Below are 71900 nucleotides of genomic sequence, written 5' to 3' on the forward strand. Positions count from 1 at the left end.
TCGTGTATCCTTCAGTGATTACTTGATATACTTATCTGTTTGTTTTTTGTACAAGTTCCAGTACTGCCTCCCTGCTGAATTTTAGGTTTGTAGACTTGTCAAGCTACCCTGGTGTAGCTTTTTTCTGCAACCCCTCCATCTGTACTGTAAGATGGGAAAATAAATTGAAATTGAAATATATATAAAGGAAGAAGGGTGAAAGAGGGAAATACTAGCTCCATGTTCGCCTGGTCAGGACTCTCTGTATAAAGTAGCGAAAGCAATATTTTAACACTCTTACGGGTGTATAAAAGGTACCTACAGTTAACGACCTCACCCTTCAGGTGTGAGATCAAATCGATGATGGGGACAAGTAAGCATTTCTCTCTTTTTTCCGCGACTTTTTGTGTCAAGTATACGTGCGCATAGCTGCGACAGGCGGCACGAAAACTACTTTTCATAGTTATCGCTATGAAATTCTTATATCAGGTATTTCTGCGCGTAAACAGGTGAGTCAGAATTACCGCACCGGTTTAAGCTGCGGCTTTTCTCCTCACAACTGTAGTTTGACCCCTTTTGTTATCTACAGTAACATTCTTTATGCCTTTAAGGGTAAAGGTGTTAGCCACGAGACAAACCAGCACCCATAAGTGCGTAAACATTTTTAGAGTTACGTCGAAGAGAAAACGAGCAGTTAACTTTGAATATTCAGAGTCAGCGACAAGAATATTACGCAGTAGTTAAGGATACCAGAATCAAGATAACTGCCCAAATTAACGCAATGGAAAATCCACCCAACATCGGTAGGTTGTTCACCGGCCGGCCGTCACCACAGATTGACATTCATATAGAAAATTTCAGCAGAGACCGTTTATCGTAGTTCCAGAGACTACCGCGTTGGCAAGCGTCCCGTCGACTGGAAAATACGCCATAATTCGTGTTAGCCTTTTACACCCTCTAGCTCATTAGTGATTCACTTATTTCGTAATGTTTTCCGAACAGAAACGATATCGAAACGGGTTCCTGTTCCCTTTGGCAGCTACCTCTCTATCTTTTTCGTTCTTGTGGCACTAAGCGTGCCCTTTAGCAGGTTGGCGGCGGGAGCAATTCCCATTCCACAATGTTTGCGTATGCAGGCGACTTTTTTTCCTTCCCTTTCCCGGCAAAGTTTATTTCAGCAAATGGCGTTTCGCAACCGGCTCGCGCGCTTGTCCGGCGACGCCACCGGCGTGACGAGCGCGTGAGCGTCACTGGCCGGGCAAAGCCACGGGGTGACGTTAGCCCCGAGCGAACTTCATTCTCTTGGCTGCTCGGCGTAGCTCAAACAGACGAACAGCGTAGACCAGCCAAGATTGCCCCGAGGCCAGATTGGGCGAGGGCGAAGCCGTAGAGTCGCTTCGCGCGGCCGGACCGCATCACGGCGAGAGCGACTTCGCGGACGACGGCTGCGCACCTGCGCTGCCAAAACTGGCTGCGGAAAGCCGAGATTAATTTGCAGCTTCCATTCGCGGTCCGCGACACTTTCGTTTTCGCTCGTCTCTTCAATAAGGCCGCCAGTGCCGCTTCAAAACAGATCGGCTCTCGTATATCGTGGATCGTGGGCCGGGATGGCCGCCGCGAAAGCGATACCACGGGTATCGCTCCTTTGCTTGCTGATAGTGTGCGTGCCGGCGATTTGGTGCTACGATGAAGGAAACACAACCACAACTACTACACCGCAACCAGACGGTGGTGTCGTGAAAAAGGTGCAGGCGTTCGTTGCCAGCATAATGGACAAAATACCTCCCGACGTGACGAGAAAATTGTTGACGGCTGAAGTTTCGCCGACGTGCAGCATCGGACTCCTCAAACTTGTCGGCGCAATTCGGAGGGTGGAACCATGGGCTCTTAGACGTGAGTTACTTTTGGCATTACAATATTTTGGCGCTGATAAAAAAGTAGATCTTTTGAATATGTTAAACAACTTAAGAAGCCAAGAGGCCTTTTTACATCAGCCACTCGAGGAATATTACAGCATTTCTGAAACGCTGTAGTATCCCGCCCTCCTTGGCGTTCAAAGTAAGGAGCTCAATGAAGCTCTTAACCTACTGATGTAATTGTAACGTGCTACTGAAGGAGGGAGGACGCGGGGCGTGGGGGAGCGGTGCGTGGTTAATTATTTCGAACTTCTGGACCAGTAATTATTCGCTATGGTGTTTATTACTGTAATCGCAGTGATATTAAGACCACATGACTTTTAGCAGCTTTTCTAGGTACCTTCCGCTTACGAAGCGTTATTCGATATTATATTTTTTGTTACTTCTGCAGATTACGAACTGTTTGTCATTGCGCGCCTCGTAGTAGAGCATCGCCTCGGCTGCGGGAAGTCTTGGGTTTGAAATCCGCTGTCACTAGGTGCTCGTCCGTAAAAATGGGGACAGTCTACTATGTTTTCTTCAGCGGTGAACAGCATGGGGAAGGAGCCTCCACCGTGCCATTAACTCGTCGAAAGCCTGTGGGCACAAAGGAACCCTGTTAAAGGTGATCTGGGCTGCTTCCATTGTGGCACCATACTCATAAGGCATTACAAAGCACCTAATAGGTGGGGACCCTTTCCAAGCGTTGAGGTTCTGTACTGGCGGAACAAGTTTGTACTAATTTTAAAGGGAAGCTTTCTTTGCCTCTTCCTTCGACTGTTCCACTGCCGCCGCCGCCGTCGGGGGGTGGCTGAGAGCTCACGGCAGGGGTGCGCGAGACGAGGTAGGCGACGTCAACGACGTTTCAGTAGAACGGTGCCACAATGCCCTATGGGCGCCGGTGCCACAATGCCCTATGCACGCCCGCAAAAGCTTTGCAGAAACTGCCGCGCTTGCCTCTGTGCTCACGCGCAACAGCAACGACAGTCCAGGCAGGAGGTAGGGAGAATGTTGGAGAGAGAGAGAGAGAGAGTAGAGAGGAAGGAGGCAGGTGAATTGGTACAACCGGATACCGTACCGACACATTCAGGAAACGGATGATTAACCTTGCCCCTCTGCGCTCGTGGCGGGTCACCTAACATGGCACAGGAGGGAGAAAATGAGTCGTCAGAAAGCATTGCTCAATTGGGCTCTCTTCAGTAAAGGAATGAGTGAACGAACGAAACGTCTCTCTGTGTTCTGTGCAATACGCGGACAAACACAAGTGGTGCAGGCAAATTAGCATTTAACATCACACCACGACTGTCGTATGCCATCAACATCACCGTCAAATGTACGCAAACAGCACAGAAAGTTTCGCTTACATCGATTCCTACAGTGCGTGGGATCTGCACATTTTCTTTTTTTTAATTTGATTGCCGGCAGCAGCTCTGGTCGGCCTCCCATAGCTGCTCTAACGTCATCGTTGCGGTCCAGTTCATACGACTTCCTAAGAAGTTCCTGAGAAGTTCTTAGGAATGAAAAAGAGTTGTGAATTGAGCCCCTACTTTGTACATGCGTGCGTGAGCACCCGCGTGTGTGTGCAGGAGAGAGAAGAGAGAGAGAAAGATAGTAAAGTAAAATATACTAAGAATTACGTTGCTGCCTCTTCTACATGTTGCGAACATCTCTGTCCGCGACTTCGTAATGCCGAAGATATCTTTGTTTCTACTTCTTGTGGTTTCTTGCTACCCGTGTACTTTTCGGGTCCATTTTGGCAGACGCGTAGGTTTCGCGGTACAGCAGGTGCTTTACGAATCAGGTGTTGTTCCTTAGAAGTTCTAAGGAAGGAAACAAGCCCTCCCTCAAGCCCAGAGCTTCAAGGCTCAGAAAACCCTAGCTGGGGGAAAATGCGAGTCCATAGAGAAGGAAATATCATAGAAAAGAATTAGTATGTTTAAAAGAAGGCAATTGGTATACGCACAATGATAGGTGCAATGGTGTGAACAGAATGAACGGAAAAATCTATAAGCTGACCATGCGCAACACACATGAGAACTACAAAATGCGTTCACTGGAAGCCACGAGTATGGTATGGCAAAGCTTTATTCAGGTCCTTCGGAACGCGCGTCAGCACGTAGCGGGCCGCTTCCGCGTCGGTACAGAAAGGCCGAGCCTCTCTGCTGCGTCGTGGTACAGCCGATAGCTGTGCTTCGAGGTCGGGGCTGCTTAGTACAGCCTCCCATTTGGACGGATGGCTGATAACAAGAAAAAGCACGATTCCTACCTGTGAAAAGCTTTGTGAATTCGGCTCTATGAGAGTATTCTTGGAGTCCTTACCTGGGGGGGACGTTGCCCGAAATTTATTTCCCGCCAGTTAAATCATCGTTCTTTAATCTTTAATGAAAATACGGTGCCTAGTACCTCCACCGAGGTGTGATGCAGAAGGAATATCGCAGAAACACATGTACAGTGATCATCAGCAATGGTCCTTTATAACATAGGCACGGAGTCAATTTCAGTCCCGCATCTACATATTTCCAACACAGCGTTGGGATGTAATACGTATGTAACTATCTTATCTGCCCAAACCTAGCATATAATACCCTCCTGCCATGACCGAATTCACATTAACGCTAAGCGTTAACTCTCTGACAAGCTCCCCGCTTGTTCTTGTTATTGCGTGAACGTCAATCGAAAGCAAGTGCTAAACTTATCACCTTACAACATCGACGTGCTCCGAGCTCGCGCCCCTCCCTCGAGCTACTTATTTGTTCATAAGAAAATAATAATAATAATAATCATATTTGGGGTTTTACGTGCCAAAACCACTTTCTGATTATGAGGCACGCCGTAGTGGAGGACTCTGGAAATTTTAACCACCTGGGGTTCTTTAACGTGCACCTAAATCTAAGCACACGGGTGTTTTCGTATTTCGCCCCCATCGAAATGCGGCCGCCATAGCCGGAATTCGATCCCGCGACCTCGTGCTCAGCAGCCCAACACCATAGCCACTGAGCAACCACGGCGGGTCATAAGAAAATAGGAAGCAGCTAATTACTGCGCTATATCCTGCCATTCGTGACTATACGTTGTCGAGTCCCCCCCCCCCCCCCCCTCAACATTTATCTTCAGAGGTCTGGTCTGGCCGTATCACCTTTGCGTCCTTTCTGCGATAAGAATGAATCATTAGAATATTTCTTTTTAGCGTGCCACCATTTTACCATTAAAAGGGAAATATTTTTATAAGAACATTTAATAAAGCATTGCTTGAATAAAGGTTCTTAAAGCCGAACTGGGGTTTTAGCCATCGGAACGTCCGAGATGATCTCTGCAATTTCCCGTACGAGGCAAACAAGATTTCATGCTGAAATTTTCCTTTTCTTATTAGAGCGCAGCTCCTAGGCACCCTTTCCTGCGTTGAGCGTTGGGGTCGGCGTCCCTCTGCGTAACCGAGCGAACGAGCACAGCGAAGGATGAAAGAGCGAATGAAAATCGCAGAGGAAGATGGAATACGGCGATAGCGAAGAGAGCGCGAGGAGAAAAGAGGTGGAGGAGGGTGCAGCGAGACGATGAGGTGGAAAGCGGAGAAGAAGAATAGGGCGAAAGCGTGACAACAAAAGCGTGGTGCTGCGCAAGACGTGTTCTGCGGCGACGATCGCTACGAGATGGCGCGAGAGTAGCGCGTGTCCTCTGTTCACCGGTGATGCCACCGATACCATATATGGAAACAAAGCGCGGCATTAGAGGCGGTCTGTCTACGGCAACTGCTGTGAATCGTGCCCACGCGTCACCCACGCGCTGCCACTCGCGATCTCCCGATTAGCGTGGCAGTCGAGCCACGCTACGCTCCGTTTGCAGCGTGCCGCACGAGACAGATTGTTCGCGGCAGACAATATATCGCGAAATGAAAAACGTATACAGCTGCGCTCAAATTTCGCATTAGGGGGTATCGTAATCGTCGGTGATTTCTTTTCCGTTTTTGTATTCAAATTTAATTTTATTGGTTACTACAGACTTAATACCTATATCAGATAACTTTTAGTTGCACAACTTCCAGTTAATAATCTACTCTTAATTTATTTTACTCCTAATTATTATTATTATTTAAAACCATTGCACCACCCGATTTATGGCCGATCCAACAGTTTGAGTCGCGCCATTTAACTGAGGAACAACCAACCTTCGAATGAATCCGTAGTATGTCTTCTGTGAGCTATATTTGTCAGCGGATAACCAGACAGACAGCCAACGTTTGTCCTGTCTTCCTTCTCGTGTTTCATTTGCATGTGTGCTGCCCAAGAATCTACGAGTATATTTTTCGTGGGCCTGTAAACAAGAGGGGGTTAAAAGCGCGATAAGTACACCACCGCGCAATCAAGAAAGGACATAACGTCCTTCAGTGGTTTGTATAGTCCATTGTGGCATCAAATGAAGCTTCCTGCACTGCACAGCAGACGAAGGAGGCTCTGTATCACTTTCGTGTTCAAGAACGAACGCAGCATCGCACCTTAGCAAGCTTGCTTGTGCTACAAATTTCCTGCTATAGAACTCGCCTGGTGCCACTCACCGTCGCTTCTCAGCAGTCGACCGATCTGTACAGCTCCGCCGACTACTTGGTGTTATTCGGTGTCGTTAAATTTAAATGACATCAACATTAATGTAATTGACACCCATTGGCTTTCGTGGCATCATTGATTTAAAATGACACACAGCGTTTAATCTAACACCGGTGGTGGCAAGGACACCTAAAAAGGCTTTCTTAGAAGATAACAGGCTCCATTAAAAGGCTCCATTAGAAGATAACAGGCTATTCTTCGTATCGCTTAAAGTCAGCTGGGTGTATTAGCTTTCTTACAGGTCAGGGCTCGGGCCACCGCGACTGCTGTCATGTTTTCCGAAGTCAGTCGGGTTGAGTGGCAGCATGTGACGCCTTTCCCGTGAGTCTCGCGAGTGCATCAAATCTGTCTTGCCTCTCCCTGTCCATGAGCGACAAACACGCTCGATCGTGATTAACTTCCATGTTTCTCCTTTGTCCATCTTTCTCTCTTTCTCCCTCTCCAAATATATGTCTAGAACAACGATGTGAGAGCTCAACGGCCTCACATTTTCAATTTCTGCAGTCTGCATCATGCACCGGAAACTGCATTCTGGTAATTATTCTGGATTTTTCGCTGGACTTGTTCCTATCTAGATGGCAGGCTTTTTGTTTGATTATAAACGACGCGCGAAAGGAACAAAGACACAAGCGAAGAACTGCGGCCTTGTCACCTCGTTCCAGCTACCACTGCGTTCTTTGCGTGGGTACTCGTTTTCTTTGGGCATCGTTTATAATGAATCCATTCAGACTTGCTCAAATTTCAGTCGCTTCTACTTGTATGCTCACTCACACTCCACGCTCACAATCATCAGCGATGCCTTTGAAGCGGCAGCTAAGCTGGCGCCTTACCACGGAGCCAAGCACTATATTTTACGCCCACGCTCATTACACATAGACTGAGCATAGTGATTGCTGGCACATTTATACCGACTGCTCCATTTCGTCTGCGAGCCGATCGGGGGCTGTTATCTTGGTGCAATTAGTAACGATCAAGTTCATAGTGCCCCACATAACGACCTCGATGGCGACGGAGCTTGTTCGCTTTAACGCGATTAATTACGTCATTAAAGAACCACCTAGTAAATGGAGTCCCTTTTGCGATTCCAAGCCAGCCCTTCAGCGCCTTCTGTCAAGTCAACGCCAACCCGCCGTGGTTGCTCAGTGGCTATGGTGTTAGGCTGCTGAGCATGAGGTGGCGGGATGGAATCCCGGCCCCGGCGGCCCCATTTCGATGGGTTCGAAATGCGAAAACACCCGTGTACTTAGATTTAGGTGCATGTTAAAGAACCCCAGGTGGTCGAAATTTCCGGAGTCCTCCACTACGGCATGCCTCATAATCAGAAAGTGGTTTTGGCACGTAAAACCCCATAATTTAATTTTTAAGTCTACGCCATGGAAGGTACGACCAGTTTGTGTCCGAGATCCGGGAGGCTCATCATCCTGCTTTCGAAAAGGGCTATAACATCATTTTTCAGTGGTTGTTGGGTCATAGCGACATAATTGGCAATGACCTCGCTGACGATAGCGCTATGTCCGCCCACAACACATGCTCAGGCAGCTAGGATACCGCTGTCTAGAGCGGACGCTGCAAAAGAGCTGAGGTCACTAGTTGGTACCGCTACTCGAGCTGACTAGGAACTCCCCCCGTCTCTAGAACTGCCGCCTAGGAATTATCGACCCTTCCATGAAGTTTCAGCTACCACAAAGCCTATCCTGCTGCAATGCGACATCATAGCGTCGCTTGTGGCTGGGTGTGGCGTTCACAAAAAAGATATGCGTTCCTACTAGGGATGAGTGATACACTTTAGTGCGACAGGTGCTGGTGTGAGCGCTCTAACAACCCCTCTCTGCATCTCTCCCCGCTATATGGCGACCAGTGCCATCTCCTCCGCGCCATGTTAGATCACCTGCAAGGTCATTCGCAGTGACAGAAGTACTTGGACCGCGGCCACATGCCCCACATGCCTAGAAAGTGATACGTGCAATCAACAACAGTTCTGAAGTCGACATACCTCAGTTAGCGACTGGAGTTTAGATGTGCACCTCCGGTCCAAGTGATACCTAAACTGTTTTCTGTTTTTTTTATTTATTTCTCTTCATCTCATAACCCATATCCCCTGTGTAGAATAGAAAACTGGACATACCTCCTGTTAATGCCATTGCTTTTCCTTCGCTTCTGTCTTTCACTGCAGGCATGTACGATCACACAACTTCACTCAGAAACTCTGTATTAGAATATTTTGTATAAAGAGAGAAAGAGAGAGAGAAATAGTGAACTAAAAGTGAAGGAAAGACGTTAAGGTTAATCAGAGGATATCTCAGGTTGGCTTTGCCCTGTACTGGGGAAATGTAAATTAAATACGAAAAGGTGGGTGAGAACAAAGAAATAGAAAGCAAGTATAAGAATGAGCAATATTAGACTATCCTTGTGGGCGCTGACACACAAACCGTCAAGGAGCCACACAGTCGCACATAATGTCATTATAACATGCAGTAAGATACAACGTCACAAAGTTCACAGTGTTTTCCAGTCACAATTCGTCACACAATCCAGACGCTCGACGGTAATGCCGTGCTACGATGTCCCAATGATAACAAGACGGCATCGGATCCAGATAAACTTGCGTCGTTATAGTAATTACGCCTGAATGGCTTCGCGCTGAAATGTACATTATGAATCACTACTTTCATGACTCGTGCGTCGCCACTGCAAGCCAGAATGGTGGAAACACGTAGAACTCATCCACCTCACAGTTGCCAATCGGCCAGACGACGAGGCACGTTGAACATTCACCAATCAGTAGGGTCAAGGCAGTCTTCATTGTAGTTTCGTTTAACCGACGTAGACAAACAAAGTGTTTCGCTGTTATTGTAAAATGTATAGAATATTCTTAAGTACAACAATGGCCTCGTAGTTTTGTTTATGTGAAAGTTACCTTTGTTCATTTGCGTTCATCTGAACCCTGGCCTCTCTGAAAATATGTGCCTGATAACCACAAGCGTTATTGTTATGTGCATCAATGATTTTTGAAATGTGCATCATTAAGTGTATGTTTTATCTTTATTAATGCTAATACCTTATGTTACTGACACTAAGCGAGGAACAGTAGTCACCTCAAACAGTACAGATGGACCCTCAAACTTCCCGTGTCCTTATAGCGTGAACACGGGGCTTGGTCTGACTAACTATATCTGAGCTTTAGGCATCGAAATCCTCAGGTGTTTCTCATGTAAGAAGTGCACGCATGCTTCCCAGTAATACGTTACGCGATTTGCGTCACTCCTTTATTTCAGTCATCGATGCGATGGGCAAATACCCCACGGGACTAATGCAAGCCACAAAAGCTGACCTTGGAGCATTCGACGAGTGCGTGGAAACTGTCGTACGCGACAGTTTTGGTCACGAGGTTACACGAGGGCAGTATTGCAATCTGGATATGCGCATAAGTAAAGGTAGCACCTTTGTGGAAGCGACGTTAGCTGCAATGGGAATGGCCTTCCCACACGTAAGTAATTATACTTCTTTTCCGAAAACTTTCTGCGCCTTTCGCTAAAGTTAGAGATACTTATTGTTCTGGAGATTCATTCGAGTTCTTGACTTTGCATCGTTTGTCTGCGTAGATATTCCATGTATTCACATTTGTAATTAAACACACGAAATATACTTTATTAATTACCAAGATCTAGTAAGCTTATGCACGTTTCTGTTTGTTTTCACTGGCCGCTGTTCCAGTGTATAGCCCAAAAACCAAATTGTACCATGTAAACAACATGTGCACTTTAGCACTTTTCAAGAAAACTGGCCTGTGCAAAGATCTCTGACTGCTTGACTGTCTCTGATTGCGCGCATGCGCGCGCTCACTGTGTCTGTATGATAATGCTCACATAATATATGAACATTAGGTGTGAACATACAGGGCCTCATGGAAGGAGGCTAATCCGCACATGGCAATAATATTTTTTCCGTAGATTCTTGGGTCTCACTTTTAACTATATTTAATGTATCACTGCAGTTTAACGCTTTCCTTAGCGCAGAAAATGTACTCGTTATCAGTGGCTTCGTGTTTTCTTATGTTAATGCAGGAAATATTGGCCGTGAAGTATAGTGTGATATATCAGAATTTGTAGCTTAGCCGTTTGTATTCCTAACAAAAGCAAATCAGTCTAATTGATCGTAAATGTTCTGCATACACTTAAGTAAAATTTCAGAGAATCATCCAAGCAAGCACAAACTTTAAGAAAATGTTGTTTTTTTTTCTAAAGAAACTGAGAGCATTTTTTCTAAATTTTAATTATACACAGTAATATAACGCGTGGCGTTCCTCATAGACGGATTACGAAGTCAGTATTTGGGAGCAGAGATAGTTTTCATGTGACCGCAGGAACGCAGCTCTCACCGCGCTAGAACCCAAACATGGCGGCAACGATGACGCAGCTGCACCATATATTCACGCGCACATTGTTTTCGTTTTTGACGGCCAGTGTTTTTTCACCGGTTCTTCACTGTTATCGCCGCGTCGTTCGACGCAAGAGGCGTTTGTCGTGCTGTCACGTTTCTTGTTTAGGCCGCTACTTGACGTGCTAGTACCCAAAAAAGGCAGCCGTTATGATGTCTGTGCAAACTATCGATAGATCAGTCAATTTCCCATGTGACAGGAACATAAAAAAATTCAGCTGTTACGCGCGCGACGCCTCCATTACCTTTGCCAAGTAGAGCTACCGCAAGCTTGTATAGCCACTTCTAAACATTTGGATGGCAGTGAGCAAGTGCCAATAACTGTCGCCGGACCCTGTGATTGGGAGGCGCTGATGAAAGTGACAAGTGCTGCTTTTGACGATGGGCCCGATTTTTATTAATCATTTCATAAGAAGCCAACAAACAAAGACGCCAATGACAACACAGGGGAAATTATTTGTACCTACTAATAATCATAATTTTTAATTTTTAATATATATTAATGGTATTGTGTCTAACATTCCTGTGAAAATTAGGATTTACGCTGATGATTCTGTCATTTATACAGAAGTAAGAAGTGTCTCAGATCAAATACTAATAAATAGCACTTTGCAAAAAGTTTCTGCATGGTGTTAATCATGGCAAATGTCCATTAATTTTGAAAAAACTGTATTGATGAGGATTACTCAAAAAAAGAATGCCTTACCGTTTGATTACAGTACTAATGATGTGACACTTGCATAAGTGACAGAATATAAATATCTAGGGCTCTGGGTCACTAACAATCTCAGCTGGAACAAACATATTGATTTCATAACGTGTAACGCTTCTCGTAAATTGTTTTTCTTAAGACGAGCATGGCGGTTATCCACTCCATCTTTCCGCCTCCTTGCTTACAAATGCATTGTCTTGCCTACCTTAGATTATGCTGCTATCATTTGGGACCCATTCACTAAGACTAAAATAAACAAAGTAGAGAGGGTTCAAAGGAGGGCTGCTCGATACATATATAATAATTACCGACGTACATCGATAACACATCTTTTAATCAAAGCTGGTCTGCCGACAATAAATGAGCGAAATCGTTCTGCAAGACCTAAATTCATGTACCAATTAATTAAAGGACACCACAGAACTGAAATCACCAATTTAGTTCATTTTTCGTCAGGGTATGCGACCCGACAACGACATCAGCTAACTTTAACTCCTTTTCGCATCCGTAATAACCGTTTTAAATACTCATTTCTTCCACGAACTATTACCGATTGGAATAACCTCACTAACAATGAAGTGTTGCAACCGTCACTGACGTTATTTGCTCAACATATTGCCTAGTCTGTGTTACTGCATTTCATCACTTTACTGTTCTATTGTGTATTTTATTTTTTACTGTTTGATATCTTGTTCAAATGTATTCCTGATGCTGGCTGCAGAGCTTCAACCTGCACCCTTATTTCTTTTGTTTACATTTTGCCATTTTTGTGAAACTGCTTAATTCTTTTCCCCACCCTGCTATAATCCCGATACCGGGATTGCAGCATCAATAAATAAATAAATAAATAAATAATTGAAATAAATAAATTATAAATTAATGGAATTGAAAGTGAATGAAAGAACAACTTGCCGCAGGTGGGGAACGATCCCACGTCCCCGCATTACGCGTGCTACACTCTAAGAACAGTTTACACCGTTTGGCGTGCCCCTTCTGCCACAAGACGATAATCGCCATCTGCCTTGATACGTTTCCTTTCTTTATCGCTGCGAGCCCAGAACTTTCCAGTAACGAATGGCACGCGCGTTATCAGCATAGAACAGTTTACACCCTTTGGAGTGCCCTTTCTGATAACGCGCGTGCCGTTCGTTACTGGAAACTTCCGGGCTCGCAGCGTTAAAGAAAGGAAACGTATCAAGGCAGATGGCAATTATCGTTGTGCGGCAGAAGGGGCACGCCAACGGGTGTAAACTGTTCTTAGAGTGAACTAACCCTGGGAGTGTTAGCCAGCGCCACCACTCACGAACCTTGGCGGAGGATCTGGAACATCTTTTCTGCTGCAGGCGTCGCGAGTACGTGACCTTTTTGAATAAAGGCAACTGGTCAGTAAACCCACACATGCTACCTGAAGGCATCAATGTTGTCGGATTAGAGACCCTCAGGCGTTTGGCATCCGTTCCATTCATTGCCGCACAAAGGGAACTGTAACAGTCTGGATGCGACTGCGCCAAACCAACATCTACACGAGAATCACAGGAGTGCTATTTCGGGTGGCGTAGTACACCAAACTTCCTTTTTCTTTCACCTTTGAAGAAAACTACCGCGGAAGAATAGCGTTTTCTTTTCTCTTTAGCGCTCGACTTTACAACTAATACTTTTTACTCCTGTTTCAACAAGCATGCAACCTCTTTGCAGCTTAACAGATACGAGGAGCATATAACAGACTTACGTCTGCCACCAATTCGCCTTGGAATCTGCGTCACGAACGACTGTAACGAGGAGGAATTGCAAGAACTCATCAACAAAAGTAAGTAAGGCAACTGCTATACGCAACTTCAAAGCACACTGGCGGGGGTGCAGTGGTCGTGTACGAAGTACGAAGAACGAGATGTCGCTTCAGAACACGGTCTGTGCAGTCAGCTATGGATTGGGCAGTTGAAAAATGCAAATTACAAATGGAGGAACAACATTGCTGCTGGTCCTTTATGCGACAGCGACATTTTACATTATCATAGGTCCTGTGACGTCGCCTTATATTCGTGACCCCGTCAGTGCAATGCCGTCCGTGCGATGCTTGTAAAAAATGTTGGTGGGCATCCAGGGATTCCAGTCTTTCACCTCCTCACCACAGAGTGGTGAGGAGGTGGAAGATGGCGGCCACCTAGGAGCTACCTAGGTGGCCGCCGAAAAGCCAAGTGGTATCTCCTGGCATCACTATGATTTATTCACTAAAATCTTGCTCTATCTCAGTTTAGCCAAGTGCCGCAAGTGCGAGTGACTAGGGCGAAAACGTACGGAGCCAAGTGAGTGAAACACCCCGTGTTTATTGGAAATGGCCACAGCTTCCGATGACCCTGAGCATTTATAGAAAGTGGTTTTCAACGTACGCTTTCATCGTCGTTATTATTTTTCCTCTGAACGCTACGTGTTTTCTGTACGCGCTGGTGTTCTGTAGCTTCCTCTTTCATATTTCCACCACGGGGCTTCTGTTTACTCGTTCGTCAATGCTGTAGCACTTAACTAACTCACCTCATTTATTTGCGACACTTCAATCCGTTAACCTGTTTCGGAAACAGATTGTTTCCTAAAGCAAAAATGTAACCATCACACATACGTAGAATGAAACAGGGCTGCCATAAGTTTTTAATGCACATATAACGTATAAGGACATGCCGTTTGCATCACGAGGTAGAGTGGGCTTCTTAGCTTGAGTGGTTAATGTATCGGGGTGTAAAATTAAGCACAAGTTTCAATTCTCAGACCCACAGCAATACCTATTTTGCTTGTGTCTGCCCTTCCTCCAATTAAGCTAAATATTATAGCTTCCGCAACACCCAATTATTCCCTTAATCACAATACTGTAGCGTCAGCGCATAGATGTGAACCATCAAGTGACAGTGTGTGTTCATGGTTTCGCGAGTCTGCCGCAGCGAATTTTTTCTGTGAGCACTTCTATTGCTTTACTTTAGTCAAATTTCTCAGCGCAGTCTCATGTGTAGAACTAGGTGGCGTTAAACTCCGCTCTTACATCCCCCTGAACAGTGGTTCAACTACTGGTGTCATCTACGACGTGGACGTCTTCATCTCCAGCGCCGACTTGCTGATTCTAGTGAAGCCTGCCGTTGATGGCGTCGCCATAACACATGTATATCGCCTCGGCACATCCCGCTGTGTGAAAATTATATTCAAGGGCGAGACAACTCCCATCGCACGTGGGCCACATTAAACACGCTGTGCGACCATTTATCCGAAGGCCACTGCAATGCCGCAGTTGTATGAAGCTGGGACACGTGAGTGCCGTGTGCGAGAACACGAAAGTTTGCTCACGCTGCAGCGAGCCCCACGCTGCAGACTCTTGTGCAGCCATGGTTCTCAAATGCACCAATTGTCTTGGGTCCGATGATGCTTCCTCGAAGGACTGCCTCAAAATGAAGATGGAAAAGGCGATCTTGAAGCAGATGGCGAGAGACATTCGACTCGTCGGGAAGCTGTTGCGGCCGTTAGAAAGCGACGCTCCCGACGACGCCGGACTTCAAACAACGCTGATGCCTCTATGAAGAGTACGCCCCATCCGACAACACTTTCTCCTAGGCCTGGGGCAATTCAATCTAAATCTGACAAGGTAATGGCGGAGAACAATACAACTTGGTCCTCACTACTAAAGCAACAGCCAAAGTCAGAACAACTGCGGAAGTCACAACCAAAGCCATAGCCGATGCCACAGCCGATGCCACAGTCGGAGGCACAGCCGATGCCACAGCCGATGCCACAGCCGGAGGCGATGCCGCAGCCGATGCCACAGCTGGAGCCGGAGCCACGTCAAGTGATACAGCTGCGCATGGCTGCAGAGCGAACAGCGCGGGTTCCTGACAAATTGCCCGAAGGAGACCTGCAAGTGGTTATGATGCTCCGGTCTCTGATATGAATACCTTTCGAATGCTTTTAAATAACCTGCACAATCCGTCAGCGCGAAGTGCAATGCAAGTGCTGGGGGGGGGATGCTATCAATTCAGTACTTGCAACTCTTGAGTTAGCATCATGGCTCATCCGCATCCTTATATCCGCACTGAAGTCAGAACGGCTGGGTTTAGCTTAAAGATCTACTGCCGCGCACTGCAACGTACTGCTGACGCCCACCGGCTCCTTGGTCTTCAGTGGTGACTTCAACGTGCATCACCAGCTATGAAGCACCAATATTAGTTTCGGACAGCAGAATGACGGCAGCCTAACGTATCGACGGAGTACTTCCTTTGACTTCACTGATTTCCAGGCGCTTTGCTGTGGGCACAGACAGTGTTCCCTCTGTCCCGCTTTCCTCTTTCTGTTCCCCCTTTCCCATTCCCCCAGTGTAGGGTAGCAAACCGGACGCTCGTCTGGTTGACCTCCCTGCCTTTCCTGTCTTTGCTCTCTCTCTCTCTCTCTATCTCTATCTCTCTTGCCTTACGTGCCCCATTCTAACGAGGGAGTTACGCGTGGCGGCTACTTGTGGCGTTCGTCAGCGAATTGTAGCATGGCAGTGTCCATGCCTCTAAAGAGTACCCACTGTTTGAACGCATTTCGTGGTTTTTCGCCTTTGTGAAAACAGTAAGAGATTCTGGCGGCATTCCTACTACTTAAACACCGTGTATATTCGAAATGTTAAAGCATTCTTGGTAACGTTTACAAGTATATTTCTTTATTGGCGCCGAACGGCTTTACATTCTTTTTTCACACGTTCCAGTGCTACCACCTGCGTTTAATCTGAAATTGAGCAACTGCGTGACAAATCTTCCAGTGCCACTAACCAATGGACAAAAAGCGATATTGTAAGTATGCCACATTGCCAACTATCAAGCTTTCTTAATAGTTTGTTTGTTTGCTTGTTTGTTTGTTCTTCACATAAATCGCCCAAGATATAACGTATTCCAATGAGATCATCCGCGCGTCTAGTTAACTCTCGCCGAGAAGGCCTGCCGTCTGTGCTTTTCAAGCGTGAAGGACGCGAACAGCGGCATAGGCGTCGCTCGTTTTCCTTGCGACGGAAAACTTTCCATCGGCTGCGATAATAAATTGTTCCGTCCTTGAAAAGGATCGCCCCGAGCAATAGTTAGCCGCGTTTCCGCCTAGCAATATATTCAGATGTGCTCTCCGTTAATTTCGGCGGTTATTAGAATGCAACCGAAAACACACCTTTAAGCCACCTCGCGCAACGTATAGTCAGCTGCAGCAAAACTTTTTTGTCATTTTATTGGTGCTAGACTAGATAAATTCAGTACAAGGTTGGAGAAAATAACTTGATCTTGCGTGATTCTCAAGTAGCGCTATCATCTCTTGTTAATGGTAACATCAGTTCGCAAAACTTTGTTTTAGTTAATAAAACGCTAAACAAACTCACACAAGTCGCGCAACCAACCAAAATCACTTAATAATGTTTCAGTGGGTGTCTGGCCAATACAGTATCTCTGGAAGTGTTGCAGTTGATGAGAATGCACGCCAAGCGTAGGTAGAGCGTAACATCGAGACTTCTGCTGCAAGGCGAATTTCGTCATATTGAGATAAACTGCAGCTTGCGGTTGCCACATAGGTATGCCTCAAACTTCAAAATCTTCATAATTGTTTGACATTTACCCTTGGGCTTAATATCCACACACATTGAACGCCAGCAGATGTTTCGATATTCTGGGTCCTTGATTGCGGATCGGTAAAACGTGTTCCCAAAACACTTTCTGCATAAACTTTGCCGCGCTAGTAGTAAAAAATGCACTTGTTACACCGCGAATGAGGATGCACAACATCGGCTATTAGAATGCCCATGACACGACGCTGGAAGACGACTTTTGATATGTGGTCTAATGGCATTTGCCTGCAGGCCCTTAACAATCTCATCAAAGTCTTTAGGTCAACAGATACAAAGACTAGCGCTGTAGTCTCCCTCCAGAGATTTCTGGAAGCGAATATATATATTTTTTGGCAAATCTTGAGTATAGTTTGTATCACCTGTTGTAAGCTGACTGCATGTGTTACATTTGACTTTATTCTATGTTCCTTTCTGTGCCTTACTTCAGTTCGTGGTGCAAGCATATTGTTGCAACAGGCAAGTTTAGCCTGCCGATCGAGGCCAGCAATTCATGTGCCTTTCGATGACTTCGTGTCGTCTTTTCTTTCTTGTATTCAGCGTACTTCTATTACCTGAATTTGTGTTTCAGTGTATCTTGCCTGACCTTTTTTTCTTCTGTCAGCTCTCTTAAGTGCATTTATATTACCCTTTTATCCTTCCTGTGACATGCCTTTTGTTCTGTTCCGTCTTTTTCATTCGTTCTTACTATGCAATTCTATGTGAAGAGAAGGCGCCGGTGCCAACAGCATTTCCATCAACATAATGTATTTAGAGAAACTGGAAAAAGTACTGCGGGCATACTGTCAGTGTCTTCTCTGCGTGAAATTGCGTGTACACTGCATAAATAGTGCCTTAGTGGAAAGCAAATGCTGCAAACGAAATCCTAATGAATTCTCGTTAAGGAGAACTATATAAAGGGCGAAAAGTCACTTTGAAGTAGGCTACAGATAAGTGAAACGAGGTAAACTAGCAATCTTGTGCACTTTTCAGACAAAGACAATGTAACTGAGCATAATTACAGTTAATTCACTCAAGATACCTTTGATTCTAATGATTAATTAGACTTTCGCAAAAGTAATTAATTGATTGATTGCAAGATTTTAAATAATTAGGTTATTAACGGCTTACCATCTTTGTTACAATTTCGCGTCTGTACACTCAAGAGAATGAAGAATACATTGCAATACATTGTTTGAATACATTGCAATACATTGAATATTTGCAATACATTGTTGTCGGTGCCATGTGACCTTCAAGGACTGTTCTTTTGGGGAGTTGTTGCCGAAGATGTTCAGCCCTATCCTCACAAAATTATCACTCGCGGCGTCGCAAATACTCGATATTCACGAGCAAGCCCCATGTTCCGCGGTTGCCATTTCGTCACGCCGCGACATGGATTGCTGTTGTTCACCGAGTTCTCACTTTGTTCCCTGCGTTCTCTTTGCAAATGTAAAAAAGTAACAGCAGCTTGGCGGGCATGTACGAACCTATGCTCTGTAGTTGACCGCTGTTCTATACATTGCCACGTGCGAGTCACTCCTCCAACCCGGCAGAATTGTTAGCCACCTGTTGCGCGGTCTCAAAGTTGCCTCAATTCTTGTAACTTCTTTGCTGTATATTATAACGGAATCATGTAGTTAGTCGGCAGTTATTCAAGAAGAGTAACTAAACTACCGTGTGCGCTACCACTCCATAGAAGCATTCACTCGCTTACAAACTGACAAATAAGAAATACGGCAGACTTGTGCTACCTCGCAGGAATCACAACCCAATTACTATAGCGAAGCTACATAATGGGTGCAAAATTATCTGGCCAATGCACTCATTAATACGTTTACGGGAAACATTTCGGACGCCCGGCAAGCCCTGAGGTGCGTCGAAAACGCTACAATTTTTTACATTATCTTTTGGCTAATTCAATCATTGTACAACTTTCAAACTTCGTCAGCACGTTCTCGTCTGTATTTGTAGGATACTCTATTCGTACAAAATGTCGTTATCTGGCACACACAGTAGTTACGTCGCGGCGCTCTTGTACCGCTTCGAAGTAAGCCTGTGCAAGCAACTGCAGAAAAATACATAATTTTCCCGCAGCGCCCCTATTCAGCTCTCCTGCTTGTAACTTTGCCCACGCATCAGCCTTATCACCAGGTGCTCCTTTGTGCTTGTGTTTGTTCTTTTAACGCGTCTCCTTAACGTTTTACGCGTCTATATTTTTTTTCGAACGCTTCTGTTCTCAATAACAGCTTCGCTGTAAACGTATAGTTACAAGTGATCAATTACTTGTAACTCATTACGCATCCAACATATAATAGCAGTTGAAGCTATGACAGCTCGCACTAAATATGCAAAGCGTGCTTTCCGCAGAAACGTGAAAGCCGCTATTTGTGGACACGCCGCACGAAAACTGAGTGGTGTTCGCTAGACCGCATTTGCATTCAACGCAGCTTTTGTTGATGCGGTACAGTGATTCAGGTTATTGACAAAGGTGGCACCGGACCGACTGACTGAGCAGCCTTCAGTTTTCTTCCGCGACAGTTTCCCTCGCCTTGGCCGTGCCTACCGTTCAGTGTAGCATTAATACGAAAGGAAAGAGCTGCGAGGGTGGTCTCCTCGGTTAATACAACTGCTCTCATCTCAGGCTAAAATGTGCGCGATCAAACTACCTGGTTGCGTTGGAAAAGAAAAACCAGAGAGTGAAGTCAACAAACAGCAACGCACTCCCTCCTTTCTTTTTTTTTCTCTTCTTCTTTTCCTCGTCCTTTCTTTTGTTTGTGTACTTTCCGGCTGTATAAATATTGACTACATCTCGCAATTGCATTCGCACGTTGCAGAGCAAAGGAAAAACCCTAGTGCGTCGATTGCAGTACTACTTTCCTCAAAATATCTTAGGTAACGTAGTATAGCTTAGTTGTTAAAATTCACGGGCTTTTCAAAATAATGCTCACGAAGGGTCCAAACGGAGTTATCCCAAAATGCTTGCTACCTTTTGTGCGTGTGTGTGTGTGTGTGTGTGTGTGTGTGTGTGTGTGTGTGTGTGTGTGTGTGTGTGTGTGTGTGTGTGTGTGTGTGTGTGTGTGTGTGTGTGTGTGTGTGTGTGTGTGTGTGTGTGTGTGTGTGTGTGTGTGTGTGTGTGTGTGCAATGACCTTCGATTCTTACCCTCCCCCTTTTTAGCACTTTTTTTGGGGTACGTCGCATCCCACTTAGATTCCCTTCTGTTTGTTGTTTCTTCTTTTCTTCTTCTTCAGGATAACTCTAGGAGTCCTTGTCGCATTGTTGGCGATTGGAACTGTCACCGATGTTTGCGTGCGCTCACAACCCAAGAACAAAGCAGCATGCGGTGAGAAAAGAGCCACATCTGGTAGAGAGCTGTGAAGTGCAACGCGAATGGCAGAAAATGACGTTCTCACCCCTTCTTTTCAGATATTCTGCTGCGGTGCCTCAGGGCATTTTCCCTCATCTCGAATACAAAAGTACTGCTACAAGTGGTCAAGGACAAAAGTTCCGATGCCTACACCCTTCGTTTCTTCCACGGATTGAGGTTCTTCAGTTTAACGTGGATTGTGCTCGGCCACTGTTACGGAAGCTTATCTCCAACTTGGTGTAAGTGCTTCTGTTACGCCGTTGGAGTCGTGGGTTTTGAGTGTCGCAACAACCGCAGTCTTGCATCATTTTTGGATCATCAGATCCCCTTACGGTAGACTCCGATAACTGTCAAAATGATGGGCAATAACGTAGCGGATGTACTTTCATGATGTTACGCCATATCATATACATTAGATGTGCGTGCGCTTGCTGAGTCTTAGCCAACAATCGGTAGGCAAATGATTTGTGGATTGGGACACAGGCTATGCGAGACCATGTGATTCCAAAAGTGGGCGAAATCGTCCCTTTGGTGCAGCATACATCGCCTGCTACGCTTTTAACCTGACCTCGATGGGGTACTAGTCGTACCCACCCCATCCACCACTCTCCGTCTATTCCCGGAATGAGACGGCACTCTCTGCATTTTTTCGCATCTTATGCGATGAAGGAAGTCCTCGTGCTGCGCTCGTTTTCATACCGCAGACGCTTCTGACGAACATTTTCCTATGTATAGTGCCCGCACTATGTGGCCAGCAGAGTTGTATGTGTTTTGCAGTCGCGTCGAAGATACGTCATGAGAGTTATGCACACTGGTCGTGCTTTCAGAGGTGTGCTCTCAGAGCTCGAAAAGATTAGAACGCTGTACAATCCACGTTACACGTTTTTATTTTTCTTATTCTTTTTCTTCTATTCTAATGCATTGTGACTTTTTCGCGGGGATGTTTTTTGTATATATATATATATATATGTGTGTGTGTGTGTGTGTGTGTGTGTGTGTGTGTGTGTGTGTGTGTGTGTGTGTGTGTGTGTGTGTGTGTGTGTGTGTGTATGTGTGTGTGTTTGTGTGTGTTTTGTTTGGCAACTCTCTGAGAGCTCGCTATTTATAGTGAGTGTGCAAGCTAGTCATATTGTTCTCAAATTGTGCATTAGTTTTGCAGTTACGTCTGGTACTGCATGCTTGTCGGCCATATTTTTTTCTACTTTCCTTTTCATAGTTTTGAATATTTGTCTTACCGGAAATGCTTTTCGTTTATAGACAACAAGGACTTCCTGCAATTTGTTCCTTGTTTTTTTTTTTACACAATTCTCGCAGTTGTATCTTCTTAGCTTTTATTTTGATGCGCCTAGCTTTTAGTATCCAAATTTTCATTATTGTTGTACCTAACCTCGTGAATTCTTAAATGAAATAATTAAATTATTGAGTGTTACGCACCAAAACCACGATCTGATTATGAGGCACGCCATAGTAGGAGACTCCGCATTAATTTTGAGCACCTGCGGTTCTTCGACGTGCACCCAAATCTAAGTACACGATCATTTTTGCATTCCACCCCCACCGAAATGGAGCCGCTGCGGCCAGTATTGAACCCGCAACCTCGAGCTCAGTTGTGCAACGCCATAGTCGCTGGGCTACTGCGGAGGGGGGTTCTCGCGAATTCTGGAGGCCATGGAATTGGCTAATACTCTTCTGTGCGCTCCGCTTGTCGCCACTCGTAAGCTACAAACTTAGCGCATTTTTGTTTATTTAACCAGAGTGCGAGGTTATAACGAGCCTTTTAATTAAATAAATAATTACATATTTGAGGAAAATGTAAAGTTGCTGGGGCGTAGTACTAAAAGGCCAATATCACAGACGTCTTGTTTTTGGTTCAAACCAATCTTTTAATGTGCATTTCTTTTTAAGTTTTCTTTACTATGCTGACACGTTCGAGTGTGATGTTGCAGACATATAGCCCGAATTCCAGTTCATAACTACTTTGGACAGTAAATCAGCGACCGAAGAGCATTTTTAGCGGGTTTCAAATTATTGTAAGCGGATACAGGCGCTTTGAGTGGAACATAGATGCTCCTAGCCAGTCTTCTGCGAACTAAAGAAAGACGTATGGGATGTCACACTACAGCCGCATCGATGCAGTTACGTCGTAAGGTTGGCGGGCCAATTTTATGTTCCGATGAGCGCCGTGACGCAAAAAATGAGATAAGCCTTAACCTTGCTTGGCTGGCGCCCCATTTACGGAGTTTTATGGCGCGCCTTTCTTCTCCTACCTTGCCGACCTGTTAGTCACCCGATGTTAGGTGAGCGGTAACTGATTGAGAGAAAACGACGTGGCGCAGCATACTTTTCTAGATCATTCCTTATGTACTTTTCATGTGTGAATTCAGTAGAGAAATGAAGGAGCTCATATTGCAGATTAACTCCCCCCTTGATCAGTTACCTTTGATGTGAACAGTCAGAACGCTTTTATGAACTGGGAAAGTATACAAGGTTACAACGCAACTGTTTCGCACGAGCGATGTAATTTAGTTGTACAATATTGGTAAAGCAATATATATATATATATATATATATATATATATATATATATATATATATATATATATATATATATATATATATATATATATATGTGTGTGTGTGTGTGTGTGTGTGTGTGTGTGTGTGTGTGTGTGTGTGTGTGTGTGTGTGTGTGTGTGTGTGTGTGTGTGTGTGTGTGTGTGTGAGTATTTGTATGTATTAGGGTATGTGCTAGGCCACAATGCACTCTGTGAGAAACCTATCCAAGTGACAAAGTTGTACGAGACTTGTCTTTTTCAATAAAGCAGTCTTAAAACGCAATAAGGCTTGAACTGGGGCTAGTTGGTGTAACATCAAATGAGGTTTTCTGCGGCGGTTCCCGCACGGAAGACAACACAAAGAAGGACGCCTGCGCAAAAGGACAACTGCGCAGTTTTTCGTTCTTGTCCTCTATAGAGTAGCCTTTATTTGTGTGTGCAGAAGCTAGCGCAGCAAACGGAATTAGTTAAACGCAGCATTATGCATAAACACAGTATGATTAGACGCACATACTTCAAGGGTTCGCTTTGAGTCTAATGATCACAGCGAGTAGGCATATCGCTATAGCGGCGCGCTGGGCATCTGCGCCCACAGTTATAGTATTTAAGGAGGCTCTGAACCACCCCTCGGGCTCGGTGGGAAAAAAAAAAACACAGTCCGCCGATATATCACGCGCTGCTGTGAACAACTCAGCCAAGTTTTGCAGTCGTGCGCGGCGCGTGGAGCTCGCAAGCGGAGCGCGAAGTCGCCTTTGTCTAAAACGCTCTCTTTTCAACAGAAGCCTGCTCCTCACTCTTTTCTTGACGCTTTATTTCGGAATAAAGCTGATTCCCATTTGCGGCGGCTATTGACCAATAGTTTATATCAATCAAGAAAGGTGTTTGGATCAGCACACTTCTTCCTACTGTTACTGTGTGTAGTTATCGACGCAGTTTAATAAACAGGCCCAAGTAAGCGAAAATTTGCTTTCTAATTTCGATAATGATTGCGCACTTCCCGAAGAAGCCGACTATCGTCTGCACACGCTCGGCCGCGGCTGCCCGCACAGGAATTAAACTTTGGCCATCCGGCTTATTGGCGTCGTAGCCGTCGGGTCTCGCTAATATCGACTAGTTTTGAACACTCGACTAGCCTATAACCACGCGAAACCTATAAGGTCAGACCACACGCACGCTTGCCAGCGCGCGCTCGCTCCTGGCCGCTCCTTGTTAGACGCCTCACTTCGCTTAGTAATGAGCTGTTGACGGCAATTCGCAGTGGGCAAGTTTATATGGCTACTATCAGCGGGTAAAGCTGGTGCAGGAAAAGGCCCCTCCGCACCGCGTAGCACGGCCAGACTGGAGCATACGAGCGCGAGCGGGCACTCAAGCCCTGTCGCGCACAAAGCAAACGCTGCGCATGCGCACTGCAGTTGTATGTAGCTGCGGTCGGCTACGTAGCGTAGATACCGAAGCCGCCGCGGGATGCTGCGATGAGTCCGCTGGCTGAGCGCATTGCGGCCCGTTGAGGACAACCGCGTTTGGCGCGTGATAGGCGCCAGTATCGGAAATATGGTGGCGTCTACGCGAACACCCAGAACCAAGTTTAAGCTGCGCGCCACGGTGACATCGAGTAGGCGGAGCGTTGTGGGCACGCCTCGCTTTGCCGTAGCGCTCGCAGTGCAACTCGTTGAAGAAGGAATGGAAGCAGCGTTAACGCGATGTTAGATTGCCAATAAACTCCGCTACATAACACACTGAAGTACTCTTTGCTGCAAAATACTTCTGAAATTGTCTAATTTAACTGAAAATGTGTTTCTCAACTTCGATAAAAAGTAGTTCAGGGCCCCTTTAATAGAGCGAACAGTGCGGTGTGCATTCTAGGCATTCTACGCCTGTGTACAGTGTTCAACACTTTTAACAACGCGCCCGTCAGCCGTCCTTTGTAGCTTCAACAGCTGTAGGCTACTCGCTTCTATTGAGGGTGATTGACCCAGTTACGTTAGTGGAGTATGAACTGAGCAAAGGCAGCGTTAACCTGAACAAAGCGCAGAAGTTTGTATCTTAATAATGCGTGCTGTCTGGAACACTCTTCTGCAGCAATTCGACATTTTGTGCGTCGCAAAGAACCAAGAGTAGTACCGCGGCTGTAGTCAACACGGAAAGGTCGTTTGAATGTCTCTTCCTTGTAGTTGGGCCCACTTAATGAAGCTGAAGGAAGCTATACAAAACTGGAATTTATTGCCTCATTCGTAGTTGCGTGATATATAGACGGAGTAAAAAGAGAACAAATAAAGACGCGGTTGCCGTTGGCTAGCCTCCCAAATTGGAAGCGAAGTTTGTTTGTGGTGCTCAGCGGTCCAAGTACAAACACATTCCAATGCTAACACTCCCACTGTACGCTTTGCGTGTTGTCGCGTTGAAGTGCCTTCTAAAGACACAAAATTCCCCAACGTACTTATTTGTCTATGGTGCTTGCTGCGTGTCTCCAGCAAGAACTTGACGAATAAACGCTTATAATAATTTTTGTTTTGGGACACCGAGTTGTTTGCTGTGCCGTCCTGCGCTCTGCCGCATAACTAAAGTTGGTTCTGCTCTTTTTCTTGCAGCGCGACTGCTAAACAACTTGCTCATGGCCCAGCAAACGCCAAGCTTAGTGGTTCCGGCGGCCTATATAGCTGTGGACACATTCTTCTTCCTAAGGCATGTCAGCTCCTTTACGAAGTTGTATTGCTCTTAACACACGCTCGCTATTTATGGTCTTGCAGTTGAGGCTACATGGTAAAGCATTTGCATCGTTCGAACACGCGTATCTGTCTTTTATTTTTGTCTCCAACTGTAGTAGGCTTTTAGCGAACAAAATGATGTACGAATGCTGTCTCTTGCCATATAAAGTGGCGAGTTTATCAAATTCTTTTCCTCGCAAAAGAAAAATACATTACGTGCAATTAGAGCCCATAGGAGAAGCATGTTCAGCTCAGTTGTTCGCACGTCAAAAATTATATTGGGTCATCTCTCCTTGTCAGATGTCAACTTGTTTGTGTTAATGTCTTTTAAAGGCGAGGGTGCCGGTTTGTGATGTTAAAAAAAAACTGCTTGCTTTTTTTGCCTACTAAAATGACCACGGGTGCTACGGATGTAGTTGGCGGAACTGAATTTTCCATCTTTTATGGCAAAGACTCGATTGACTCACGGTAGGCAGTCTCCTGACCTTATTGCTCAAGCTTTCCAGAGGCACTGAACGACCTCTTAAAACATTATTGCGTGCCACAAGGGTTTATGTGGAAGTACAAATTAGAGCAGATATTTTTACTTCCACATGAACATTTGTACTTTATGAACTTCTCAGCAGCATCTCATTTTCCGTAATTATGCTGTGTGTGTATACTATACATGAGCTTTAGGATGTTGTCGCTATATTACTTTCCCAGTTCTTTGTTTGATACTTTTGTATCGTTTGGTGCACATCTGTCAGTTGAGTGGACACCAGTTGCTGGCACCGTCAACAGGTACCAACGTCTCTTTGGACACATATAACAGCAAAAAAAAATATACATAGCGAAAGAAAGAGAGAAGCCAGGGCGCTTAACGAGCTGATATTTGAATGAATTCTCGTTGCTTCCGGAATTTTATGTGTTTTCTTACTTAAGTATATAGCAACAGATCAGGCAAGTTCTGTTGTAGCGCATAATGTCGGAGAATGTGGGCCTCAAAACGGAGGGACGTAGATATTTTAGAAAATAACTACTTTTTCTCGCTTTCTTTCTTATGTCAAACAACTTTTTAGTACTATAGTTCTGTTGAAACTTCGTGTAGAAGCTTTACCCTTGCATCTTAAGAATTCTTGTTCTTGTAGGCTTTTGAGCCTTTATCTTGTCTGTGTATAGATGTAGGCAAGAATATAGCGGACACGTAACGGCAAATAAAGAAAGAGAAAGAACGAGAAGAACCAAGGCGCTTAACGAGCTGATCTTTTCAATATATTCTCATTGCTTCTGGAATTTTACACGTTTTCTCATTTAAGTATATACGAAAAAATTAGGCAAGGTTTCTTTTAATGCATAACATCGGAGAAGATGGGCCTCAAAACGAAGGGACATACATTTTTTATAAAATGACAATTTTTTTTTCTCTTTCTCATGTCAAACAATATTTAAGTACTTAGTTCTGTTGAAACTACATGTAGAATCTATACCCCTGAATCCCAACAATTCACCCGCCGTGGTTGCTCAGTGGCTATGGTGTTGGGCTGCTGAGCACGAGGTCGCGGGATCGAATCCCGGCCACGGCGGCCGCATTTCGATGGAGGCGAAATGCGAAAACACCCGTGTACTTAGATTTAGGTGCACGTTAAAGAACCCCAGGTGGTCGAAATTTCCGGAGTCCTCCACTACGGCGTGCCTCATAATCAGAAAGTGGTTTTGGCACGTAAAACCCCATAATTACATTAATCCCAACAATTCAGGGTCCTGTAGGCTTCACAGCTTCTATCGTGTCTGTGTATACATGTAGGCAAGAATATGGACTAGTCACTTTCTTTGATGAAGGAATCAAGTGCTACGTGTGATAGATTCAGTGCGAACAGGACGGGAGAATGAGTGCTTCACCCTCATCGCTCGATCGTGTCAAATGTAGTGTAGTCCTGTTCGCGGTAAAGATATCATGAAAATGTAGCGCTGAAATGAGTCGTTCTTAATATCAATCTTTGTCAAGTGTTCGATGAAAACTCGTCTGGCGAGGAAACATATTGGTGGCAAAAAACGTGAATTCGCTAAGAATAAAAGAAAAATAAAGAATGATAAAGAATAAACTTTAAACGGCGCTTGAAACAACACATGAATGACGTCGCCAAGGGCCGCACAACCGCGAACGCCCTGGCGGAACATCACGAACTAACCGGACACATCATTGACTGGGACTCGGCAGCCATCATCGCAAAAGAGAAACACTTATCTGACCGTTTGCTTTCAGAATAATTTTACATCCAATCAACTAGACGCACGATAAACAGGATGAGGGGTAATCTTCCCGAGATATACACCCGCACGCTGCGCCACCTCACCCATAAACAGCCGCGCGCCCATGCTTACATCTTCATTGTGATCAAGGGACCCGTGCGGGGCCCGAAACGTCGGTTCTTTATTTTTCTTTTATTCTTGGCGAGTGCACGTTTTTTGGCACTAATATCAATCTTTGAATGTCTGTTTCATTGCAGTGCGTTCCTCATGTGCTACACGATATCAAAGCAAAAGAAACCTGCTATCGTCGTGTTCATATTCGCGGTGATCCGACGGTTTATAAGGTAAGCCCTCGGCCTCAGCGGGCTGCACAAATTTCGTGAACGGCGAGGTGCCCATTCTATATAGCAAGATGTGCTGCCGCCAAGCTTTACAACGCAGCTTATTCACAACTCTTGCAGGACCATGGTGCCGGTATTCTTCCTTCTCATGTGCATGTACTTGCTCCCGTTGGTTACGTCTGGACCAGACGCAAAGAGTTATTTTGAGAAGTTCTACGACGAAATGAACCGGCTTTGGTTGGACATACTGCTTCAGATTCAAAACTACAGGAAAACTGCTTTCGTAAGTGTTTGAAATGTAATTGCAGATTCTTACTGTTCGAACTTCGATGTACCAGATTTCGCTGGAATAGAGTAAACCTATGAGTTCGTAAAGCCGCATTAGCGCAAGCTCTTGGGCCAGTTGGGTACTGTAGACAAAGCTACAGCACCCAATGGTGGCCACAGTAATAAGCAGACATGTATGCGCACGTTTCTTTTCAGCCGGTTGTTGGTGTAGGTTACGTTTGAGTTTGCAAGCGAGAGAGATAAAAGGAAGGCAGGAATGTTAACCAGTCAAGAGTCCGGTTGGCTACCCTGCGCTGGGGGAAGGGAGAAGGGAAATAGAAAGAAGGGAGAAGAAGAGAGAGCTGGGGACAGGGAGATGTGCACGGACAGCACTACAGAGTCAAAGCACAAAAGTGCCTTCACTGCCTTCTGAACCGATTATCGGTGGGAACGGTATTCTAGTATTGTCTGTTTACTCAGAAGACGATCATTTAGTTAGCTAAGAACTCATAACAGCTATCACTGTAAAACTGCCTTCAGACTGCGTACGCAGTGCGTAGATATTTTGCAAGAGACGCAACCGCAAAGTCAAAGAATGTAACTACACATTTTGTTCAGACTGTCGTAGTATGGTGCGTGAAGAGGGCAACGGTCGCATTAGAGGCGAGCGCAGTTGTTGGTAGGCCCGCTTCATTTACGTCGGATTCAGATGCGGTGGAATCAATGGGCGCAGTATTTTCGGTTTTTCCTTTTTCGGACAAGGCACTTCCTGCATCCACTGCAACGTCTGGCTTATAGACCGGCAGAAGCGGCAAGGGCTTTTGAGATGAACGACTTTGAGCGCAGCGACCGTACTTCTGCTTTCGAACGTCCAGCAGCATTTACGATTATTGGTTTACTGACGCCCACGAGCATTAATAAAACAAATAGGAGCATTGCGAACTTTACGACCGCACTGTGATCACAGCATAATACAAAGAACTCGTGGTCTTGTACACTTGTACAAAATACTGCTTATATGCTCAGGCTTCTGCGTTCAATAATTTCTGTTTGCGTGTAATAATTATCATAGTTATTTCTACTGTTATCTCTTTGACGTACAGAAAAATAGATCTACAGCAAATATGGTTGCTTTATTTATTTATTTATTTATTTATTTATTTATTTATTTATTTATTTATTTAATGTGTTTAACATCCCAAAGCAATCTTGGGACTTAGAGAGACGTTATAGTGCAGGACTCCGGATTATATATCGGCCGTCTTGGATTATTTTAACATTCAGCCAAATCCAAGAACACGAGCATCCTTGCAGTTCGCTTTCATCCGAATTTCGCCGCCGTTTCCAGGGATGCTCGTGCTAGGCAGCAGAACATTCTGGCGATATATAGCCACCGTGGCAGGCAGCACAGCAAATAAGGCTGCATCACTGACGGTCATTCGCGTTAAAACCGGTAGTCTTCTGTTATTCGATTTTGGGCAGATGAAGGCACTAAACCCCTCAAAATTTACCGAATAATGAAGGCAATGAGTGAGGATAAAGTCCTTTCTGTGCAACAAGTGCAGAGCTATAATAAATATTTTGCAATGGCATTAGTTCTATGTAAGGCAAGTTATTCAGGCATGGGGGACCAGCTGATGAAGCAGGCGCTGCTTGCGTACCAATCAAATACAATGTTTTTTTTTTTTTTGTGTAATATCCATGCGTTTCGCTAGCACACGGATAAGCTTTCTAAAAAAATATGAATCCTATGAAACAAAATGCCAGACTTCTACAATAATTGCTTGCTTAAAGTTCATAAAATATAGTTAATACACGCTTTTAGTTCAGCAGCTCTGCTAAATACGCCATCCATTATTCTAATTCACTCGGCTCTCTTGTTGAATGTTCCTGGAAGAAGAAAAAGCACTTCGCAGAGCGAACAATGGGAAACAACAGCCAGAGATGACAAATAGGCCTACGCTATAAGGTCTCGCTTCTTTGATGAAATGAAAACCGAATATGTGGCGATATCACCGAAACTGTTGTAGGCTTTCGCAGTGAAGCAGCTGCACTGCGGCACGTCAGTAGCGGGGGAAGGCAAAACTTCCTTGTTCTCTTAGTGGCGAAGTAGCCTTATTCGTATTGCAAACTGAACCCAACCCGGAACACTTCACGGTCACGTAGCCGATACCGCCAGTGCTGGTGCTTGCCGTTCCTCTTTCCGGAAGGCCGCTGTCGCCTTGTTAGCCTTAGACAACCTCTGACTGCAAATAACGGGACAGGAGGATCCCTGTGTTCTGCTACTACTTAGAAAAACACGCAGACTGCCGCTCGTCTGTAAGTTGTTGTTATCTTGCAATAAGGTACCTGCACGTAGCACTGAGCAATATAATTAACAATCCCACTAATGTCCTTAAATATAATTTTAGTCAATTTTGTCACTCCTCACACTGCGAATATTGTTCTAATGGCTTCACGGTGTTTCTTGTTCTTTGTTCTTCTACCTCGTTCGCAGTCCATACTGGTGCACCTGTGGTACCTTTCCGTCGACTTCCAGCTCTTCCTTATAAGTCTCCCGATAGCCATCATCTTGAAAAAGTACGTCCTGCTAAAGCTGTAATACAGCCACAGCTAGTTCCAGTTCCACAAGTACAGCCTTTGTAAAAAGAAACAAGGCAGTTGAGCAGAGAGCCGCAGCTGACTACGACATGTCGGGTCAGCCTCCTGTTGCAGCAGCTTTTCTCAAAGCTCCGTATGGGGAGGCGAACCATTGTCTCACTCCCTAAATTCTGTCTCCAGAAGTTCCACGTTCCCCAGCGCCGCGCAGCCGAGACTAATCAGCGACCAAGCACCTAGTAGCTACGTTTCTCTTGCAAAGGCTGTACAACTGCTATAAAGAAGTGCATAGAAACGTGCTAGCAACTTCAATCTCCTGTATTCGTTTTCATTGCAGCCGACAACGCTGGGCGATGGGCGTCTTCATCTTGCTTTCTGTAGTAAGTTGCTCAATCTCAGCATGGCAGATCAGCGGAACCCACAATACGCCTTTCGTGATTGCTATCACGGAAACAATGGCGTAAGTGATGAATTTTTAATTTCTTTCTAGTAGTAGCAGCACTTCTGGACAAAACGCTTTTTGGTGCGTGCGTGTGTGCGTGCGTGTGTATTCGTGTGTGAGCGTGCATACGCGTATGTGTGTGTGCACGCGCTGAACTTATTATGTCATTGGAGAAACTCTACCGGCAAAGATAACAATGATTCTATTTTAACCACTACCTCTATTCAGAGTGTTCGCTCTCGTCAACGGCGCGTCAGCATTGTTTCTACAAGAACGAGAGCGAAGCTCTGTAGCTAAAGTTTACCCTTGCTCGTGCAATAACGCGCAGTTCACAAAACGGCAGTATTTTAGCATACTGCAATGCTGTAAAGCGTAGTAATCCATCTTTTGATTCGTTTAGTTTCATAGCACAAGTCAAAGGCTGGGGTGAGGGGCGATAAGTAATAGTACGCATAAAGTTATCGGCATCTGTGGTTGAAGTGAGGGGCAATCTCTGAATGAATTTTGTTTGAGATTTACAAGGCAGTGCGGACATTTAAGGGTGCATGTAAACTTTATGGTCTGTGCGGAGATCCCGTGTTATCGTGGATGATATATTATTGGTTGGGAAAGAATTACACAGGTTGTCGACAACATAGATTGTAAAATTTCAAGGGAGGAATCCTAACGCAGCCTTCATCACCGTTCTTTAGCTTGGTTAGGGAGTACCTCGGTTGTGCTCTGCAAGAAAGTTTAGAGCAATTTTGCGGACGCGTACAATTTCGCTGCCAACTGAACGTGCTTCATTCCAAAATGCTCAAAAGTACTTGCGAATGCTTGTCGACTCTTTAAGTACATCAGTATTAATATAACCAACTTGAAATACAGTTGGTATCATGGGGAAACAGGCGGAAGGCGGGAGATGGAAATTCAAGACGATGAGCAAAACGAGAACAAGGTGAAAGCGGGAGCCAATGTTTCGACAAGTGGACTTGCCTTTTCAAGACATGTTGGTATCATAGTTACAGTGGAAGGTCGCGAGGTAAAGCTGCGAAAGTAATTAAATATTAATGCACGAACATTCCACGGGCAACCAGCATTTGTGGCAAAAGTACGTTCTCGGTAAATAAGACCGCATGGGATTAACAATAAAAATAGAGCGCTTGAATGACACAAGTGATGTATGTCATTACTCAAATTACAACACTCACATAATCAAAAGTCACGCTTAACGTTACAGGGCGTATTGGTGATGGTTTCTTCGAGATGTGCATATTTTACATGCATGAAACAGACGAGAGTGACCCTGAGGGAATATCTACAGTCGTCCTTAACGTCATAGCATCAATGCCCCGTACTTAATGACGATTTACAAGCATTGTCTTGAAACAAGGTTCATTCCTCAAGATTGTAAGACTACGAACCCGACATCTGTTTCGAAATCACCCGCTGAAGAACTTACAGAAAACTACCGGCCTATTTCATTAGAGTTAATATGTTGCGATGTATTTGAGCATACTATTAGCAGTTACATATTCCCACTTCTTGATTTTGTTGCCTTATTGCACTTTGTCAGCATGGTTTCTCCAAAGGTTATTCCTGTAATACACAACACATGCGATTTCAGCATTTCGTACCCGGAGTCAATGATAACAATAGCCAGATATCCGTCATTTAATTTTGTTGTTGTTGTTGTTGTTGTTGTTGTTGTTGTTGTTGTTGTTGTTGTTGTTGTTGTTGTTGTTGTTGTTGTTGTTGTTGTTGTTGTTGTTGTTGTTGTTGTAGTCGTCGTCGTCGTCGTCGTCGTCGTCGTCGTTGTTCTCGCAATGCTTCTGAGTGGCAGTGTCACAACACTTCATAGATATCAAATTTGCTGCTTTGAACATAAACACTAAAGCTCGCAATTGGATACAAAGCTACCTGAATGGACTCCCTCCGTTGTCCTGAACAACACCAAAGTCTTCACAAATAACAAGCTTCGGGTGTCCCTTAAGGCGGCGTGTTTGGGCCCAATATTGTTTTTAATCTCCATAAACAGCATTGTTCAAAAAATTAGGTCACCAATCAACTATTTCCCGACAACTGTGTCATTAAAGAAATCACGACTGAAAATGGCACATATATTTTGCAAACAGATTCGACGATACACAAAACTGATGTCAACAATAGAACGTGCATTTGAACACTAGAAAAGGCAGTTTTTCCAAGAAATTATGCAAATTATAGCTCGAATGTAGAATCAATAAACGCTTATGGACAAACTGTCTGAATGCAAGTATGTAGGAATCTATTTCACCGAATCACTCACTTGGAACAAACGAGTTGACTATGCCCTATCATAAGCTGGTAGGATTTGGAGGTATTTCGAGGTATTTTAAGCAATCAACGCCGGAAGTCAAGGAAACTATTTTTTACGTGTCATGTCAATACTTGATTATGTCTGCGCCTAATGGGCCAGTTATCAAGAAGGCTAGCCTATCTTATTACCAGATCAAAAAGCAGCAAGGTTTCCATGTAGTAATTACGACCCATACTTAAGCATTTCAGAAATAAAGGCCACTATATAGGGATGACGTCTCAAAGCGTTACCTGTACGTAGGCAAAAACTAAGACCTAAGCTAATGCACCATATACTTCCCAGTCAGACAGGCATAAACCGTTCTAATTATATTTTTTACCCAGCTTATAGTATATACTCTTGCTTTGATAAAAATAAAAGATTTCGGAACGTAATTCGCGAAGAAGCACTTTCCACTACTCCTTCCCAAGAACTATAAAAGGTTCAAACCGTTTGTCAGATAATGTGTTACATGTATCCAATAACGAATTATTGTTTTCTGTGCTGGGTGATTGCTAGTGAATTACAACTGCCTTTTTGTATATTGTACGTGCTCTTCTTCAATACTTATTGTTCGGTTTATTTGTATGTATTTTTCGAGGGGTCATTACACTGGGTTATCTACGAATGTGATGTGTAAGTTCTAGTATATCTTGTGCGTGGTTTGCCAGCGTGCATCTGTATGGGTAAATGTTCAGATATGCACATTGTTTGTCAGTTATATTTAATGGGTACATTAAACATGCGATTTCTGTTCCCCCAAGATAATGCTTTCAAGTCGATGTAGGTATTCTGTAATTAAATACTAAATATATGTCAGTCAGACTGAAGTAAAGGTTTGCGTTTCTTTTCAGGAACATTTCATCCTAGACGTTCTTAGTTTCAGCAGTCTGTGGTTATGCTTATTCAGATGAGAAATATTGGCCACTACTGTAGCCAATCACCCCACGAGAGTAAATGGTTACATCATTAAGCAAGCACGAGATCAGATAAATGAAATACAATTTGAAAGCACCAGCTCGACACAAACCATGTGGTTGTTTGGCTGGACGCGAGAATACAGAACATCAAAGCAATTTCTGCATTTTTCGGTGCCACTACGTTGGTGCCCATTCCTGGCCGATCCTCCAGAATAGGTCGTTGCCACTGTGGCGCAAGGCGAACAGAATCGTTGAATGTATTTGACACGTGTCATACTCTTCCGTGCCCATACAGCTTTTATCGCTATTCTTCCCTTGACAGACATCATACATCACCTTAGTCATCGTGACATCAGCGTGTCGACGTCTCACCATGCGTATCCGTCACATTGGGTGTTTGCATTTCGGCGTAGTTTGTAAACGTTGCAACGCATAAACATAAACATTGCGTTAGATTAAAGTTGCGACCTATGCGAGGCGTACCCGTCGTGGTTGCTTAGTGGCTTCGGCTTTTCGCTGCTGAACACGAGGTCGCCCGATCAAATCCCGGTTGGGGCGGCCGCATTTCGATGGGGGCGAAATGCAAAAACGCCCGTGTACCATCAATTAGTTGCACGTTGAAGAACCCCAGGTGGTCAAAATTAATGCGGAATCCCCCACTGCGGCGTGCCTCATAATCAGATCGAGGTTTTCGCACTTAAAACCCCAGAAATTATTCTTTTATTTATACGTTTGGCATAAACATAAACATTACACGAGGCTACAAGTTGCATAGGGTGCAAATAAACGCAACTGTACATCATAATTAGTTGTATAACATTTCATTAACCGCTCCACTTAAGTTTCGCTTCACATAGGTTGCATGAGCGTTGGATCTCTCCCGCCTGGCGCTCGCTAGGGCGCACTTCTATATATTTTGCCTAACGATTCGCAGTACCTATGAATAAGACTGCAGCAGGGAAAAATTGAGCACCTCAGTTGATGATGCCAAGTTACACCAAGTTATGCGCTCGCGCATATTTGCCCTTCTGACCCGAGTAGACGTTTTATTTCTTGCTACAGTTTACTTGGTACACTACTGCACCCTTATTCACAAAACGTCTCTCATGTAACTCCGTTCTCGATGGGCCACCGCTGCAAAGATCACCTCGCTATCACTTAGCATGCTCCCGAACACCGGCCAATCAGCAAACTCTCTTGGGTAAAAAAGACGCTTTGGGAAATACAGGCTCCGCTTCTTTGACGACCCAGGCATTCTCATGCCTTGACACTCACTCATAGGAACATATGTTCATAGAACCTTTTTATTTCACCTGCTCTATTAGCTATATAGAGTATTTAGCTTGCAAACCAAACGCGAATATAAAGTTATTTCGTAATGCACCTCTTTTGTGCACCCTAACGCCACTTCCATTGCCTCTTGAACAGCTGCAATAAAACCCGAACGATGAAATAACTTACGTGTACTGGTTCCAACATCGCATGCATGATATTTCATGTTTTCAAAGTATACAATACTCCTCGACCATGGGGTCTAAAGTATGACGCCTTATATTGGACTATTTTTGTATCCCACGCCTTTTGCCCTAAATAAATATAATACTGAATAGGTGAACATGAAATAGCCGATTTTCCGAGCGTTAGTAGAAGCGAACTTTCGTAACCGAGGCTTCGTGAACTCTTTGTATTTTCTCCGAATACTCCTGATTGTTGACTCTTTTGAACCCACCATGCATTCGTAAAAGTGACGCTTCAAGTCAAAGCACTTTTCCTTATCGCATTCATGCGTACTGTGCAATTTGCTACATCGGTCTTCCACAACAGTGAAAGCGGAATTGATTTCTTTATTCGATGAGAACACTCACACGTAAATTTTTTTGTTAGACTTCATGTGCTCCTGCTAATCACCACAATCTTTCTTTTGTTTTACTTGAATTGCACAGAATACTGGAGGACACATTGAACAACTACTACATGTTCCCTTTCTACCACGGCGTATGCTACTTTTCCGGCTGCATTACATTCTATCTGCTGCAAGGCTTCAAGAATGTCAAATTGTCGAAGGTAAGTGCGTACAATTTTCGAAAATACAGAACAAATTCTCTTTACGTGGTTTTCTTTCTTGCTTTTTTCATTTCTTTTTTCGCATTTTTCTTTCGCCAAGCGTGTTCTAGCTTTGATTGACAAATACGCCTGAAGTTGTAAGGTTTGGTTTATACTTGGACCTTTTTAATGTTCAAGGCCGAATTCTAAAAGCTTTTCGTCCGTAAGTGCTCTTTGCCATTGGCAGAACGCCTTTGCTAGCATGTACATCACGAATGGCTGCCGACTGCTCTTGAGAACAATCTTATAACATAAGAACTTCATTGTGAACACATGGACCTGATCTCCGGCCGATACGTAGAAATCATGAACAGCAAAAACGAAGAGACGTCATCTCAAATGAGTGAAATACGATGCTGAGTGTCGCTTTTAATCAGATCGACGTGAACTGTGAACAATGTTATTATTGACAATAATTCATATTGGCACTAGTTGGCGCAATGTATACTTTCGTCCAAAGGCGGAGGCAGACCAAGAACAGAAAACTATGTTCTTTATCTTTTGTGTTTTATATTTTAGCGTTTATCTGGAAGGCCGCGCTCAGCTTTTAACCGCTACGTGAGTGGAACACACACACCCCGTGAAGCAAGGAAGCATAACGACCTTTAGATCGACCGGGGAATATCACGCTCCGCTCGAGTGAGAGCGCCTGCCACTTGAAAGAGGAGGGTGATAGTCATCCTCGCGTTCCCAACATTCATGGCGAAGCTTGCTTCCTCAGGTGTGTGCAATACTGGCCAATCATACCCTACTATGCCTACGTGCATGCGTATATATATATATATATATATATATATATATATATATATATATATATATATATATATATATATATATATATATATATATATATATATATATATATATATATATATGTATATATATATATATATATATATATACCAGTGACCTCGTCTTTCATCACTGTACATCATGTTGCTGATTTAATGCGAAGCTTCCTTAGCGAACTCTCCGGGAATTTGCTTAGAGTGGCCGCTGCTGCTGTCATGGTGAATCGCACAGGCGCAGGACGGCACTCTTACAACAAATCAGCTTATATATATATATATATATATACCCATCTATAACACACCTACAGATGCGCCGGTGACAGACTACCTTCGCTCAGGAATTACGCAGTGAAACTAGAACCTGTACCTACCTAAATATCCTCGTTGCAACAAATATGCACGTTCAAGCGCAAAATTATTTTATTTTCTAGGCCTTCTTCCTTTTAGCTGTTTGTGCCTTCTTCCCCGGTGTTTGGGCGCTTCTGCTGGGTCGGTTTCTCGCAGAGTTAACAGGGCCGATCCCAAAAGCAGTGTAATACTGAAATGGGTTGATCAAGTGTAATACGCTGTCGTATTGACCACGTGAATCGCGTGGTGGGGGTCTCCGCATCTTGCCGCGAAGGCACGTATGCGCTTTGCTGCAAAACGCGGTTCAAAAGATGAATAATTTATCTATTACAAACGCATGTTTGGTTCCGGGCCCTAGTAGAAAGATAATTAATTGAAGGAAATGTCGGCAGAGAGGTCGGCCTGAGCTAATAGGTCCAGCTACTCTGCACACGCAAAATCAGAAAGGGTGCAAGAAACAAAGATGAAATATTAGGGGGATCGAAAGAAGGGATGCGCATATACAATAACCGCCTAACACAGTCGTTCCCTTAAAATCTTCAGTCTAGCACGGTGATCTTCATATAGTCCACAAAAGCCCTTGTATCTATTATTGGAGCTGTGTGGTCACACATTGCGGCTGAAATAGTACTTCCGGCAATTTTTGCCCTCTTGCATCTGCCAGCGTAGCAGCCAGCGTCTTCCACTGCGACGGGTATGCTGAGGGCAGTCACAAAGCACATCTTGTAGTCTCAGGCACTTGACAATGTTCACACTTCCAACTGTAAGCACGGCCGATAAAATGTGCGCAGCGCCGACTGAAGGCGACGTCCAGGCGAATCCGGTGGAGCGTACTTGCTCGGCGTTGCTTCAGTTCAGCTGGGAGGCAAAAAGTCATGTCATGGTCTGTTTCCCACAGTAGCCTTTACCGTTGGGCCCAGTGAACTACTGTGCAATCTCGCGTCAGTGAAGTCAGCAACGAGTTTACACCGGTCACGAGAGCGGTATGAGGGCCTATACACATGAAGCGATCGTTACGCTTGAGTGGTTTGTAAGAAAAAGTACCAGGTAATCGTAATTGCGAAAATATTATTATTAAACGCGACCAGGCCGTGGCAAATTGCACTTTGGAACGAATAGTTTTCTGATTTTGTCCTGGTAAACTTGTGAAAAAAAAATAACCGTGTAACTTGGCTATTGAGAATTTGAAGAATCCACGGACCTTTTCCACATTGATACGTTCGTTTAAATAAAAAGTGGACAGGCCATTGGGCTGTGAAAATATCTACAGTCGTCTGTGTGACTCCTACTTAATTGGAGCCACAGAGTATCTTGAGCCACATATTTACGTTCATAAGGAGGTATCACGCTGCCTTTGCAACTGTGGCTGCCTAATTAAATTTTTAACACGAAAACTAAAAAAAAATTAAATTATGGGGTTTTACGTGCCAAAACCACTTTCTGATTATGAGGCACGCCGTAGTGGGGGACTCCGGAAATTTCGACCACCCGGGGTTCTTTAACGTGCACCTAAATCTAAGTACACGGGTGTTTTCGCATTTCGCCCCCATCGAAATGCGGCCGCCGTGGCCGGGATTCGATCCCGCGACCTCGTGCTCAGCAGCCTAACACCATAGCCACTGAGCAACCACGGCGGGTAACACGAAAACTAGAAGAGAACGTATTATAACCAGACATTTCACTCGAAATTCAGAACAGAAATTACTTATGTATTGTACTGCGGCTACATTCACCTCACACTTTATTGACGCTGCACTTCTCGCGTACTTTATGCTTTGGCATAGTTACGTCACCTTGGACGAGAGCCTTACACTTTCTCTCAATTTCTGAGACGTGCCTAAGGTAGGTCGGGAGAGGGACGCGTGTGCCTTTGAATTTGGTCTGTGGACTTCCATTTCGCCCCTCTTATCTACCTCTATTCCTATCTCGTTAAATCACCTTTACCAAATAGCTGCCGGGGCTTCGTTCTGGTTATAATCTTGCTGCCTTCTGATATCGTCCAGGAGAAGTCGCAGGTTCTTGGGTGTTGTGATTGACAGAGACTTGTCCTGGACTCCTCACGTGAACCTCGTGAAAAAGCGACTGATTGCTATATGTCATCTGTTCAGGTTCCTTGCAGGAAAGAACTGGAGGGGCGGATCCACACAATCCATGTCACAGCTGTATAGGGTGTTGTTCGTTGGGTTCCTCCGCTACAGCCTAATTGTAATGTCTAACACCTGCAAAACCAATTTGCGTACAGTTCAGAGCATTCAAGCCCAAGCTCTGAGAATATGCCCTGGATTACCATGCAGTGCGTCAACGGGTGAAACTATTGCCATTGCTCAAGATTATTCAATCACGACGCACATCGTCGTCGAGACAATGCATGCACATGTCAGGCATACTGCCCGGACCCCTTGCCACCACCTCGCCGCCCTCACCTTGGAAAGACCCCGCAGGTCATTTCGCACAACTGTCAGGGCATATCGTGCCTCGCTTACATCGATCGGGGTACACAGCGGTAGAGTCGAGATCTCCTCCATGGCGTTTGTGCCGTCGTGAAGTGCACCTCAGAATCCGAGGACTAAAGAAAAAGTCAGGCCTACCACCGCTTGCACTAAAACAATTAAGCTTACTCCTGTTATACGAGAAATACAGTAGCCGCGTACACGTCTATACTGACGGATCGACCACATCGACCAGTTCTGGGGGCGCTGTGTTTATGCCGAGGAGAGGAGCAGCGCTGGCGATTCAATACGTCACACGTCACGACGTCCGCGGCTGCAAAACTCACGGCTTCGCGCAGTGCGCTTCAATTTATTGACACAGGAGAGTCCTGTTACATGGGCCGTGTTTTCCGACTCGAGACCGGCTTTACACAGCATGCAGTCAATTCTCAGACGTGGAGCTCACGAACAGCTAACATAGGAAATCGTCAAACTTCATCACGACGTCAAACAGAAAGGTCGCGAAATTATTTGCCAGTGGCTACCTGACCATTGCGGGATCAGTGGAAATGATCAGACAGACAAAGCTGCTCGAGAGTCACATCGAGAACAACACAGTGTTCCAATTCCTCTTTCCAGGACAGACGCTGCAAGGCAGCTTCGTCACCTGGCACGCAAACTCTCTTTAACAGAGTGGAACACCCCAAATATAAGGCTCAACAGGTTGTACGAACTGAACCCTTCGCTACATCTCCGACCTCCAACCGGGCTTCACCGGCGTAAGACATCGCTTCTGTACCGGCTGTGGTTGGGCTTTCACGAAGGCGTACACTACTTTGATTGGAATGACCGAGAGTGCTGCATACGACGTCTACAGTGTGGAAGAAAACATCGGACATTTATTGTGCCATTTTCATCGATTTCAGTCGCAATGACAAGCATTATCTATCGCATTGCGACGACTGGACGATCGGTTGTTGTCTATGCAGGTCCCCATCGCTCGTCGGCACACAGATCTAGAAGGCACTTTTGTCTTTTTTGAGGGCGACTGGCCTATGTGAACACCTTTGACTCGCTCAGGCCCTCCGCATGCGTGCGCGAGCTCACCGCGGCTTTCCTCCCCCTCCCCTCCCTCTCTCTATCTTACCTTTCTATTCCCTCTTTTCCGTCCCCCAGAGTATGGTAGCCAACCAGACGCTTTTCTGGTTTCCATCCCTGCCTTCTCACTTTATTTGCTCCTCCTTATTTTCCTCTCTTTCTATCTGTCTCTCTTTAAACATGCCTCGGAGCTAAATTTGCGTTCGATTGATAATATAGTACTCACAGAGATAACGGGATGATAACTTCATTTATTTCTCCTCTAAATGGTGTATCCTGTGTTCAGTAGGTTTTGCAACATAACCAAGTTTTTTTTTTCGTTTTCTTTTAAATCCAGATCGTAGAGGCACTCATCTGGATCGTCGCCCTCGTTGCTGGTGCTGGCTGCGTCTTTGACAAGCAACCCTGGTACAGGGAGCGACATCCGACCTCCGAGATTGGAAAGCTGTTTGTGGCATTCTTCGACCGAATACTGTGGTCGGTGTGCCTCGGCTGGATTACGCTTGCGTGTGCTACAGGACGAGGAGGCAAGGCATTTCTGCCATTTGAAGAGTTGTTCTCGAATGCTTACATGCTCATGAGAGCTGTTAGCGTTATAAAGGTCGAGTTTGACAGTGTTTCGTTTATTGACGACAATGCGCCACCATTCATGTGCTCTACGTTCACGCTCATTAGTTTGTGGCACATCTGCATGGGAAACTTCGCATTGTTGTACAGCTCCAAGCGCGCACCAAATATTTATTTGTTGCGCGCTTGAACCTATTTGAACCGTGGTACTCATGACATCTGAAACTTTGCAACAAAGTTTCAGATGTCTCTTTCACAGCTAGCAGATGGTGCAATGTGCCCCCAATTTGTCTTCGCTATTATCGATTACACAGTATCATCTACTCACAGCATCCAGCTCTTCAATACTGTCACATTAAAATTACAACTAGTAGTGCTTATCGCGCTTCAGGCTTTTGCAGTTACGTACGTAAACGACCACATCTTTCCAGTGAAAATTCGCGAATTATTGAGTGCGTTCACTAATACTCCAGGCATAGTTATTATTTATTTCTTCTGTTACGCCAGAAGTGCGATGACCGGTATGGCTTACGAAAAAGGACGAATATATTAAAGGGACACTGAAGCGAAAAAAAAATAGGTTGAGCTGTAATGATAAATTTCCTTTCTACAACGGCGGAAATCTCGCTCCTTTCGTGAGAAGAGGCTCGGTGAGATCAGAAAAAGACGAAAACACGAGAGATGGTTGGCGACGCCGCCTTCAATCGCCCGCATCAGCTCGCCGTGACGTCATTGATTCTGACGACAGCTGCTCGGGCCTAATTAATTCTTCATCGGTAAAGATGGACAAAATGCTGGTCTAAAAGTGCTATATACTGAACTTGGAAAGTTTCAAGAACTTATTTTGAGTCTCAATGGCCCAAATACTAGAAAGTTGTTTGAAATATGTGACATCACATTGACGTACCGGTGCTGGGGTTTTGGCACTAAATTTAAAAAATGGAGCTTCGACCTCCAATCTCTCATCTATTAATCAAACTCTTACAGTGAAATTAATGAAAATAGAGGTTTGAAGGTACGCTGTATCCGTGTAAACCGTCTCTCTTTAGTGTTCCTTTAAAGGACAACGCTTTCACTATTTTATTCAGTGTAATTCGGTAATCGACATGTTTTGGGGCATTTACCAACTATCGCCACCGTTATCAAAATGAATCGCGTGCTTCTTGCTATGTCTAGAAATTTCACATAATATAACTGCAAGTAAAGACCTTGTGGTTAATGTTGTTCATGCAACGAAACCCTTTTGTTCTTTCTTTTCAGGGTACATTAACAAGTTCCTTTCCTGGAATGCGTTTGTGCCACTGAGCAGACTCACGTTTGGAGTGTACCTGATTCATTATCCCTTCATTATGTTGTTCCTGCACATTTCCAGAGAACGGATTTTGTTTTCGCATTTCACTTTGGTAAGTAGGAAAATTCTGTTTGGTTTGTTTGTTTGTTTGTTTGTTTGTTTGTTTGTTTGTTTGTTTGTTCACAGATGTGCTATCTTAGTGTCCTTACGAGCGAGTGCTCTTCGCCACGCTGAACGCCATTTTGAAGGCTCGATGCTACACAACAAAACGAAGTGCCATGCAGCAGTAGTATTGATGCGAAAGCAACAAATGGCCCATTGAACGAAAAAGCCGGCGTCTGTATCATGGAAACGGCGCCTAAGTTCCCACTGGCTGCGACGCCACGTCATGAGCGCGCCTCGGCGGAGCAGAGCGGGCGAAATGGAACGCCTGCATCATAAACGCGCCAGGTATTGCGTGAAGGGAGAGGGCATCGCCGCGACGTGCCTCTCTCTCACCCCCCACTGGGCTTAGCGGCTGCGCGCACCTTCGGGTCTTGGTGGACGCTGCTGCTTCCTCGGTCTCTCGTCGCGCAGGGCGTCGGTGGCATGCGGCGTTGGCACCGCAGGCGGCTGCGGTTTGCTGGCTTGGGCAGTACGTACCGCTGTGGTTTCTGAAGCGGCCGCAACCTCAGTAGTAGCGAAACGTGGCCGTCCACGCCAGTACACCGCAGACGAAGCAAGGGAGTGAAGGAACGCAGCAAAACGAGCGAAGAGGCAGAGGCACGTCGCTCTGCTCCGTCGAGGTTTGCATGTGCGCGCCGAGTTCTTCATCAGGCGCCGCATTCACAACTGCTAAATAGGGCCAAGTGCCTTCGGACTTTATTATTATTATTATTATTATTATTATTATTATTATTATTATTATTATTATTATTATTATTATTATTATTATTATTATTATTATTATTATTAAGAATGTGGCCTGTCTACTGAAACTGGTGGGCCCTTAATAGATGCGGCACAGGGCATATAAGACGCTAAAGGGTTGGCTGCTTGGGCTGGTTGGTGAAGCATTCTTTAGAAATGGAAAAATTCACTTGCTCCTGTTCCTCCCCCCCCCCCCCACTACATCTAGGATTGTACTTATTCCCCGCTATCTAAACAATAAGCTTGGCTTTTAGTGTGCGCTCTGTCCTGTCGCTTTCATGCTTCCTTCCTACGTTTTCGTGCATTAAAGTAGTTTTTCCTTATCTAAAGAATGTAAAATGGGTCACGATATTGCAGCAGGGTACGCTGCAGTGCCGTGGCGCTGCTGATGAGGAGGGACTGCAAAAGGTGCTCATGTGGCGTGCTTTGTTCAAAAACCTCATGTGATCGAAGTTATACCAGAGCCCACGCGCACCCCGGAGCCTCTCATATCTTGTAAGTAATAACATTAAGATTAGCTTCAGCTTTTTGTTTGAGTCACTGTTACTCAATTTTTAGGCGGCACGGTCGGTACTTCGTGGCGCTGGCGTCCCCCCCCCCCCCTTTCTTTTTTTTTTTTTTTGAACATAGCAGTTGAGCTGTCTAGAGTAGTTGCGCATTCTGACTTAATTGTTTTGAATATCGGTCACCCTCTACGCGCTGAACTCGAATTTATATATGTTTTCTGCTGCGCAGGTGTCGCTGTGCTTCGCGGTCTTGCTTTGGAGCTACTGCCTCACGTATCTGATGTTCGTGCTGTGCGAGGCTCCAACGGCGCAGCTGGACAAGCTCATTTTCATGGGCGCCGGAAGGAACGAGCGGCGGCAGAAATTGCCCCTTCAGAACGGCGCTCAACTCGACAAAACGTGGTTCGTCCCGACAGAAAGCGCTGTAGAAAAAGGCCAAGCACACGTCGACCTGGAGAGCGGAAACAACAACAACGTGAACGGCATCGTTGGCCAGAGCGTTACGTATCATCTTTAAGAACGGAGCGCGAGGTTCCTTCAAATTGCTGGTCGAGGATTTTTCACGCGAGGCAGATGTGCGCCTTGGGAAGCGAGGACGAAGGTTGTAGGTATACGATGCGCGGAAGTAGGCTTTATGATGGGTAAAGTATATGCGTCGTAAGTACTTATTAGCGGAAGTTCATTTTCTGCCTGACAGTCTCGGTGCTGATCCCATCTTGAAGGTGGCCAGAACAGGAAAGACCAGCAGCATATCGCACACAACTGTTACTTTAGTGTTTCCTCTGACCTTCATACCGGTTGAGGTCAGGCACGTCACAACAGCAGTGCCAAAGCCCACAGAACGGCGAGCCACAACTGCGCCGGCGTCACACTTCGCTACGCAATTGCGCAGATGCGCTCACTCGGTACAGCCTCTGGCTTTTGGAGTTTTGTACGTGTGTTCATGGCTAACATAATCATCGTATTCACGCTTATACTCTGGTCACGTGCGCGCTGTACACGACTGCGCAGTGAGCTTCAAAAAAGCACACCGTCGCACGCGCATACCATGCCTTTGGCTGTTGTGCGGTTCGTCACGCTCTAGTAGGAGTCAAGGTGTCAAGATTACCCGTTGTAGTTAAAGAGTAATTAAATTCGTGTGTTATTAAAGGAAAACAATGTTCTACTTCATTGCACTAATGGGCACTTTTCGACATAAAGTAGATTGCATGCTTAGAAACAATAATCTTCATAATTTGATAATAATGGCTTTTCTCTTCGATACACGAAACTAGTTCAATCCTTAGTACCATGGCTGCATCATTTCTTTCATTTTTTTTTTCATGCTGAAAAAGCATTTCTTACCGTTTCCATACTGGCCGTTATGTGAGGCTGTGAAGGGTGTCACAGAAATTAAAGCAACAAAAACCTTCTAGTCTTTGACTGTCCATTGCATGCATTGAACATAATCTTCTCTTTAGGTTCGATGACTCTCATTCGTCCAATAAACGCTACTTTAAATGAACACCGCATTTTCTTTCTTCTATCTTCTGCAACTGTGCCTGAGCGATCATTCAGATTGATGTAGTTAGACTTTGGAATTTCGCCTGGTCATGCGATTTTACCAAAATTCAAAGTGTCTTATGAAAAAACAAAGTACGTGCATTTATTGAGCTGCACTCCATAATATTGGAAAAAAGATACGTGTCTCAGTTTGAACTTTTTTGAATATGTAGGGCTCCAATCGTAACAACTGTTTGCGCACGGAATAATTGTCATGTGCCTATAAGCGTTTGGGCAGCAGAACAACGTAAGCAGATCGTACTAGAAAAATTCAGCAGATACACGTAAGACTGATTACGTGTGGGAATGCGAAAGCATTATGCCGTTTGTAGAACTCGCAACGTCATGAACGCATTTATGTTATACACTCATGACGTGGTGCCACCTCCTCCGGCCATTTCTTGGTACCATGTTTCGGTCACGCCGACGACCCCGATGGATTTTTGCGTAATGAGGCACTTTCGCATTATTAACGCATTTAAATTATGGCTCGACGCCTATTTGAGGTAGTAGGTAAGCGGAAGAGAGGTCGGGCTAAATATTATTCACTATGGAAGCTTCACATACGAAGCTCCCTAGGGATGTTACGGGCCTTTTCATATTAGCTTGTGTCCCGATCCAGCACTCAGCTTCAATAAGTTAGCATTTAGCTTCGATTAAGAAGTTTGCCGCTAATTTATCTCTCTCGTTTTATTTGCTGGCGTGCAAGAACTGAACTATCAGAATAAAGATACTCACTACATTGCTAAGCGTTCAAGGGGATTCGTTCATAACCTGAACAATTTTTAGGTTCGGTGTTTGAAGCAACAAACCTGTACCAAGTTGCATCAAGGAAAGCTTTTTTTTTATGCAACTACGTCACTAAGAGGAATCATGAATTGAATTCTGGGGTTTTACATGCTAAAATCACGATTTCATTCTAAGCCACACCGTAGTAGGGGACTCCAGATTAATTTGACCACCAGGGGTTTGTTAACGGGCCCCGAATGCACAGGACACTGGCCTTTCTTTTTTTGCATTTCGCCTCCATCGAAATGCGGCCACCGCATTCAGGATTTGATCCCTCGACCTCGTGCTTAGCAGCGCAATACCATAGCCACTAAACCACCTTGGCGGGTTAAGAAGAATCATGAACATATGCTTCAGTGTAAAGATATAGCAGCACAATGTCCAAGAAACTGCCAATTAACGACGCGGGATTCCCGTTAAAGGCGGTCAGGAACTAAAGTAATAAGATTCTCGTAAACTACGAGATTTCCTATATAACCCATTACTTTCCAGTTCGCTTGTACACATAGCACCTACTTAACATAATTACGTGAAGGAAAGAAAAGGCAACGAATACCTCTTACTGTAGACACCTTCATGTCTGAAGAAGTGTGATTGCATCCGCTGCGAAGGCAATATATGGTATCGAGTCTCTCGCCCATATTAGTTCACCTTCTACGACAGTTAGTGCGAATACTTGAAACATCTCATGATAAGTGCGACGATCGGCATAACTGCCTATAAATAGCCATTGAAGGCGGTGACGTGCAGAACAGAGTACGTTTTGATAATTACAACGGAACGTTAAAGAGCACTTTCAAAAAGTGGCGTTAACTGTTTCGCGTTGTGTGTGAGCCAGTTGGTTCCACGAACCTCCAAGTAACAGAAACAGTGCATCCCGTGAATGGTGACAAAATCCAAACCTTGGGCCAGTTTCTTGAAGATGCGTTTATTATGAATGAATTTTTTTATGGTACAAAATGAAAATGGTACATATGTACACTTTCTTGCTTTCAATGTATAGCAATATCCTGACGCACTTGCATACACACGCTAATACAGAATGCACCTGCAAATACACACTGAGAGATAAAGTGGACTCGATGAGTGAAATAAGTAATCATGACGACACACTGGTGTTAAACAAATAATAGATGAGGCACGCTCGCCGCTTGTAATTAAGCGCAACAGGTAGAAATGCCGCTAAGCACGCGCGTTAGAACGCCCCACCCCGGCCATGCGACACGACGGCACAGAGCTTCGCGACAGACGGAAAGCGAGGACATGAGTCCTACCGGATGATGACGTCATGCACGCACGTCCGTTGAGGTTTCTCCTGTCAAAACATGTATAACCGTTGGGTTCGTATGTATATGATCAGGCTTCCACGCTTTCCGACGATTACTAAATTACAACAGCGGCTGCCTCATTGTTGCTTTCAGCATCACGAATGGCATAAAAGCAATAACTGTTGAACGCTATTTTATCAGATCTACAACTAATGCACAACGAGCTCGCTGCATCCTTCACATAATTTTCAGGTAAAGTCCCAAAGTCTTTCTGTGGTGCTTTTGTGTACGCCGCCGGTGTCTCCTTTTTCTTGTTGTCGGAGCTAACCACTGGTTATAGCAGTTGAGCGTAATTGCATTGCTCATGCAAGTCATTCCTAAGTGTCCAAAGCGGTTAAAAGGAAGTACCCTAAAATTTCGCTATTTGTCAAATATGTCATATTGAGAGAGTTAGGAAACACGTCCAGCCTTTCGCAGCCGTAAAAATATTCACCATTCGCTTATGCAAGCCTAAAATGTGAGCGAACAAGAGAAACGAGTAGTAGGCTTAGCTCTCAAGGTCTACATCTGAGGTAATCACGTCGTATCACCTAGAAGTGACGCTGAATGAACTGTTAGCACTCGTAGTGCTGTTACCGATCATTGTCGGTAACAGTCACCCTGCTACTAAGTAATATTATGCTTTCACTTTCCTGCGTGGAAGCGCTTTATTTTCTACTACGACAATATATTCAAGGCGCATAACTTTTCAACATTTAAAACAGGAAGTAAATTTTTCTGAGCTGCTTCTTGAGCCCCTATAGCATGGCTAGAGCCGTCTTATTTTTACATCGTGCTCTTTTTAATGAGGTTAAAGAAGTTTCTATTAGTTAAGTACTTGTAATGGATATAACTATTTATTTGAAGAAAATGCTCCTAGACAAAATTGCACTTTGCCTAACGATGCTTGGTCTGCACGTCAAAACCATCCCCTAGGCTACGCCGTAGAGCAATGCATATGCTCTGTCTCGTTGTCATCTGAATAGCAGCGCCAGTTAATGTGTCAACGAGTGCGTGTTTGAACATCTTTTTTTTTTACAGTCAGCGACAGTGACGCTATTTATATTACAATATTGTAGCCCAATATTATAATCAAGCACAGAAAAAGAAAGGAACGGAGCCGACTACGAGAATATTTAATACCGATTGCTGCCTTCAATTTCACTCGTGATTTGTATTTTTCCCTGGGGTTTCTGTGACGTGCTATATACACCTGCCTGCTGTAGTCTGTTATCTGCGGCACTAGAGATAGTTGCAGCATTTTTAAAATTAAATGGTTTTGCGCCATTTTTATGTTCACGATGTGTACATTTCAAGTAGTTCATGTTCAATATGTATATTTATTTAGTAGAGATGTAAAGTAAACGATACTCTTATTATTCTTTGTAACTAGTGATATGCTGCAGCATTTACCAAAGCGGTGAATTGGATAGTTGGGGTAGATTCATTGTTCTTGCGCCATGTACGGCACACACTGACGGGAGAAGATGAACACTAACTGGAAACCGATGATACGAACTCACACGAAGAAGCGCGAAACAGACACACAGTTCATGTCGTTGGTTCCCAGTCAGTGTTCATATTGTTCCCGTCAGTATGTGCCCTACATGGCGCAGAAACAATGAAGGCTTCAACATATTAGTATATTAAAGAAAAAAACCTACGCCACGCAGGCGCAAAACGTCACACGACGGGTGATGTTCTTGATGAGGTCTTAGTGACCGTCGTGTCTACGTATACTATAATAGTATATTTCTATACATTTTTTTCATAAATGCCTAAGAGAACCAGGAGTGAATGTGCAGGTTCACGATAAGGAGCAAAGGAGCACATAGGTGCTCGGGCCTGAGATGTCAGGGTACAGCCGCAGTTACGTACCCAGATAGCTTAAGAGAAACTGGAAATGAACAGGGTATTATCACACGTCGGTATGCACAAGACAAATATCGGTTTGACCACAAGACAATATTTTCGCTTCGCAAAAGTTAGTGACTACCAAGCCCGACATTAGCTTGCTTCGTTTAAAAGGAGCAATATTACTTCTTGCACACGTGATCTCTTTACATGTCGCGATTGTGTGCAGAAATGACCTAAAAATACTCTCTCTGGCTATTGCAAAATAGGCGGCATAATGCGGTATACATTGCGTATCATTGATAAATAAGCACTTAACGTTAAAAAACGGTGGTTACATGGCACAAACTTCAGCGTATGAACAAGCTGGTGGGCAAGCTACACGCTCGCTGTCGCCTCATCTGCCTGAGCATTTCAGGGCACAGAACCAACGAGCGGGAACGAATTCTATCCTTGAGTCGACTTTCTTCGGCGAGATTTCCAACGGTTAGGCTAACTTGGCAGTCGTTCTTGCAGTCGACTGCGGTATACAGGCGGCTTCTTCGCCGCGCTGTCTCCTTGCATGCGTGTGGAGTTTCACTTGTGGAGACGCAATCTTCTCCAGTGGAAACCGCGGTTTCTCGAGAAGTCATGTCGGCGTCTTCATTCTGCTTGTCCCGAGGAGAAAGGCAATGCGTCGGCTGAGACGACGGGGCGGCCGCATCCCTAAGGTCGTGCACTTCTGTAGCCGCAGGCGTTGCGGTGTCATCCGCCATCTGGCTGTTCGCGGCAGTGGCCTTTGTTATGGACCCGTACGGCGAGACGTGCGTGCCGCCTTGGTTGGGACAGGGCACCATATCGGCTGGCATCGAGTACGGCCTCAGAGTCCGTTCGTTGGGGGACGACTCAACCGCGCTCGCAGCTTCTTCAACGGACGCTGTCTTGGCTGGCTCCGACTTGCGCCGCCTGTGAGTTTTGGGAGGCAATGGCGGCGGTATGTCATCCTCTTTCTCCAGCGATGCCCTTCTCAGCAGCACGTCATCGAGCTTCTCGTAGATGCGCTCGTCCATGTCGCTGCAGACGCTGAACGCCACCTCGGACACGGGCGACTCAAGTTCGCTGTCGACGTTAGCGGACGTAATCGAGATTCCGGAGTCGAAAGTGGAAATGGACAGATGGGACTGGCGGGAGCAGGGGAATCCCTGCACTTCGTCCAGTCTAGGAGAGGGCAGAGGCCCCTTGAAGGTGGGCATTTGCAGCACGGAGATGGCGTTGGTTTTCGGCACACTGTAGCCGTTGCTGTCTTCAACGGCGGCCGCGCGATGCTGCTGAGCGGAGCCTTGGCGTCGCGCAGGAATGTGGCCACGCATCTCATGCACTTCTTTCCAGCTGTACTGTTCGGGTGTCATGCGCTTGAGAATGCCTTGAACGACACCGCGCAGCGTGTAGACAAAGTTAAGCGCTTCCGGGCAGTAGAAGTGGAGCACGCCTCTCCCGGTCGAGCTCTCGCTGCGGGATAGAAATAAAGAAGGGGTTAGGTTACGTGGGCATAACACTACGTTCTGGTCGAGAAGTTGCTTTGCGAACACGCACATTCACGCTTTCAAGAAATGAATCTTGCCATTTGTATTCACTTCTTTTGTTTATTTTTATTATTTTTTAATGTGAGAGTGTCAGAAGATGGGCTGATGCCTGCAAGGGGAGCTGGTCGCTCCTCACTGTTTATGGGGAAAAATATAGCTGTCTGCGAGATGTTCATCAATATTATTATTAATATGCGGCCGACAGCGGCACGGTGCGCGATATGCAGCGAGTTCAGCACGTGGCTAGGGGTCCTGACACCGTGTCTAGGGTACTGGTCGCCGAAGCTCGGAACTGCATGCTCACCTTCCACACTCGATTGCTAGCAGCTTGCCATGGTCCGCCTCGTGCTTGTTCCGCGAGACCTGGAACCGGACGAGGGTGTTGAGGTACCACTCCTGAATCACGTGCTCCGTGTGCGGGTGTGTAAGGATAAGTTTGTGACCACTGATGGACAGGTTGCCGTAGCTGCCCAAGAGGCCAGCGCGGCCGCTCCATGCGTCGTCGATGAGCGAGGCCTCGAACTTGAAGCCCAGTACTGCGGGAACATAATAGCAGAAGATCATGGCCCGGTTGTAGATTGCAAAATAAATGCAAAATTGAAATAAACTGTAAAAATTAAGAGAAACAAGGTCGAGGAGAAGCGTCAATGTAGGGCGAATATGAGCGAAGGGAATAAAGTCGCTGTAAATTAGGTGCCCTATAGAGTAGTAATTGCAGACGTGTTCAAAGATAAATCACCCGCGATCAGCAGGAGGAAAATGGCTGTTCGCTGTTGCGCAAGTCATTCATCATGGAATGAAGACGAATATATCCGGGTTTTTTTTCTTTTTTCAAACTTTTTTTGCGAAGTGCACAGCGCAGCCGTTTCGTTCATTGAGCAACGAAGAACAACTTCCTCCATGGTTTTGTTTCTCTTGCGTCGCTGTTCGCTTTCTACGCCACTGTCTCGCTAAAACCCTGAAGGTTTTGAAAGGTATAGATTGTTTCAGTGACACAGAGAAATGCAGATCGTGCTACAGTTCTACGGCTAATGTATACACGCCTGTGACAAAGCCTCCTTGCGTGCAGAGGAATCTCACTGCTATTCTCATCATGGGAAGCCATATTAAAGAGCTCTACAGGGTGTTTTCGGCATGCACGATTATGTAGTTAAGCGTCGTCGGTGTAGCAACCTTTCTTGGAAGCGTGTTGTACACCGCTTCAGTAAGCTTCGTGTCCTTCCCAATGTCCTGAAGTTTCCACAAAAATTTGGCCACGTTCGAAATCAAGCGCTCGCGCACCTTCCCGCTTTCGACTCCAGCAGTAATAAATAAATAAATAAATAAATAAAGGCATTGTCTTTTCTTTCATACTTGCTTACTCCCCCGTACTTCACTCCCAGTCCGTTATTCCTACTGCTCGTGAGCTAGAATTGACAAGCCGTGGCAAGTGAAGGAATCCGGCTTTCCAAGTAATTAAATGATGGCGATTTCAAAAATCAGCGAACTCAACAAAGGGCAAGCGCTACTTGTACAACAGCACTGTTGGTTGTATTGTCGAGTGTATAGGGGAATCATATTTGGCTCTTGCACTCACGACACGTACCTAACCAGAGAGCAGGTGTATTGACCCTTTTCAGAACGTGTTGCAGGGCTCACTAGAACGATTGTTTTGGCATTCGGCGTGCTCGCACGCATCTATTTTTGTCCCGCGGTCACAGACGTCCGCGACGTTGCGTGGTCGGAAACGTACCGTTCTCAAGCTCCACCATGGGCACGGGTGGCCAGAGCAGCGCTCGCAATGCGGCCATCCACTCCTGGCTCTGCGTCTCGCTCTCGCCGGCCAGGTAGACCATGGGCGGCCGCTGGCCCGAGCGCACGGCCAAGGCGAACTCTCGCGAGCTCGAGCCGCACCGGAACACCTGGGCGTTCTTGGGCGATAGCGTGCCGCGAGCCTGGACGCCCGAGTTGCGGTGGGCGCGCACCTCGAGCAGCACGTCGCACGGCTGGCCCAACGCCGACTCCAGCTGGGTCAGGTCGACCCATTTCCGCTTCCAGCTCTGCGTCGCAGCGTGCGAGCCAGCATGAGGAACACAGCGCACACACTCGCCGCGTCAACAAACGCTCGCGCAGAGTTTCAGCGCGGACTACGTGCGCGCAGCCGAGAAACACAGCACAGCTCGCTGCGCTATGTTACTCCACGCTGATGCTATACTACGAATGTTTATAGCGTACTATCGTGTTTATTTCTCTCCGGCACATGTTTTCGCCACAGGACGCGTCTGCTGTTTTCAAGCATGCAGAATAGGAAAATAAACGATCCTCTGTGACGACGCGTGCTTTCTGACAGTGAATATAGCCGTTCAGAGGCGGTCCTTGTCATGCATTCTTCTACGTCCGAACGCTATAACGATCTGGTGTCAGTAGTTATTCTGCATTGCGTGCGTGAGCTTCCCAAAAGATCTAGGAGAGTATTCCTTTTACTTTTGTTTTTTAATCGCACGGTTTGCCCTACTTCGAGGGTGTACAGCGCAATGGTAACGACAGGGACAAAAAAGGAGACGCGAACACCCTCGAAGATGCCTCACCAACTAGGCCAAGCTACCACTTTGCCAAGTTTATTGTGCGGCATATGATTTAACTTAATCCGTGAAATCCTTCTTCGTGAAGAAACTGCATAAGTGGCCTCCGTAAATTATCGTCCATAATTAACCGTTGCTAATCTGTGGGCTGGTCTGTCCATTTCCCAGCACCTCTAAGCACTTCTTGTGGCCTTCGTCTTTGCAAACAGCCACACCAGGTGTCGAGCATGCGCTGCGGACGCGGGGGCAGAGCACTTCGGGCAGTTCACAAGGTCTTCAGGTGCTGGGCACAGGCTCAGGTTACAGATGGAGTAAGGGCCACCCCAGCCCAAAGTCTCCTCAGAAAGGCTTCCTTCACCCAAGTTAGATTACGGGCAAAGGAGCATACACACGGGGAGATTAGAGTACAGATGACCTCCTCTCAGTAAGGAGCAGGTATGTTCCGCTCATTTTATTGTAAGCTCGACATATCTGCTTCGAATAGTAGTAGTTGTTTTTAGCTTTATTTTCCCTAGATTCCGTTGAAGTATAACCTGCAATACTTCAAGTACTCTACGTGTGTCGTTTGTATTGTTTGTTAAATTAATGCCACCGACCGTCAGCGGCGGACGTGCCTTAGGTCTCTTTCTCCAGCCGTTTCAGCGTGCCCAGAATATCGCTGCTGTCCGCATAGCACCGGCTTTTGTAAGCGGCGGCGTCAGAATTCGGACACAGACAATGAACGACCTGTGCTCAAAGCGTTTCTTATCTCCTGCACTGTTCGAATTTGTCTTTCGTGGAAGTACCTGCGAGCTAAAAGATACAGTGGACATATTCGACGAACTCTGGCATCTACTGATAACGCAAGCGGTATCCTGTGGACAATGTAATGATCGTTTAGGTAACGTACGGTCCACCACAGCAGTTAGTGGAACAAGGGATCTCAGAAATCGTTTAATTTCCGAGCAGTCTAAATGTAACCAGTACAGCCGTGTGTCACAATGTTGTTAGCATATAGCAGTAGAGGCTGCTAATGCGAATGCCAGGCTGCGTTGTGAGGCTGTGGAGATATTCAGCCTTTTCTCAGATCCCGTGGTCAGTAAAATTTTGTGGTTGATTGTATATTTTCAGAAGCCCGGCTATCCGCATTAGCCGTATACGCTAAAGAAATGACGCAGAACTCCGAAACCGCGAGTGATACATGTTCCAGTGGTGCGTTATCCCTTGAATAGTGGAAAAGAAGGGGGAGTTCTTACGCCGTTAACTTATGGGCATATGGGTTCAGTTTGCTCACTCCACTGCCACGCGGCGCATCGAGACCTACCAGTGTCCCTGTTGACCAACAGTCTAATGGGGAAAGGCGAAAAGGAAAATTCCTTTTCCATTTTCCCCCTCTTGACTAGCAGACAGAACTTTTCCTAGTTAAGAGGAAGCTTTAGCTCGAGTGCTCCTATCTAAATACATGTAAAAGGAGAATTCGTTTTTCTCGGCAACCACTGCACCAAATTTGACGAGGTTTGTTGCATTTAAAAGAAAAATGTAAAATCTAGTGACTGTTGGTTTCGAATTTTTGAGTTAGGTCGTCAATCTTTTATTAAAAATTGGCGAAAATCGAAAATTTTCAAAAAACGAAACTATCAAGCTTACAACTCCGTAACTCAACTACTAAAAATGATAGTATAATTCTGTGAATTGCATCTAATAGTGCATCTAAAGCGGACAAAATTGATATGTTACACATAAATACAAAAAAATTTAATCATAGGGACATACAACTTTTGCAAAACCGTTGTAACCAACGTAACACATTCACGTAAGATGCAAAATGACATATTGAATTTGTCCGCTTTGAATGATCTAATGAATGCCGTTTACAGAATCGCGATATCTGTTCTTGATGCAGAGCTATGAATTTGTAAACTTCGTGCTTCTATTTTTTTCAAACGGTCAAATATTTGAAAAACGTTTTAAGAAAATTAAAGCGCTAAATCGAAATTCCGCTTCCAACAGTCACTAGAATTTAACTTTCTCTTTCAAATGCAACAAATTTCATCAAAATCGGTCCAGGGGTTACCTCATAAAAACGTTTTTGCGTTTTACATGTATTTGAATAGGCCGCGTCGGAGTTGGGCCCGAGCTAAAGCTTCCTCTTAACCTTCTCCTTTACCATTGTTTTCTTTCTCTCTCTCCCTCGCGTGCGAATGTCGAATGCAGACAAATTACAGTGTGCGACCAATTTGTAAATTTATCACTTAGGTGGCAAAGAACCAACCTGTGCCGGCCTGAATCTCAGAAGACGCACGTTTGCGGTATAACAAGTTATAAATGTGATATATTTTCCTTAATTATTAATGTTCATTTGCTAAGATTTGGAAGCACGTTAAAAAACCGCAAGTGACCAAAATACGTCTTCTATAAGACGATGTCTCAGATGTCATCACTGTGAAGTTTTTGGACATTTTTAAATATCAGAATAATTTCACTACTACTAATACTACTACTACTACTACTTCTACTACTAACTAGTACTAGTAGTAGTAGATTCCAAGCCGAGCGCTTTAGCGAATGTAAGCGGTGAGCTCAAGAGTACCAGCGTGGTGCGCAGGGCGCAGCTGCTGAAGTTTCAAAGTGCTCGATACATGTCCGACGACGACCAAGAGTGAGTTCAAGGTGTTTATTAGGAAGATCGTAATTACTGGAGGAGACATCGCTGGCGGAGACTAGATGAGAAAGTGCAGGAGCGAGCCTGCTAAGAGAGTACGGTCGAAGAAATTTATCGAATGCGCGCAACTCCGACGCGAACTATTCCAACAAAGCCTTTCGTCGATATCTTACATGTACCTACACACTCGTGCGAAATAAGAAGCCTTTTATTTTTTCACAAAACGAAAGAAACTTCAGAATCATGTTTTTTTATGACTTCTTACGTAGAGGCGACTGATCTTTGACTGACCATCATCACTGTCCTAGTAACACCGCATTAAATTGCAAAAAAAAAAAAAATTGCAGCTTCCGAAATCACCGTGAACTTCAAGTGACAATGGCTGGCTTCCTTGGTCTAGTTAAGCACGAAAGTAAGCACACGATAATGGCTGCTGCTTATAGTGGTCATGTGGCATGACCAGTGCAAGATACATCTAAGGACAAGCGTCTGACAAAAACAAAAGTGAGAATAGTTACAAATATATACGAAGTCTGTGGAGAGTCAGTGTAGACCTTGTAATCAAACGTTGGTAGTACATGAGGCGTAGTGTTTGTCCCTTTATTCTTTCTTACACGGTTTCGCTGGCGCACTCGTATAAGTCGGTCATTCCTCCTTGTCGCAAAAGTGCTAAGAAACACATTTCCCCGATATTGACTATTTTCAACCATCGCTATGGTTCCGCGGTTATCACGTTCCGTTGCCGAGCATACGATTCCCGGCTGCGCTCTAATAGGCACTGAATGCAACGAAGACCTGTGTAGTGACCGCACAGTGCGCGTTAAGCAGTTCCGCGTAATTCAAATAAATATGGTGTTGCACACAACAGTGCCTCTCGTTGCGTGTAGACTTGGGACATAAAGCGCCATGAGATGTTAATGTTGTAAAATTAGCACGATATAGTATATCAGAAGTGTAGAGAATATTTTTCGTTCTCTTCGTTGACGCGTAATATATAAATAAACAAATAAATAAATCACCTTATTTGCAATAATATCCTGAAGGCGTTTGCTACCCTATTTTACCGGCCAGCAAGCTCTAAAGTTTGTAGTATTTTTGACGCATGATCCCTAGTTTCAGCAAGCGCGCATTTTATCGCTTAGATATTCATGTTAGACTAACTCATCGACAAATAGAGCAAAGTTGAGCGTTTAAAACATGAAATACTCTCGTTATCTACCGACAGAGTTGTCCGGCCTGTGGGACTTCCAGGTTAATTTATTACATGTGGTGTCGAAGTTTACAAGCTTGCACATAGTAAAACAAATTATTTTCATTGTGTTCTCTGTACAGACAAGGTGAAATATAATCAAGTTAAACCAAAAAGGCGCATGTGAATTCATGACGTACAACGCACAGAGCAAGTACACAATAGCAAAGCACTCATGACCGCATGGAGCACAACAACTGCTACACAAGGACATTATGCAGATACTAACTGCTGGAACAGCTCCCATAGGTCACGTTAGCGATCATGAGGTCAGCACTTGATCGCTAGCGCGACTATGTCCATTTCGCAACGCGCATTTTCTACGCCGTTTCTTGGACATGGTACGCATTCCGAACTGCTTTTGAACTGCGCGCATTCTCCAATAAATTTGACATCGTTATTCGCTTCCTCTGAAGCCTGATGACGGGAGCACAGAGAAAGTCAATCAAGGGGAGAATCAAATACAAGCCTTTGAATAGTGCTAAACTGCTCATCTTTTCTGCACCCGCTAGAAGGGCGCACTCTCGCGCAAACATTGAACAGCAAACAAGCGTTCGACAACACAGCCGCAGATGCAAAGTGCAATTGATGCTCGAACCTTCCAAGTGGAGCTGTTGCGGGCGCTTTGTGGCAGCTTCACGTCCACATATCCGCTCTTGATCACCATGGGACAGCTTGGACTCGACGGTGGCGTCGGCGAGAGAGTCTTTTCAAAAGCCACTTGCTGCTCAACTTCGCCTGGCTGGTCTCTTCTCCCGGATTCACGGGGTGGCCCGCCTCACTAGTGCCTGCTCGGATGTGTTAGCGCCGCGCAGCGCCCAGGATAGGACTGACTGAGTGAGGGAGCTTCGGATGAACGTCGTCGCACGACGGCTGCTGAAGCGTGTCTGCTTCTGGCCCCGTTGCACCGGGGGCTTTTGGCCCCTGGAGCTGGCCTTATCGGCCACCGAGTATCGACCACGGTGGGGCGCCAATTCGTCGCTGGAGCCCATTGTCTTTGCTTATCGCCGATGTAGTAGGCGGCGTGTACAGAACGGCGCGCTAGGTTCCTGCCATTGTGTGTTTCCCTACGCGCGTCGTGTGGCCGCACTTTTTCTTCGCATGTTACGTGCAGCGCGAACGCTCGGGATATAATGTATCCGCTGTCTGCGCTGTGGTCACCACCACTGTTCATTCAACTAGCCCGTGCTACTCACGGGCGCCAAGATAACACCTCGAGCGTAAACGCGGTTGCCAAGCAATTTCGTTCGAGAGCAACGTCGAACACGAACCGCCACGCTTGGAATAAGCAAAATGAAACATAAGCAGCTGGCAAAAACGCCCCCGTTCTAAAACCTACTCAAGTCAATAGCTAATTAAGGCAACTGAAAAAGAACAAATAACAGCAATACACGACCATAAAACAAAATAATTAGCAAGCACAGACTTCAGGTCAGAGAGGCTAAAGTCTGAGCGAGTGGCGCATTCCACAACAAAGCGTATCGCTTCCTTCCGCTGGTATCCATGAGAGTGAGGCTGCTATATTAAATTTCCTCTTCAAAGCCGACGCAAACTTATTCTTTGCGTATAGACTACGGCTGCTAGTGAGTGTTAAATCGCACATAAAAGAAAAGTGTTCTAGCGAAAGAGTACAGTGCAAAGTAAGCAGTGCAGGGCGCTACCGTATCTGTCGCAGAAAAAACATCGTTGGAACTCTACCGACAATTGCCCACCAAGATGACGAAAACGGCTCTTAAGACGAGGAAACGGCAATAATCAAACACATGCGTTGACTAACAGCTTAATTTCATTATGGTGAGTATTTTCTTACGCTTGAGAACAGCGGTTGTCGAAATGGCAGCAGAAATGGTAACGTATTGTAGGCAAGGAAGAAACAAAAGACGAGATAGCAAAGCTCGATAACTCACAAGATAATTTCGAAAAGTGCAACAGTTCTTGTGCCAGCCAAAGCAATTCACTGTTACAACACGCAACAAATCCAGCCTGACGGTCAATAACCGACGCGTGCTTCTCTTCCAATAGGAAGGCTATTTGTTTCATCTTTGTTCGCAATTTGCGCTTTTCGTTGTAATGGACACCTAACGAACTCGGACAAAAGCAATTCTATAGTCACAGGTTTGCCTAGTCTGTGTTGTGCTCTCGCATAAATATTTAGTGTTTTTCTTCATTGTGGCCCCCATACGCACCAACTCAAGTGTCAATTACTTTGTTAGGATTTCAGACTGTTACGATTTCAGATTAATCGTTCCTATATTTCAAACAAATATGGGCATTTCCGAAAGCAAAGGAACCCTGGTAGAAAGAAGGAGCTTTATGCCGACTTTTTTAACACGAAAGTGTGCTATGCCCGAGTCCACCATCAACTTCCTGTAACGGATGTAACGTCCGCGCGAACGCGTAAAATATGCTATCTTGACAGGCATGGCGCAGCCATATATGAGCGGTAAAGCGCGCCGACAGCGAGCGGTTCGGAAGACTCAGCGCAGCGGAGGCTCCAATGCGGTGTAGCCCAGTGTAGGCGGCGTAGGCCTTCTGCTGAGGTGACAATGCAGTATCGGTGCATGGTTTGTCTTGCGCGCCCGATTAGCCTGTGACGCCCCGTCGCCTACGGAGTGCAGCTTCAAAATGCATCAGCAGTACTTACACGCAGCTTGCTGGCTTCCCTTGCGATGGCGCCACTTAAGAAAACTGCTGCGCTAAGCGGCGCAGAAAGCTAACGACGCCGACGGGCGAATCTCGCTTTGGCCCGGCAAGAGACACGCCAGCGTGAAGCAGAACGCCTTCGCGCGTTCGCGGCGCACGCTGCGAACTCTACCACTCGCATTCCCGAAGCTGAGCGCGTCGCAACTCAACCGGCTGCCCAAGACACAATGGCGCCTGACCAAAATGTTCGTGCCTTCGCCGAAGCGACTCGGCAGCTGGACGGCGCGCGCCAAACAAACCTGAATCAGGGTCGCCGACCCGCAAATCGTGCGCCTTTCGCTGAAGCGGACTGTGAGTTCACGAAGTCGGCACGCAACAGCTTCTGTGAAGACACGTTTCGCACTTTCGTGCTCTACCCACTCCTATGAAAGAGGGATCAATCATATCTTTTTTTCTTTGCCTGCTGACCTTAGAAATTGTTCACACTAGGAGAGCACATTTAATCCCCGTGTAGTGGTGACTGCTACTCCTACTCTCATATCAATATAATGACCCTTTCGTTTTACTTCACAATAATCAGTCCCGGTTTCGTCTTAGGGAAAGACGTCAAAAAGTGTTGCATGTGCTAAGGAATGAAAAATGAAACAATTGTTAAGTACGTAGTAGCTACGTTTCTTACATCCCTAATCACAGTTATAAAATCAAATAACTCTCATCAAATTTAAAACTCCATTGTTTTACTAACCAAAATTTCTTCATCGGCGGAGCTAAATAACAGTGGCTGGGTGGCGCTGAAATCAAATGGTACTGTTGTTTCCCCTGTAAAAAAAAGGAACTCTCGCCAGATATAATTTAACTGTGTGCCGCACCCCTAAAAAGTAAACGTTTAACGTCAAGCCTACTGTGTATGAAGCGCGAACCTTCAAGTGATGGATTCGTTCTACCGGAACAAGCCTCGTGGCGTAATCTTAACATGTGCGCCTTACACGGCCACAGAACCGGTGGGTGCGTGCAGCTCTTGAATATATCAACGCTATGTTAAAACCGTAATCAGCTACCAGCCTTCCTGAGTGTCGTCGAGTACCTGGACTCGTCGGGGCTCTCGGCGAGACTCTAGGAAATTTCTTCAAAGACGAATAGCCTAACGGCTATTCACCACCTCGGGCCTCCTGATCCGCCTCAACTTCGCTTTTGCTGTGCCACCTCCTATGGTCTATCACCAGTCCACTCCTCCGGTCGAAGCCACTGGGCCTTCCCAGCCGGCCTGCTCCGCTGCTGCCATGGCAACTCTCTACCTTTCTCCCTCCTTCTATCTCCTTCACTCCAATATCCATCGCCCTGCTGGCGCTGAGCCGTGCTCCCGCAAGGGTTGCAGAAGATAGTGCCAGCCTTTCCTCCTCTTCCTGCAAGAACCACTTCTCTATATGTTTTTCATGGCGATGTATAGCGAACCACTGGAGCTTCACCTAGTGTGCTAGAAGTAATTTGATATATATAGCGCTCTTTGGCCATATCTGGCCCTTGCACCATAAAACCCCATACAACAATCAATCAAATAATATTGTCGCAGCACTGCGCGACTGAGGCAGAGAAAGAAGTAGAGTGTGCGCGCGTGATCTCGGGGTACTCTGCACCCGCTGGGCCTGGCCTGTAGCTTCCTCTCGGACCTCGTTTCACCCTGTAAATAAACATCATTCCTAACATCTTTGGTGGATGTGCGGAGCAAATCTTGGACGATCACGGACGACCCAGCTCTACCAACTGTCCAACGGAGTAGGCGCTTGGCCAGTTTACGGCCACAAGCAGCGGACGTGGCCGATTCCGGAGAAGGCAATGACGACATCACCTGCGGCGAACCAGACAGCAATCACGCAGGTCAGGCCGGCTACTGGACACCGCTGCCAGAGCCACCCACCTTTTCGGGGAAGGCGAACGAAGACGTCGACGACTGGCTTAAACACTACAACAGAGTGAGTCGCCACAACCACTGGAGCACTACGAAGCAGCTTGATAACGTGTTTTTTTTTTCTCGCTGGAACCGCGCTCCTCTGGTTTGAAAACCACGACAACGTTCTCACAAGCTGGGATAATTTTGTAGAAGAATTCACCAAGTGCTTCGGGGACCCGATCTCTAAGAAAAAGAAGGCTGAGCAGACACTTTCCCGACGAGCTCAACTACCTGGCGAAACGTGTACAACGTACTTAGAGGCTGTTTTGAAGTTGTGCGGAATCATCAGCGCTACTATGACAGACGACGACAAAGTAGGATATCTGCTTGAAGGAATCGCTGAAGATGTTTATAATTTTCTTATAACGAAGGAAGATCTTAGTACTCCGTCTGATCTGAAGAAACACTGCCGGGCGTTTGAAGCGCTGAAAATGAGAGGGATCGGACCAAAGTTCGGACGTTTGGACAATGTTACTACTATTGCAAGTGTGCCCGTCCCAACCCACGATGACATCTCCTCGGTGATTCGGCAAGTGGTTGAAGAAGAGCGTGGACGCCTTAAAGTTGTTGAAGACGCCCATGTGTGCCATCAGTGTGCATTTGACGATTGCTCTCGTGTGCCACCGGCCACCTGGGTACGTCAGAGTTACCAAGAACCTCGCAGGACCTATGCTGATCGTCCGGAGAGCAGCAACTTGCCACCGCAACCGACAAGTCGGGGACGCCGCCAAGATGCACCACAACGATTTGTTCCACGGGCTCTTCCCCCCTACAACCAGCCTGACAGTACGTTTCTACCCATGACACCTATGTCACCGGTGTCACCGGCGACAAGCCGCGACTCCCACATTTGCTACAGCTGCGGTGTGCCTGGACGCATTGCTAGGTATTGCCACCGCCGCCAGCAGCGTGCTCCACGGTTTAATTCCTATACACCCCACGTGCCCGCTGACGAGCCCTGGCCGTAACCCTGTCCCTTCTAGCGGCTCCCCCGTTTCCGATCGCAGCCTCACACCACCACCAACATGGCAACTGCGCTCTCCATCACCTCGTCGTCGTTCGTTGTCACCGCCGCACCTGGGAAACTAGCTGGTGCGACCGATGGGGGTGAGACCGCAATATGATCATCTTCATTAAAACCCCCTTGTGCAAATTTTTTTAAAAACAAAGTGTGTGTTTTAGTTGACAGTGCGAGTGTTTTTGCTTTAGTTGACACCGGGGTGGCAGTTTCTGTTATGAGCCTGTCCTTCAAAAATCGTCTTGGGCAAAAAGTTATTGTGTCTTGGGATCGGAACGCTACCATTCGCGGAGTTGGCGTGGAAATGTTACGCCCACTTGGGGTCTGTTCTGCTTCAGTTAGGATAGGGGATCAGACATTTCGAAGTGAATTTACTGTGCTTGCACGTACAACGCATGACATTATTTTAGGAATTGATTTCTTGCGTGAGTGGGGTGCAACTTTGGATTGTGGAAGTGGCGCGATTTCTCTTCTCCGCGACGGGCTAACTTCCATGACAGATAACACCACTGATGCCGCCGACGTTCTCTTCGTGTCGCAAGATGTGTGTTTGCCCCCTCAGACTGCAATATTTGTACCTGTCAAAAATTCTCGACCTCGTACACGTTCTTGTTGTGGTTTAGCCGAGCCCGACTATAAAAATGCGTTCAAGAAAAATGTGATATTCCCTCGCTCCCTCGTTGTCACCACTGATGGCTGTACTCGTTTGTGGACAGTGAACGTTTCAATCCAATCCATAACATTGCCGCTAGGACTTAAACTGGCAAGTTTTAATGAACAAGCCATTGTCAGCGTCGCAACTGTCGAAATGTCAACTGCCGGAAAAAAATCCAACCCCGATTCCAACCATGATAATTCTGCTGACTTTAAGCGCATGATTAACAAGTCGCTGTCTTCTTGTGAGCAGTGTCTGTTTGAAGGAGTGCTCGCTCGCTACGCCACAGTGTTTGATTTTGCTCAAGGCCAACGAGAGTCCCATACACCACCGGCGTCTCGTATGCAACACCGCATCCATACTGGGGAAGCAACGCCAATTCGTCAGAAGCCCTATCGCGTTTCACCTTCAGAGAGCAAAGTCATCGCCGAGCAGGTCGAAGAAATGTTACAGAAAGGAGTGATTCAGGAATCATGTAGCCCTTGGGCTGCTCCTGTGATCCTAGTCAAGAAAAAAGACAACTCATGGAGATTCTGTGTGGACTATCGCCGCCTAAACACCGTCTCAAAGAAAGACGTGCACCCCCTACCACGAATAGATGACGCCGTCGACTGGCTCCACTCCGCGTCGTATTTCTCTTCTGTTGATTTACGGTCAGGATATTGGCAAATTCCCATGCACCCCTCAGACAAGGAGAAGACAGCCTTCGTGACACCTGACGGTCTCTTTGAGTTCGACGTTATGCCCTTTGGCTTATGCAACGCTCCAGCGACATTCGAGCGATTTATGGATACCGTGCTCCGCGGACTCGGACGGGAAATTTGCATGTACACGTGCTATTTAGACGACATCATTATCTACGGCCGTACATTTCACGAGAACAATCAGCGCCTGTCGGTCGTTCTTGACTGTATCCAGCAAGCTGGCCTTGTTTTAAACTCGAAGAAATGTCACTTCGGTAAGCGTCAAGCCCTTGTACTAGGCTTTCTGGTCGACAAATACGGCATATGACCAGACCCTGAAAAGATAGCGGCGGTTCGCGACTTCCAACAGCCACACATGGTGAAAGATCTGCGAAGGTTTTTGGGCCTTTGCTCATATTTCCGGCGCTTTATCAAGAATTTCGCACAGCTTGCCTCTCCCCTCACGTCTCTCCTTCCCAAAGACACCCCATACTTGTGAACTTCTGCGAGTCGGCGTTTCAACAGCTGAAATTTTTGTTGACTTCTGGACCGGTTCTGCGGCATTTTGATCCGGAGGCGTCAACTGAGCTGCATACTGACGCCAGGGGTGTGGGTGTTGGCGCTGTGCTTGTTCAGCTCTGCGGTGGCCGTGAGCATGTCATTGCCTACGCTAGTCGGACACTTACAAAAGCGGAGACAAACTACACCGTTACTGAACTCCAGTGTCTAGCAGTCGTCTTCAGAAGTTCGGCCGTATCTATATGGCCGCGCATTCACGATAGTGACTGACCATCATTCACTCTGGTGGCCCGTTGGGCTGCGTGACCCGTCTGGCCGGTTGGCCCGCTGGGCTTTGCGCCTTCAAGAGTACAGCTTTTCCGTTAACTACAAGAGCGGACGCTGTCACACGGGTGCTGATTGCCTATCCCGTCTCCCTTCGCCGCACACTAAAGCTGAGGATGATGACTTCGATGACTACCTAGTTTCCATCTCTTCCGACTTTCCAGACCTGAGTACCTTCGAGAGCGAGCAACGTTGCGACCCTACCTTGAAATCCCTACGGGCAGCTGCACGTGAGCCAGCAGGAACAACACCGTTTACTTTTCGTAATGGTTTGCTGTACAAAAAAAAATTACTCGGCTGATGGTCCCCCATTGCTTCTAGTTGTGCCCGAAAACCTGCGCTCGGCTGTCCTTCGTTCCATGCATGACTCACGTCCGGATACCTTGGCTTTGCACACACACTACACCGACTTCTACAGAGATTTTTCTTGCCCAAGCTCTGGAAAACAACGAAACAATATGTCGCCAGCTTTACAGTTTGCCAGCGCCACAAGCAAACGAAGATGGCTCCAGCAGGCTATTTGCAACCAGTTAGGCCACCAACGTTACCCTTTGAAAAAGTCGGCATCGACTTGCTTGGCCCGCTCCCGAAGACGTCAGCTGGCTACCGCTGGATTATGGTATGCGTAGATTACCTTACTCGCTACACGGAAACGGCGGCACTTCCATATGCCACTGCAGCAGATGTCTCTTCATTTTTGTTGCATCACGTCATACTCCGTCACGGCGCTCGCCGGTTTGTCATTAGTGACCGTGGACGGCAATTCACCACCGACGTCGTTGAAGAACTTTTACGGCTTTGTGGTTCTGCATATCGTCATTCCACTCCTTACCACCCGCAAACCAATGGCCTCCCGGAGCGGACGAATCGAACCCTTACCAACATGTTATCAATGTATGTCGCTGCTCACCACAAGAATTGGGAGGCCGTCTTCCCTTTTGCAACGTACGCGTACAATAGTGCCAAGCACGAAGTTACTGGATATGCGCCGTTCTTTTTGCTGTACGCACGCGCTCCCCAGAGCTTTCTGGACACTATTCTACCTTTATCGTGCCAAGAAGATCCTTCCATCGCACAAACTCTGTGTCATGCTGAGGAAGCAAGTTGACTGGCGCATCTTAGGACGTTGTCCTCACAAAGCAACAGCAAGATTCGCTATGATGCGCGTCATATCCCCGTCAGCTTCACTTCCGGTGATTATGTTTGGTTGTGGACACATGTTCGTAAAAAGGGATTGTACCGCAAGTTTCTCGCCACTTACACCGGACCATTCGTTATACTCAGCCGCTTGAGTGATGTGAACTACGTCGTCGCCAAAGTGACGGCAAGTAATCGGCGTTCACGTGCGACGCAAGTTGTTCACATGGCCAGACTTAAGCAGTACCATCACAGGTCCCTTTAACTCGCTCAGCGACCTTCGTCTGCCCCCGGGGAAAATGTTGCAGCACTGCGCGACTGAGGCAGAGAAAGCAGAAGTAGAGTGTGCGCGCGTGATCTAGCGGTACTCTGCGCCCGCTGGGCCTGGCCTGTAGCTTCCTCTCGGACCTAGTTTCACCCTGCAAATAAACATCATTCGTAACAATATTACTATGCCATACCGTACCCGCCGTGGTTGCTCAGTGGCTATGGTCACGAGGTCGCGGGATCGAGGCAGCACGAGGTCGCGGGATCGAATCCCGGCCACGGCGGCCGCATTTCGATGGGGGCGAAATTCGAAAACACCCGTGTACTTAGATTTAGGTGCACGTTAAAGAACCTCAAGTGGTCGAAATTTCCGGAGTCCTCCACTACGGCGTGCCTCATAATCAGAAAGTGGCTTTGGCACGTTAAACCCCATAATTTAATTTTAATTACTATGCCATACCACAGCCACGCACTCTGTCACGTACTTCAAGTGCACCCCCATTCCGCCATTACTCTTTTCTCTTTACTAAGCCACGGTCGACAGTATAAGACTAGCTTCAACTATTGTCAAAATTATTTACTTTACGAGGTCTCATCGCATGTATTTTGAGGCGAACGATGTCGGAGCGCAGTGTGCCTGGAGGGCCAAAAGGAAGCCTCTTACGCACCAGCGGGTTACGCAGAAAAGCGGTGCTAGAGCCAGCGCAGTCTTTGCAGTTTTCTTCTAAATTCCAGTACGATCAGAGAACGTACGGGTTGCTATCGGTTGGAGACTCTGGATTCGTGTCTAGACACCTTCGCGTGTTTGGGACTATTATAGATCATGTAGAGAGAAAACTCTCGCTTAAAATCCTACTTTATTCATCGACGTTTTTAATGCTATTATCATTCTTTAAGAACTTTCCCCAGTTTTCGGCATGTACCTATGTATATCTGTCCGCGCCTAACCTATTTCCCGCCACTTGGGTCACTAGGTAGTCCCTGGTCCAATGCGTATAGAGCACCGGGCTGCTGTGCCGCCAGAGTTCCAAACCAACCGTCGAACCAAGTTGGGTCACTGGTTATATAACTGTGGCTATGTGGTGCTCTTAAACGAACCTCTCTGGTGTCAAATTGCGCCACGGGGTCTGCGCCGCTGCGTATGAGCCGCTCTGCAAGGAACCTCTTTCACGCCAGCCGCGGACGTGAAAGAGGGTCATTGAAGAGCAGCGCATACCAATGCAGTGTCCCATACCCAGTGATCCAAGTTGGGTCAATGGGTATGTAACTCTGGGTGTGAATAAAGGGAAAATCAGACATCCACCCGTTTGTAGCAATTGCTACAAAAGAAACCCATACGGGTTCCTCGAAAGAAAAGCCTCAGAGTTGAAGAAAAATTCGTGCTGGTCCGGGACTCGAACCCGGGACCACCGCCTTTACAGGGCAGCCACTCTACCATCTGAGCTAACCAGGCGGCTAGCAGATGGCAGGGCGAAGTCGAATTTGTCGACAACGCTAAGCAAAGGCAAATGTTTGCAAAGGCAAGCAAAGGCAAACACTTGCACTTGCCTTTGCTTCGTGTTGTCGACAAATTCGGCTTCGCCCTGCCATCTGCTAGCCGCCTGGTTACCTCAGATGCTAGAGTGGCTGCCCCGTAAAGGCGGTGGTCCCGGGTTCGAGTCCCGGACCAGGACGAATTTTTCTTCAACTCTGAGGCTTTTCTTTCGAGAAACCCGTATGGGTTTCCTTTGTAGCAATTGCTACAAACGGGTGGATGTCTTATTTTCCCTTTATTCATTACTTCTCTCCACCTTGCGCGTTTCCGCAGAACTATTCCGTCAAACTCTGGGTGTGTGTTGATCTTCCGTGACCCTCTTTCACGCAAACTTGGGGCACCGGATATGGGACAGTGGGTATGCATATATACCGCTTTTCAATAAGCATCTTTGGTGCCAACTTGGGTCGCTGATTCTGTGTCGCTAGGTATGTGCCGTTTTTCTTAATAATCATTATATAAAATATATCAGCAACAATTGCCCACGAACAATCTCACAGATTGCTAATAACACTAAAGTTGCCACTAATCTCTAAAAGATGGATGCAACCCCCAATTCCTCAAATGGTTTGTTCACCATAACCAGTCTCATATCTAAACTGAGAACCAGCTCAATATTGCAAACGAACATGAGCGTAGCAAGTTCAGCGACATCAGCTGCAAGGGCGGCGCACGCTGCGTACATGGAGACAGCATTTCCAGGGCGAAGCAGACATTCCCATGTGGCAGCAAGATAACCTTGGTATGACGCCGTGAGGATTCCCGCAAACATTGTTTGAGGAGGCGTCTTGTTTGTTTGTTTTCTTGTTTGTTGACTCTTCATTTTGTTTTTCTCGAGAAGGTATAACCATCGGCATACGGCAAAAAAATGGTTCCGCCTACTCATATCTCGCCCCTTTCCTCGGTCTCCACTTAAGGAAAGGAGGGGACAAAAGACAGCAAAGATAAGACAGGAAAGTCCGAGAAGATATTACTCGTTTACACGATATTTCCGCTGAGAAACGCTGCCGATTGCTTGATAAGTCGCCCGAAAGGGCCCTAAATATAGTATATTTTCGCTCTATGGATGCACATATAAGTACGTGTTAGCAGCGTCTGTTATAGGGCGCATCAGTGCATGCCAATGCCCTGCTGTTCCTCCTACAGAGTTGTATTTTGTGGCTCAGGACGAGGTACTTTTTTCAAAAGCACCACATCAACCAGTTGGCAAGAGTTTCAAGTATTATTTATAAGAGAACGATAACATGGAAGCTTTATTGGTCTCTCAATCTGCCAAAACGACAAATTAACGTCCTGTCTCGGAAGGCGTGAATGGTTTTGCACGCCATTCAAAGGAATGTAGCCACGACAAGCAGGAATGTGTCACGATTGGGGCAGCTCACGGTTGAAGCACAAGGACTGCTGTACTAAGTTGTTTAACTTCGTATTCTTTATTGAAGTAAAAAAAAAATTCTGCATACCGAACGCACATGTTGAAATCTACGTAATGCGAAGCTTTCGTGAGACGGTTAGTGAAATGCTATAAAACTAGACGCAATACCGACCACTAACTGACATCCTAACGTGGAATCATACGCAATCACATGTTTGTGCACAGCACAGGTCCTAACATTAATCAGATGCAAGCATCCCTCGGTAGCTGGCCCTGTCATCTCCTGATTCCCCAACCCCGTTACCGTTAATTTGCCGATGACCTATCCCTACTTTAATAAAGCTTTATCATCATCATGCACGCGCATTTTTTTTTCTATTTATAATAAATACAGTAAAATAATCAAACAAACAAAAAGCGGATGCGGCGCGGTGGCTAGAGCGTCGTACTCTTGTACAGGGAGGGAGAGGAACGATTCTCCCCTTTGTGAGCTTACTTCTTTCTATTATTTTCTTTGTGTGAGACATTAGGCAAGACAGAAGCAGCAGCACCCAGTAGCCACGGTCAACGATGTTTGGGAGGGTTTGTCTATAAGTTTCGCTTTGAAAAATTCTCACGTTTCTGTCTTTTTTTTTTCTCTGTCTCTCTCTTGCTAACCTGAAAGAATGCGCAGGAAAAAGGTACCTTCTCCTGTAAGCTACGACTGATTTTTTATGTGATAGAAAATCAAAAACTGTTCACACTGCATCCTTGCTTCAGCTTACAACGCTCCTCTGTCAGTGGGGAACAAGCAACCCGCGTTGTCGCTTTCTGATTGCAGAATTGCTGATTATGCAGAATCGGCATATTTGTTGCAATTGAAGCAAATATTATAAAATAGCAATAGATGACAGCTGCAAAAGGCTTCTATCTATTGCTGTTGGGTTTCTCTTTTTTTTAAAGAATCGACAATATTCCTGTGCATAAGTAGCACATAAATACCCCAGAAAGTCGATGGGAAAACGGCGCTGCGGTAGCTGAATTGGTAGACCATCACACGCATAATGTGAAGGCGTGGGATCGTTCCCCACTTGCGGCAAGTTGTTTTTTCATCCACTTTAATTTTCATCAATTTATCATTTCTTTAACTCAGTTAGTAAGTACAAGTAATTTCCCCTTTGGTGTCTTTGTTTGTTGGATTGGATTGAATAAACTTTATTAAAGGTCCTGCAGGACGCTCGCCAGCGCGCACCGGGCGTCTCTTTGTTTGTTGGCTTCTTATGCTATGATATCTTTGCCTAGATATTTGGCTGCT

At 45.8% G+C, this 71900-nt stretch overlaps 2 protein-coding genes and 1 non-coding gene across 4 annotated transcripts; 1 reads left to right on the forward strand and 2 right to left on the reverse strand.

The window, feature by feature from the left end:
- Positions 1–1273: 1273 nt before the first annotated feature.
- Positions 1274–46505, forward strand: LOC142588357 (nose resistant to fluoxetine protein 6-like). Of its 2 annotated transcripts, none has more exons than XM_075699994.1 (15): positions 1274–1872; positions 9748–9959; positions 13317–13428; positions 16342–16426; positions 20467–20579; positions 20642–20821; positions 25726–25819; positions 28332–28418; positions 28536–28698; positions 31180–31262; positions 31618–31740; positions 36903–37023; positions 42066–42255; positions 43556–43698; positions 45231–46505. In XM_075699994.1, exons 1-15 carry the CDS (start codon positions 1587–1589, stop codon positions 45516–45518), a joined length of 2280 nt encoding a protein of 759 aa, XP_075556109.1. In that variant the 5' UTR covers positions 1274–1586; the 3' UTR covers positions 45519–46505. The 2 variants fall into 2 exon arrangements, with proteins under 2 accessions (XP_075556109.1, XP_075556115.1); XM_075700000.1 differs by having other exon boundaries at positions 1275–1872; positions 20467–20558.
- Positions 46506–48240: 1735 nt separating this feature from the next.
- Positions 48241–59433, reverse strand: LOC142588372 (uncharacterized). The gene is made up of 4 exons (XM_075700010.1): positions 59105–59433; positions 53788–54094; positions 52360–52591; positions 48241–51981 (listed from the first exon to the last, which is right to left on the reverse strand). The coding sequence occupies exons 1-4, from the start codon at positions 59171–59173 to the stop codon at positions 50844–50846; spliced, it is 1746 nt and encodes a 581-aa protein (XP_075556125.1). The 5' UTR covers positions 59174–59433; the 3' UTR covers positions 48241–50843.
- Positions 59434–69078: 9645 nt separating this feature from the next.
- TRNAY-GUA (transfer RNA tyrosine (anticodon GUA)) lies at positions 69079–69153 on the reverse strand. The gene has a single exon. It is a non-coding gene; the product is annotated as a tRNA-Tyr (tRNA).
- Between the last annotated feature and the right edge of the window lie 2747 nt (positions 69154–71900).

Source organism: Dermacentor variabilis, chromosome 1 (genome assembly GCF_050947875.1).
Source record: "Dermacentor variabilis isolate Ectoservices chromosome 1, ASM5094787v1, whole genome shotgun sequence".
NCBI lineage: Eukaryota > Metazoa > Arthropoda > Arachnida > Ixodida > Ixodidae > Dermacentor > Dermacentor variabilis.

Excerpts from the sequence above, each read along its gene's own strand:
- LOC142588357 (XM_075699994.1), top strand. The coding sequence starts at position 1,587 with ATGGCCGCCGCGAAAGCGATACCACGGGTATCGCTCCTTTGCTTGCTG. Across the intron at positions 28,699-31,179 it reads ACTACAGGAAAACTGCTTTC|TCCATACTGGTGCACCTGTG; the intron begins GTAAGTGTTTGA and ends CCTCGTTCGCAG. Across the intron at positions 42,256-43,555 it reads GTGTGCTACAGGACGAGGAG|GGTACATTAACAAGTTCCTT; the intron begins GCAAGGCATTTC and ends CTTTCTTTTCAG.
- LOC142588372 (XM_075700010.1), bottom strand. The coding sequence starts at position 59,173 with ATGGTGATCAAGAGCGGATATGTGGACGTGAAGCTGCCACAAAGCGCC. Across the intron at positions 54,095-59,104 it reads GCAACAGCTCCACTTGGAAG|AGCTGGAAGCGGAAATGGGT; the intron begins GTTCGAGCATCA and ends GCTGCGACGCAG. Across the intron at positions 51,982-52,359 it reads CTAGCAATCGAGTGTGGAAG|CGAGAGCTCGACCGGGAGAG; the intron begins GTGAGCATGCAG and ends TCTATCCCGCAG.